Genomic DNA, 71,724 nt, shown 5'->3' on the forward strand with positions numbered 1-71,724 from the left:
ACGTAACAAAATGTGGAAAAAGTCAAGGGGTCTGAATACTTTCTGAATACACTGTAGTGTATTTGTCATTTTAGGGAACTATCGCTTTAACAAATGTGTGATGAACATAAATTAATATATTTGATTATGTGATTAGAAAGAAGGAAGTGTATTCTCTTTATTTCATTATTAAATGTCTGTACGTTTCTATTGAAATTATTTTAACATTGTGTGCCATATGGCCTTATGGCTGAACCCAGATGGACAATTCGATCTGCGATTGCACCCCCCAAAAAACTGATTTAAAAATGTCTTAGTGTAACGATCGTCGTAGGTGGAAGAAGGAGAGAACCAAGGCGCAGCGTGGTACGTGTTCATGATCTTTTAATTACCCTGAGCACTAGAACAAAAATAACAAAACGGAACAAACGAAACAGTCCTGTCTGGTACATAGACAGAAAACAACTACCCACAACTCAAGGGCGAAACCAGGCTGCCTAAGTATGGTTCTCAATCAGAGACAAGTATGGTTCTCAATCAGAGAAAACGATCAGAGATCAGAGACAACGATTGACAACTGCCTCTGATTGGGAACCATACCATGCCAAACACATAGAAATACAAACACAGAACAAAACATAGAATTACCCACCCACATCACACCCTGACCAAACTAAAAATAGAAACATTCAAAGCAATCTACGGTCAGGGCGTGACACTAAGGATTGTTTTTTTAAGGTGAGGACCCTGGGTTATGAAAGAAGAATTCACTACAAAACAGTTCTGCGATCACAACCTGGGATGTGAAAACTTTGATGCTCAATATCTCAGAACTATGCTTTGTGCAAATAGAACTGTATAGTCCCAAGGTCTCGTATTGTAACTTGGGAGAGTCTGCCATGTGTCTAATGGACACGTTTGGGGTTCTAAGTCTCAGACAGGGCTACGTCTTCATGAGAGCGTGTTTCCAAATTACCTCCACTACACTATGTACTGTATTGTAGGTTTGGCTTGGGTTCACATGGTCCCTTTTTATAGGATTTATCCTGAATGGATGATCCAACCAACAGAAACATCCACAAAATCCCAGAGGAACAAAGGTACCACCTGAACTACAGTGGGGTTTGATGTATCACTGTCTGTGCTGATTCACTATATTACCTTCAGAGGTGAAACTAGATAGTCATCAAGAGAGAAAAGAGAAGCACATTTCAGTGTGGGCAAGAAAAAAGTATCAAGCACAAGTTTTGGAAAACCCGACACATAACCGCAGATATGTTAATCTCTCTCAATCTCATAAAACACAAACACACAAATGCATGCACCGCACACACACGCACATACACAAACTGATGCACCCATGTACGCAAGCACAAACACACATGCCAACAAACAATTTGCCTCAAACAATCCACACACATCCACAAATTTTACCCAATCAACCCCGATACACATAACAAATATTCACACACAGCCCAGATGAAAGCTGTCATTAACCACGATGAGTTTGTACCAGGAGGGTAGCTACTGTACAACCCATTTCCAACCACCCAGACCTGACAACCTCCAGCAGCACTGCAGGCTAGGCCTCGCTGCTTCTCTGTGGTTTATCCTTTAATAGCAAAAAGGGGTAGCATGGCAAATTTTTTTAATAAAAGTAAAACTGAAAAGAGCAAAAATAAACAGAATTTCTGGCAGTAGCTTGCAATCAGTTGTAAAAGTAAACTTGTTAACCTGCCCATAACACTTGATTTTACACAAGCCATTTACAGTGCCTGAAGTAGCTACTTTTCCTTCTGTCTCTAGAGAGGAAAATACAGCGCTGTGGTTTTCCTTATCAGCCCCATCCAAAAATGTTTATTAGAGATCGAATTCCAGATAACGTAAGTGAATGGATGGAGAGGGGCTGGAAGAGAGAAATATTCCCTCCTTTCCAAAGGCTGTCTGATAAACTTGTTACATTGCCACATCGAACCTTTTGTCCACAGAGAAACTCCACTGAAGGCCTGTGGTTCAGAACCACTCATATTCCACAGATTCAGCAATCTAAATCGCAACAAGTTCAGTTACAAGCTACAGTACAGTAAACCTCAGAGCACTTTGTTTTATTTTCTGGCTCGTACAGCTACAAGATGTTTGATACTGAAAGCCTACGGTACTTTATCATCATGCTGACAATCACCATCATGTCCAGGCAATGTGCATATATACAGTACAGTACATAGATCAAACCTCCATTAAACTGGTGAGGGGCTAACATTCACCATGGATTACAACAGTAAATGACACAAATGTCTTTGCTGGGTTCATTGCGCATGAGCTGAGCTCCATCCAGTCATTGGCAGCCAGTGTTACAGTTGGACCAGCCTGGGATAAGGCTGTACCTGAGTTGAGGAGCAACTGAGGGAGGGAGGCATTCAGCAGGCTCACCTGTACACCAACAGACAGGTGTGTCTGCAGCCAGGGCCTACCTGTACCTATAGCTCCTCAACACCCATCAGCCGGCACAGATTCCTCTATCCGCCCCAATAGGGGTGACTGTCTCCAAGGTCCCAGGCAGGCAGAGAAAACAACATTTCAGCACCATGCGTACTTCCTGGCCCCTGTGAACGTAGACCCCCATGGAAAACACATTCCAGTGATCAAGGCAGCCGTGAGAGCCCCCCCGCCCCCAAATCCCCTCTCCACACACACACCCTCACACCCCAATCACACCCTCCCCACGCGCACTCAGGCACATCGCCGAAATTCAAACCCAACGACCCTCACAGGCAACACTCCAGTTCCTGGAGAGACAAGAGGCAGAACATCTCATCCTGAAAGATGTAATATGTCCTCAGAGTGAGATGAGTGTGAGGGCTGCAAACACCGTGTAGGCAGGGATGGAGGTACATATGGTTCAGACAGGAGTTGAAGTTAGGAGCAATTTAAGTACTATTGCCTGAACTCTAATAGATTCATTTGATTCTATCAAATTAATTGATTCCACTTTATTCTAATAGATTATATTCTAATATATTCTATTGATTCAATCAGAGAGGATCCTTCCACTGTAGGCCCTATTTTCACAAAACAAAGAGAAGCCTTACGGTTGAAGACTATAATACTCACAATATCTATTATGAAATCTATTTCGAAAACATTTAACCGATTCAGTCTTGCAACTGTTGCATACCAAACTCACACGCCAATTGTTTGAACAAACATGGTGCATTGCCATCTTGATATAAAGCATAAGGACTGAAGAGGCTTTCTGATTTGAAGAAAACATATACTTATTCCACACGCAAGAAGCCCTGACTGAAATACGACTCTGCCTATAGTATACATTCCAATTTGCTTTGATAAAAACCATTAGCACTTCTCCTCTTGAGTCCCCTGATGGACTGGAAAAGGAAATGTGTTGTGGATGTTGTCACCGCCGTCCTGGTTGCCCACTTGGCACCTCAGAGTCATTATACAAGGGCTGGGCCATTGTGAGCCCGGTTTGCCTTGTTAACGAAGCAGGAGCTGAGAAGCATGGAGCAAACTGAAAGTTTACCCACTTTTTCCTCTTTCTGAGTCCTCTCTCTTCATTGCTCTCGCTCCCGTCTCTTTCTCTCTCAATCTCTCTCTTTCTACATCACCCTCTCCCTTATCTCCCCCTATCCTTATCTCTCTCTCTCCAACCCCCTTCCTAGCTGAGTTCACCCTCCACCTCACTCTGGTTCTTCTCCCAGTTGCTCTGTATATTACACTTTCTCTGTAGAAACCTGTCAAACAAAGTGATGACCCTATTAACACACTGCATGCAAATGAACAAACAGTCATGCATGCAGTCTTTTACTAGGGTGAGAAAAGGGGCCATTGAAGGCTCTTTCCACAGTCTCATTCAGGGGCCACAGTTGTATAATGGCAGTGACACACTTTTTAATATTTGTGTAATCACATATTATTGAGGTTGAACCAGGTTAACAAACTGATTATTTAGTACACTATAAAGGAAATAGGGTGCCATTTGGGATGCACATAGGCCTTAATAAGAATAAAAGGCACTGAGGGAAGGGGGGGTGTGGCGGTGTGGAGGGTGAGTTTGGTGACAGGGCGGTCAGTGCCCTCTTGTACTTCCAGGTCACTGACCCGCTCCACGTCCAGCCATGTATCTTTAACAGCATGGCGTGTGTTCAATGGTCATCTGCCTTTTTTCAAAAGCAACTCATCTAGACTATCCACCATCCAGGGAGAGGCACGATACAGCTGGACTTGTTGGTTGGTGTATCCTTTACTCAAGGCTGTCACCTAGTGGTTTATTTTTAAAAGAATATACACTCTTTTATTTGTTTAAAGGTTAGACAGATAGTTTGAGGGCTGTAGCCTGTCCTTGATGTTGAGGCAGTAGCCTACAGTGTTTTAGTTTCACACAGCTGTATAAAAACAGGCCATGGTCTCCTGCAGTGATTTGTGGCTCTACAAATCTTTTTTTGTGGCTGCATAGCTGACTGCTAGTGGAGAGGAGGGGAGGCCAGGTCAAGGTGGGGTGGAAGGGGCATTGGGGTGACCTGGGGGCAGAAGTGAGAGGTGGGTGGGGAACCTGCAGGTGTGTGTGCGCTGCTAAGTCCTCTGGCTAGGGACAAGTGCACTGCACCTGCACCACATATGCTCAATCAAACCCGAACTCATTCGCATTCCAACATCCACAATGCAAATGCATACACACGGACAACAATATAGTGTTATTGTGTGTGTGTGTGTGTGTTTGTGAGTGCGTAATGCCTTGTTTTATAGCATAAAACACCCCTCTCCCCCAACACACGTCATCAGTCAACAACAAACAGATGTGGGACAGTCTGACTTGGTAAGACACATCACCATGATGAATGTCTTCTTCTCCCTAGACCTGGACTCCCTAAATCTCTGGGGGGGGGGGGGTGATACTCCTAATTTTCTACCTCCACCTCCTACTCTTGCTTGCTGGCAAATGATGCTAATCGCGGTCTGGTTACCTTGACTGACTCAGCAGTTTGGAGGGCTCTTTCACACGCTGGAGAAAGTCATCAGGAGTAAGCAGTGTCCTGGAACAGCGGGCCTGGAGGGGAGGCTAGCTTCCAACCCCTCCCCCAGGCTAGCAGTCAGGCCTCCAGGATCTAGGGATGCAGAGGAGATGCCTTGACTGATATGATGGCATGGACATGGACTTTCCGGTCTCACAGGGTATGTGACTTGTAATGGTAGTACCCTTTGTGTTTCCTGCCACTTCCACAATATCTCTATCAGGTTATATAGACAATCCCTCAGTATCCTGCAAATGATCACATTTTAGAGGACATTTTAGAGTGGCAGACAGACAAAGAATCACCACAATCAACACAATCATCTATTTCCTATAGACAATGTGCACAACAAAGATATGACTGTATGCAAGAAGAGTGAATACACAAAATCCCCTTCTAGTCTAAGAGAAAGGAAACAACAAAATCCACTGCAGGGTCGTTCCATGTCATTTCTGCAAGCCATGACACCCACAATCTCAGATTGCTCTGAAATATTTTCTGTTGTTAGAAACACAAGATAAACAAAATAACATTTCTGGAATGCTTACATATAATTTAATCTCTGTGAATTTAAGCTAATTTATTGCACCCAAATTGGCCATTTTAATTTATAGGATTCATATAATATTCAATAATTACAAGTACTAAGGTGCAGCTCAGAGTATTGTCCCCCCCCATTTTGTAAAGGGATAGTTCACCCTAATTAAAACATTATATTAGATTTGGACCAAACTTTTTCCTAACAATGAGTAAGACATAAGGAATACAAAGAATTGGTCAAAAACCCTCCATGGACTCCCCACGTCAATCCCACCCCAACAATGAGTATATAGCATCAGTTCTCTGTTTGACAGGTAGCATGGAGCTGCGGCTCAGAGAATTGTTTCTTCATCCTATGTAATGTATTCTCAGTGAATTTGGTGATGTTCTTTTCCCGTCATTGAAGTTCTTAGGTTTATTTTTTGGTAATATCGGGATTTAGGATGGGACACAAACTTAACAACGTTAATGACTGATTTCTCTGAACAGAGGAACAAAACATCACCAAATTCACTGAAAATGGGGATCCTGAATAAATACAAATACAAAAATACATTACATAGGATGAAGAAGAAAAACCTCCATTCCGCAGTACCATACTACTTTGGCGTGGGTTCTGGAAGGTCCGTGGGTGATTTTTGACCATTCCTTTGGATTCCACATATGTATAACTCATTGTTAGAAAAAAAAAAGTCTGGTCCAAATCAGATGTTAGGTACTGTATGTATTGAATATTATATGAAACCTATATATTACAATGGCCAATTTGGGTGCAATCAATTAGCTTAATTAAAAATTAAATTTCAACAAAATAATGTTTCAGGAATGCTAATCTTTCTAACAGAAACGATTTCAGAACAACCTGAGATGGTGGGTGTCAAAATCCTCTTTCTTGTGCCTTTTGAGGTGGAACAACCCTGTATCTACTTGTGTCTGGACAGCATCAGAGAGAGTGAGAGCGAAAGCGAGAGAGAGTGAGTGTGCATGTACACCACACGTCCAAAGTAAGAAGGAACCCCTCCTAATTATAGTCTCCAGCCACACACTGGAAGTTTGAGTAAACTTTTTCTCACTACGTGGTGGCAACACTCCATAGAGAGACCAGTAAAAATAACAAGCCTGAAAAGCTCTTCTGTTTCTTCATAGGAATTGTTTGTTTACACGTGATGAAGGGGTGAGGGGGAGTTTGGGGGGATAGAGGGAAGATGGGAGGTCTGTGTGTCATGTGGTAGGGTAGAGTTTCCCCTGATGAGCCAAGGCATGTTGGGTAATCTAAACGATATGCACCACAAACGATGCAACTGGTGATCGTGTGATCATGTTTTTGCCCTTTTTCTCTGGGGAAATTGGGGGGAATTATGGGTGCAGCTGAACCCCGTTGATAAACAGGCTGAGGAGTAAAGTATATAAATGGTCGCTACGCAGGCTTTGGAGATGAAAAATGACCCAGCCACATGTAAACTGTGGTCGGAAAACACAGAAAGCTGCTGACTAACTGCAGTGGGGTAAAAGGTGGGGGCACCCTGTTATTTGGTCTGGGCTTGGGCTGCCTGACTGAGAGTGCCTCACTCATCTAAACATGTCCTCTTTAGTCTGGCTATACCAACCACCCAACCAACCCACCAACAAGGGCTGTATTTTTTGCCACCATCTGTATCACATAAATAAGTGCTCATCACCTTCCTCCTCCCATCCAAAATAGCCCTGCTGTTAAATAGAGACCTGTTGCTGTTATTGTTTTAGCCCTTTATTAGTTTAAAGGCCTGTTCTTGGGCACCCAATTTAAACAACACACCTCGTTTAAAAACACAGGAAATGAGTTCACTAACTGCAGTTTATTATTACTTACTTTCCTTACAGAGGATAAAGAAACACTTCAATCTGAGGAGTTTTCCTAAATCTTCAAGTGACCTCAATACAGATGCCATTTAATCTGCTCAGAGACTAGAAATCATATCCCATTGGGTTCATAGCTCTAGTAAATGTGTGCGTCTTTTACTGGGTTGACAGGCATCATACTCAGAACCTTTCTACAACCATTAGTGCAAATTCTACAACCATTAGTGCAAATCAACACATCATTAAAAAAAAAGAAAATAAACAAGCATAACCATATCACCTTGGAAACAGATTTACAACAGGTTTCCTACTGGACTAGAAGCTGGTAAGTGGACTGGTGCTGCCCTCAAAATGCCACTCTCAGGGCTCCAGAGTAATGTTATTTCAGCCCAACACACTGACAGGCCCTGTCCAGAAATAAAACCTATCCCCTACCCCCCTAACAAGCCCTAGACACTTGGCCTCCACCTTACCACCAGCACTGAGAGAGCTCAGCCTCTCAGGTCATGGGTTTATTCATCTGTCTCAGTTCACCAACAGACAGGGTAGTAGTATTCCATCTTTATTACAGGAAGGTGCCAACCCAGCCCCTGCTCAAAACAAGATCCCTGATTGATTTATGGTATAGTAGTAACAGGATTCCTACCCAGGAGTAACCTCAAGTGGGGTGACAGCCTCGTGGTAATGGCTGGAGCAGAATCCGTGGAATGGCAGCAAATACATTGTTTACATGTTTGATGCCTTTCCATTTGCTCCGTTCCGGTCATTATTGGAATTTCATCACTTTTCATTGACTTTTAAACCAAACTTCCATTACCACCCATTAGCGGTGTCTCTACGTACATAATGTATTTTTTTTTAAGTATGTGGTATTGACACTGGCAGGCTGCTCTCTGGTCCCATTTACAATCTCCTGTAGTTGTGCAAGCACTTAACCCCCACAAAGTAAAATACCAGATAGGCAATTGCAAAAAACACATGGTCAACCCTCAGTTTGTAGAGATACTGGGTGTGCAGGCATTTGATCAAGCCCTGTTCAAACACATCAGAGCCAGTTTATCGAGGCTCGGCTGAGCAGATCATTTCCAAAACATGGTTTGTTAAATGGGGACTGTAATAAAATCCTGCACACCCACTAGCTCTCCTGGAGGATGGTTGACCACCCTTGATGTATAACATATAAAATACATTTTATGTCTTTGGAAATAATTCACTGATTTAATATATCAAAGAGCAAATGGCTATGGTAGGCTACAAAGTGTTTTATTCAGCAGATGCAACTCCACAACTTTTCTTCAGGAAAGTACCTTTTGTAGTTATATGTATCTTAGCTGCCTTAGAAGTGTTTACTTTGCAGGCTGACTAGTTATCTGCTAGATGGGCTGGTCCACTTTTAGCCTAGTTGGCCTGCCTAACTAGTTGTTTTTTGCGAAAAATTATAATTATCTGGACTAATAATGGGGGCCTCAAGGGAAGAAAACAGGCCGGTTTGGGGGCCTCACGGAAAAAATTTGCTGATGTGTTACAAATGCCAGGGACGATTTCTGGTCCCAGTCCGCCCCTGCTGACTAGCATCTATTGAGTTGCAATGTCCTATACACTGGATGCCCAAATCAACTGGAAGTATCTACAAAACTAGTTTTGAAGCCAAATAATCCAAAAGAAAGGCTACATCTAATCTTTTTTTCCTAAAATTACTGTTCGCGATTCAGAAAATTATTTTGATTCACATTCGGTTCGAATTTACAAACACAGAACGCTAAAGCGTCATTCCGATCTTGGTGATATGCAGATTTTTTGGGGGATTGATAAAATAAAACAATATAAATATAAAAACTGTGCCTAAATACATTTTATTATCAAATTATTAAATACATTTCCATGACTTTTCCAGGCTTAGGAAACACCATTATAAAATCCATTACTTTTAATGACCATAAAAACCCTTAATAACTTTGTATTATGTTATTATGGTTGTAGTCAATCAGATTTGATAAATTAGCAGGTAACATTTAGCTAGTTGGAACCAGCCTGATTGCTGTGGCTAGGTAAAATTAACCTCATCTAAGGTTATTCCTCACTGATTCAGCAGTGACAAGAGTCTAGATTTCTGACAGAAACTACAGACAGTTAGGTTGCTTCTCATCTTTCCAAATTGTCAAAGGTGGTCTGGTATGATTCAGACTGCGTCACAAATGGCATCCTATTTCCTATAGAAACGCCCATAGGGCCCTGGTCAAATGTAGAGCACTATACAGTACAGTATAGTATAAGTGTGTGCCATTTAAGACATACCCACCGTCCTCAAAAGCACTGCCCCCCACAAACACCAGGCCCCCTCCACAAAAGTGTTTCCTTCAGTCACACAAACATCACTTCACACAACACCCCCAAGGCTTGGACCATGCAGGGTGGCCAAGATGATGGCATCACTTCTCAAGAGCCAACGTTAGATAAACAACACCATCACTAAAATAACACAGTTGAGCATTTCCCAGATTCTGCCAATGATGGCAAAACAAACGAACCATGGCTGGCACTTCAGAAACTTATTCTGTGTCTTTACAATAAGGAACCGTTAGTTTCTTATAATGTCTGGATATAAAAGCTTGAGAAACGACTTGTGTGAAACAAGTTTGTCCCTTGTCTCATCTGGAATCTTGCAGGGATAATATCAAACTGTTATCTAAATGCCCTCTGGTACATGGATACAGCTGCCTGAAAGTAAAGCCCTTTAACAGTTCTTGGGACACTTAGAGCCCTCTTGAATCAAGTCTGATAATGTGCTTGCTGGGATAAGACAAAAAATAACACAGAAAGATGTAGAACATTGAGAGCCCTTAAATCACCTGCCTCCAATAAATAAAGAAATACATATTTTAAAATGGTGTTTATTCGTTCACAATTCACACTTACTACACAAAGGGCAATAAACATCAAACAATAAAAAACATATTTGAATAGAAAATGAGACATTTAAAACAGGGAGCCCTATGTCCCCAAGGAGTCCATTGTAAACCATAGGCAGGTGTCAGCCCAATCCTAAATGGACCCCTAGAACCTTCACCTAATGCTCTTGTGCAGATCTGTGAGGATTCTATTTGTATATGCAATATGGTGAAACTTTCACCTAGCCTATCAAACAGCAAGGTGGAGTTATTACCATATCGATTGCACCGGTGTAATCCTCTCCACAATTGCATACTGGCTTAGGGGTCCATTTGGAATTGGGCCATCCTGTGATCCTTACATTACTCCCCACCGTTGGTGGCCATCTTGTTGGTCTCCTCCTTTCCTGTCAATGTCCTCTTGCTGATGCCGCTGAAGTACTTTTCCCTGAAGGCGTTGTGGCCTTGGTACGGGCTAAAGTGAGGGTCTGACAGGTGGGCCAGCGCATCTGTCTCCTATAGAGAGAGAAAAGACAATTTAGCCCCATATACCAACAGAAAGTTCTTAGTACAATTATACCTCTTAAATTTGCGAAAAAAGTGTGAGGGTTTACCTTCACAAAGCAGAAACAATTCACCTACAACATCGGTTCAGTAAACAAATTTAGCGTCATAAAAATGCCTTTGAACACAGGTGAAGGAAGAAAGAAATCAGATGATATCAGACCTCTGCCAGGTATCCCATTAAACTAACCAAACAACCACAGGATAAAATTCTCACCTTGTTTTTCACCTTGCCGTCACAAGCTCAGTGTAACAATAATAAAAATGTTAGCAGAGTGTTAAGTTCTTCATATTGTCCTGGTTAGGGCTTTGGCCAGGTCGTTAGGCAGTGTTTGGCAGGCCAGCAGGCAAGAATGTGCCGGGGTGGACAGAAAGTTGGATGGAGCGAGAGGGATGGTGAGAGGGATGAGGAGTAATGAGGTGTCGGGGATGCAGAGTGCTAGAAGGGATGACTCCACAGCTGGCCTGCCATTCGTCAACACAACCTCTCTCTGTCGGCCCTGGTTACCACTGCCAGGCAACCTGTCATGGACCTAGAGATAGTTTCCTTCAGTCTCCACCACATCCAAGAGCTTAAAGAGCAATCCCAGATATGAAGCTCCTAATACTTCCTTAGAGCAGGGTATTCAATAACCACGGAGGTCAACGTTTTCCAGGTTATATTTTCTACCCGGTAATCATTGATAGGCCTAGAATTCACACACATGTCCCAAATATGAACATTTCCCAACACAACCATACACCAAACCACTCAACACAGAATATAAAAGCTCAGCAACTAACTTCAAAGTGCTCAGTGGTAGGAGTTAAAAACACAAACATCACTTCTGAATGGAAGCAGTTAAATTCACACAAACTGACACTGCAAACTCTCTCAAACACACACACACACAACCACAACCAACGCTGCTGTCCCATGACAGAGACATTGAACCACTGGACACTTCCCTTTTCCCACTGAGTATTTAAATACTATATTCCCATCATAGCTCATTCTAATAATTCTACTACTGTACTTTGTATTTAGTGACTGTTTATACCCACAGCATATCTTATTTACATAATGGATTATTGACATAGCTCACTAATATATTTACTGCTGTAAACATTATTATTAGTACATAGTGTAAATTGTTCCAGTGTATACATACAGTGCCTTCGGAAAGTATTCAGACCCCTTGAGTTTTCCCAACTTTGTTACGTTACAGCCTTATTCTAAAATGTTTTTTATGTATTTATTTATCCTCATCAATCTACACACAATGTCCCATAATAACAAAGCAGAAACATTTTTTTTAAATTTGTGCAAATTTACATAAATACTTTATTTAAGTATTCAGACCCATTGCGATGAGACTTGAAATTGAGCTCAGGTGCATCCTGTTTCCATTGATCATCCTTGAGATGTTGCTACAACTTGGAGTCCACCTGCGCTATATTCAATTGATGGGACATGATTTGGAAAGGCACAGACGTCTATATAAGGTCCCACAGTTGACAGTGCATGTCGGAGCATAAACCAAGCCATGTGAAAAAGTATTTAGTCAGCCACCAATTGTGCAAGTTCTCCCACTTAAAAAGATGAGAGGCCTGTAATTTTCATCATATGTACACTTCAACTATGACAGACAAAATGAGGGAAAAAAATCCAGAAAATCACATTGTAGGATTTTTAATGAATTTAATTGCAAATGGTGGTGGAAAATAAGTATTTGGTCAATAGCAAAAGTTTATCTCAATACTTTGTTATATACCCTTTGTTGGTAATGACAGAGGTCAAATGTTTTCTGTAATTCTTCACAAGGTTTTCACACACTGTTGCTGGTATTTTGGCCCATTCCTCCATGTAGATCTCCTCTAGAGCAGTGATGTTTTGGGGCTGTTGCTGGGCAACACGGACTTTCAACTCCCTCCAAAGATTTTCTGTTTTGGTTGAGATCTGGAGACTGGCTAGGCCATTCCAGGACCTTGAAAGGCTTCTTACGAAGCCACTCCTTCGTTGCCCGGGCAGTGTGTTTGGGATCATTGTCATGCTGAAAGACCCAGCCACGTTTCATCTTCAATGCCCTTGCTGATGGAAGGAGGTTTTCACTCAAAATCTCACGATACATGGCCCCATTCATTCTTTCCTTTACACGGATCAGTCGTCCTGGTCCCTTTGCAGAAAAACAGCCCCAAAGCATGATGTTTCCACCCCCATGCTTCACAGTAGGTATGGTGTTCTTTGGATGCAACTCAGCATTCTTTGTCCTCCAAACACAACAAGTTGAGTTTTTACCAAAAAGTTATATTTTGGTGTCATCTGACCATATGACATTCTCACAATCTTCTTCTTCTAAATGCTCTCTAGCAAACGTCAGACGGGCCTGGACATGTACTGGCTTAAGCAGGGGGACACGTCTGGCACTGCAGGATTTGAGTCCCTGGCGGCATAGTGGGTTACTGATGGTAGGCTTTGTTAATTTGGTCCCAGCTCTCTGCAGGTCATTCACTAGGTCCCCCCGGGTGGTTCTGGGATTTTTACTCACCGTTATTGTGATCATTCTGACCCCACGGGGTGAGATCTTGTGTGGAGCCCCAGATCGAGGGAGATTATCAGTGGTCTTGTATGTCTTCCATTTCCTAATAATTGCTCCCACAGTTGATTTCTTCAAACCAAGCTGCTTACCTATTGCAGATTCAGTCTTCCCAGCCTGGTGCAGGTCTACAATTTTGTTTCTGGTGTCCTTTGACAGCTCTTTGGTCTTGGCCATAGCGGAGTTTGGAGTGTGACTGTTTGAGGTTGTGGACAGGTGTCTTTTATACTAATAACAAGTTAAAACAGGTGCCATTAATACAGGTAACGAGTGGAGGACAGAGGAGCCTCTTAAAGAACAAGTTACAGGTCTGTGAGAGCCAGAAATCTTGCTTGTTTGTTGGTGACCAAATACTTATTTTCCACCATAATTTGCAAATAAATTCATTAAAAATCCTACAATGTGATTTTCTGGATTTTTTTTCTCATTTTGTCTGTCTCTCTCATCTTTTTAAGTGGGAGAACTTGCACAATTGGTGGCTGACTAAATACTTTTTTGCCCCACTGTATATAGCTCTATGGACAGTTCCTTGGACTTTATGGTATAGTTTCTGCTCTGGCATACACCGTCAACAGCGCAGCATTTTATGAACAGGTTTTTCTTTCTAAATCATGTATAAATAATAGAATTGACCACAGGTGGACTCAAGTTGTAGTGACATCAACGATGTTCAAAGTAAATTGGATGCACCTGGGCTCAATTTGGAGTGTCTTAGGAAAGGGATGGATACACCTACTCAAAATATTTTTACTATTTTCTACATTGTAGAATAATAGTAAAGACATCAAAACTAGGAAATAACACATGGAATCATAAAGTAACCAAAAAGAAAAGTGTGTTAAACAAATAAATATATATTTTATATTGAAATTCTTCGAGGTAGCTACCATTTACCTTGATAGCTTTGCACAATCTTGGCATTCTCTCAACCAGCTTCACCTGGAATGCTTTTCAAACAATCTTGAAGGAGTTCCCACGTGTTGAGCACTTGTTGGCTGCTTTTCCTACATTTTGCAGTCCAACTCATCCCAAACCAGGTCGGGTGATTGTTGAGGACAGGTCATCTGATGCAGCTCTCCATCACGGCTGGGTAGCCTAGTGGTTAGAGCGTTGGACTAGTAACCGGAAGGTTGTGCAACCCCCGAGCTGACAAGGTAGCTGACAAGGTACAAATCTGTCGTTCTGCCCCTGAACAGGCAGTTAACCCCCAGGCCGTCATTGAAAATAAGAATGTGTTCTTAACTGACTTGCCTGGTTAAATAAAGGTAAAATAAAAAAATTAAAAAAATAAATTTAAAACTGCTTCTTGGTCAAATAGCCCTTACACAGCCTGGAGGTGTGTTGGGTCATTGTCCTGTTGAAAAACAAATGATAGTCCGACGAAGCACAAACCAGATGGGATGGCATATCGCTGCAGAATGCGGTGGTAGCCATGCTGACTAAGTGTGCCTTGAATTCTAAATAAATCACTGACAGTGTCACTGGCAGAGCACACCCATACCATCACACCTTCACGGTGGGAACCACACATGCGGAGATCATACTCAGCAGCTCACAAAGACACAGCGGCTGGAACCAAAAATCTGAAATTTGGACTCATCAGACCAAAAGTACAGATTTTCACCGGTCTAATGTCCATTGCTTGTATTTCTTGGACCAAGCAAGTATTTTCTTCTTGTTAGTGTCCTTTAATAGTGGTTTATTTTCAGCAATTCAATTCACACAGTCTCCTCTGAACAGTTGATGTTGAGATGTGTCTGTTACTTGAACGCTGTGAAGCATTTATTTGAGCTGCAATTTCTGAGGCTGGTAACAACTAAGGAACAGATCCTCCACAGCAGAGTAACTCTAGTTCTTCCTTTCCTGTGGCGGTCCTCATGAGAGCCAGTTTCATCATAGTGCTTGATGGTTTTTGCGACTGCACTTTAAGAAACTTTCAAAGTTCTTCAAATGTTATGGATTGACTGACCTTCATGCCTTAATAATGATGGACTCTCGTAATGATGGACACTCGTTTCTATTTGCTTATTTGAGCTGTTAATTCACTTAATTCAAATACATTCCAGGTGACTGACTTCATGCTTGTTGAGAGAATGCCAAGAGTGTGCAAAGCTGTCATCAAGTCAAAGGGTGGCTACTTTGAAGAATAGAATAGCTCATATATATATATATATATATATATATATATATAAAAATCGATTTAATCCATTTTGAATTCAGGCTGTAACAACAAAATATGGAATAAGTCAAGGGGTACGAATACTTTAACGGAACTGTATCTATATATAGTAGCATGCTATGAGATATGTTCCAGGTTTGGGGCACTGGGAGTCAGAGACAGATTCCAGAGTGTGTGTTTGTGTGTGTGTGTGTGTGTGTGCGGTGATTCACGCAGGGCTTTCCTTTATGGGAACAATTTGGTGTTTTGAAGTGAAGAGGTTGTCAAATCCAAAGATGGATTATTTTCCATAAAATGTGTGATTAAGTCATTTAAGTGCTGTATATAAAAAAAGCCAATCATAGCCAGATGCTGAGGTTAACTGCAGACCTCGAGAGAAGCACCATCGACATCCCCCTTAACTGTAACTGTGTTGTATTGCACGTGAACATTTAAAGAACACACAGAGACAACTCATAGTAAACATTTAAAAAAGAAACGTCCTCTCACTGTCAACTGCATTTATTTTCAGCAAACTTAACATGTTGAATCTAGTTATGTTCATACAAATATTTACACAACTGAGACATAAACTGAACAAGTTCCACAGACATGTGACAAACAGAAATTGAATAATGTGTCCCTGAACAAAGGGGGGATCAAAATCAAAAGTAACAGTCAGTATCTGGTGTGGCCAGCCGGCTGCATTAAGTACTTCAGCGCATCTCCTCCTCATGGACTGCACCAGATTTGCCAATTCTTACTGTGAGACGTTACCCCACTCTTCCACCAAGGCACCCGCAAGTTCCCGGACATTTCTGGGGGGAATGGCCCTAGCCCTCACCATCCGATCCAACAGGTCCTGACGTACTCAATGGGATTGAGATCAGGGCTCTTTGCTGGCCATTGCAGAACACTGACATTCCTGTCTTGCAGGAAATCACGCACAGAACGAGCAATATTGCATTGTCATGCTGGAGAGTCATGTCAGGATGAGCCTGCAGGAAGGGTACCACATGAGGGAGGAGGATGTCTTCCCTGTAACGCACAGTGTTGAGATTGCCTGCAATGACAACAAGCTCAGTCCGATGATGCTGTGACACACCGCCCCAGACCACGTCGGACCCTCCACCTCCAAATTGATTCCTCTCCAGAGTACAAGCATCGGTGTAATGCTCATTCCTTCAACGATAAACGCAAATCCGACCATCACCCCTGGTAAGACAATACTACGACTCGTCAGTGAAGAGCACTTTTTGCCAGTCCTGTCTGGTCCAGCAACGGTGGGTTTGTGCCCATAGGCGACAATGTTGCCGGTGATGTCTGGTGAGGACCTGCCTTACAACAGGCTTACAAGCCCTCAGTCCAGCCTCTCTCAGCCTACTGCGGACAGTCTGAGCACTGATGGAGGGATTGTGCGCTCCTGGTGTAACTCGGGCAGTTGTTGCATCCTGTTCCTGTCCCGCAGGTGTAATGTTCGGATTTATCGATCCTGTGTAGGTGTTGTTACACGTGGTCTGCCACTTCGAGGATGATCAGCTGTCCATCCTGTCTCCCTGTAGAGATGTCTTAGGCGTCTCACAGTACAGACATTGTAATTTATTGCCCTGGCCACATCTGCAGTCCTCATGCCTCCTTGCAGCATGCCTAAGGCACGTTCACGCAGGTGAGCATGGACCCAGGGCATCTTTCTTTTGGTTTTTCCAGAGTCAGTAGAAAGGCCTCTTTAGTGTCCTAAGTTTTCATAACTGTGACCTTAATTGCCTACCGTCTGTAAGCTGTTAGTGTCTTAACGACCGTTTCACAGGTGCATGTTAATTAACTTCTTTGGGACTGGGGGGCAGTATTGAGTAGCTTGTATAAAAAGGTACCCAGAGTAAACTGCCTGCTCCTCAGGCGCAAAAGCTAGAATATGCACATAATAGTAGATTTGGATAGAAAACACTGAAGTTTCTAAAACTGTTTGAATGATGTCTGCGAGTATAACAGAACTCATATGGCAGGCAAAAACCTGAGAAAGAATCCAACCAGGAAGTGGGTAATCTGAGGTTTGTAGTTTTTCAAGTCATTGTTTATCAAATATACAGTGTCTATGGGGTCATATTGCACTTCCTAAGGCTTCCACTAGATGTCAACAGTCTTTAGAACTTTGTTTCAGGCTTCTACTGTGGAAAAGGAGAGAATGAGAGCTGTTTGAGCCAGAGGTCTGGCAGAACGCCATGAGCTGATCACGCATGCGCGCCCGTGAGAGGTAGCTGCGTTCCATTGCATTTCTAAAGGAATTCTCCGGGTTGGAACATTATTGAAGATTTATGATAAAGACATCCTAATGATTTATTCTATACATCGTTTGACATGTTTCTACGAAATGTAATAGAACTTTTTGACATTTCGTCTGAACAAGTGATCACGCATTATGCATTTGGATTACTTGGCTACAAAAAACTCATTATATAAATCTGCTAACTCTGCAGAAGGCGACAGGAAAACTTAAACACAAAACAGAATTCAACATATTCAAGCTTTATATTTTGAAGCTTGTTGAATAGGAATGTAAACTCATACGTACAAATGCAATCATCAAAACAATTGTATGGTAGTACATTGTATTGGGAACTGGGATTCCTGGGAGTGCATTCCGATCAAGATCATGAAAGGTTAGTGAATATTTATAACGCTATTTCTGACACCTCTCCTTCTTCGGAACATGGCTGGATGTTTTTCCTGTGACTAGCGCTGACTTAACATAATCGCAAGGTGTGCTTTCGCCGTAAAGCTTTTTTGAAATCTGACACAGCGGTTGCATTAAGGAAAAGTTTATCTATATTTCCATTCATAACACTTGCATCTTTTATCAATGTTTATTAACTGTTTATTAGCTAACTGCTAGCCCCTGCTAACTGCTTGCCTGCTAACCCGGTCTGCTAACTGCTAGCTCGTTTAGCCGCGGCCTACTAACTGTTAGCAGTCTGAATTTGTCTGAATCACCGTGTCCCCAGTCAGCACAACCACTCACTGGACCCATATGTTCACTTGGCTACGCATGCCTCTCTCTAATATCAATATGCCTCGTCCATTACTGTCCTGGTTAGTGATGACTGTTTTATTTCACTGTAGAGCCTCTAGCCCTGCTCAATATGCCTTAACCAACCATGTTGTTCCACCTCCTACATATGCGATGACATCACCTGGTTTAAACGTCTCTACAGACTATATCTCGCTCATCATTACGCAATGCCTAGGTTTACCTCCAATGTACTCACGTCCTACCTTACCTTTGTCTGTACACTATGCCTTGAATCTACGCTATCATGCCCATAAACCTGCTGCTTTTACTCTCTGTTCCGAACGTGCTAGATGGAAACAGTTCGTATAGCATTTAGCCGTACCCTTATCCTACTTCTCCTCTGGTGATGTAGAGGTTAATCCAGGTCCTGCAGTGCCTAGCTCCACTCCCACTCCCCAGGTGCTCTCATTTGTTGACTTCTGTAACCGTAAAAGCCTTGGTTTCATGCATGTTAACATTAGAAGCCTTCTCTCGAAGTTTGTTTTACTCACTGCTTTAGCACACTCTGCCAACCCGGATGTCTTAGCCGTGTCTGAAACCTGGCTTAGGAAAACCACCAAAAACCAGGTACAACCCTAAATCCGTAAACAAGAACACCCTCATAGCTAGAGCATCCAACTTTCCCTCTAAATACAACTCTGCTGTCTTCAACCAGGATCTCAGCGATCACTGCCTCATTGCATGCATCCGTGATGGGCCAGCGATCAAACGACCACCACTCATCACTGTCAAACGCTCCCTAAAACACATCAGCGAGCAGGCCTTTCTAATCGACCTGACCCTACTATTCTGGAAGGACATTGACCTCATCCAGTCAGTAGATGATGCCTGGCTATTCTTTATAAGTGCCTTCCTCACCATCTTAAATAAGCATTATCCATTCAAAAAATGCATATCTAAGAACAGATGAAGCACTAGGTTCACTCCAGACTTAACTGCCCTTGACCAGCACAAAAACATCCTGTGGCGTTCTGCATTAGCATCGAATATCCCCCGCCATATGGAACTTTTCAGGGAAGTCAGGAACCAATATACTCAGTCAGTTAGCAAAGCTAAGGCTAGCTTTTTCAAACAGAAATTTGCATCCTGTAGCACCAATTTCAAAATGTTTTGGGACACTGTAAAGTCCTTGGAGAATAAGAGCACCTCCTCCCAGCTGCCCACAGGCTAGGAAGCACTGTCACCACCGATAAATGTACGATAATCGAGAATTTCAATAAGCATTTTTCTATGACTGGCCATGCTTTCCACCTGGCTACCCCTACCCCGGCCAACAGCTCTGCACCCCCGCAGAAACTTGACAAAGCACCCCCTCCCCCTCTCCTTCACTCAAATCAAGATAGCTGATGTTCTGAAAGAGCTGCAAAATCTGGATCCCTGTAAATCGGCTGGGCTAGACAATCTGGACTCTCTCTTCCTAAAATTATCCGCCAAAATTGTTGCAACTAGCCTATTAAACCTCTCTTTCGTATCGTCTGCGATCCCTAAAGATTGGAAAGCTGCCCCAGTCATCCCCCTCTTTAAAGGGGGAGATACTCTAAACCCAAACTGTTACAGACCTATATCCATCCTGCCCTGCCTTTCTAAAATCTTCGAAAGCCAAGTTAACAAACAGATCACCGACCATTTCGAATCCCACCGTACCTTCTCCACTATGCAATCTGGTTTCCGAGCTGGTAAAGGGTGCACCTCAGCCACGCTCAAGGTCCCAAATGATATAACAGCCATAGATAAAAGAGTACTGTGCAGCCGTCCTCATCGACCTGGCCGAGGCTTTCGACTCTGTCAATGAACCTCATTCTTATCGGCAGACTCAATAGCCTTGATTTCTTAAATGACTGCCTTGCCTGGTTCACTAACTACTTCTCAGATAGAGTTCAGTGTGTCAAATCGGAGGGCCTGTTGTCCGGACCTCTGGCAGTCTCTATGGGGGTGCCACAGGGTTCAATTCTTGGGCTCTTGCTGGTGGTGATTCTCTGATCCACCTCAACGCAGACGATACCACTCTGTATACATCTGGCCCTTTCTCGGACACTGTGTTAAACCTCCAAACGAGCTTCAATGCCATACAACACTCCTTCCGTGGCCTCCAACTGCTCTAAAATGCTAGTTAAACTAAATGCATGCTCTTCAACCAATTGTTTCCCGCACCTGCCTCCCTGCCCAGCATCACTACTCTGGACGGTTCTGACTTAGAATATGTGGACAACTACAAATACCTAGGTGTCTGGTTAGACTGTAAACTCTCCTTCCAAACTCACATTAAACATCTCCAATCCAAAATTAAATCTAGAATCGGCTTCCTATTTTGCAACAAAGCCTCCTTCACTCATGCTGCCAAACAGACCCTCGTAAAACTGACTATCCTACCGATCCTTGACTTCAGCAAAGTCATTTTTAAAATAGTCTCCAACACTCTATTCAGCAAACTGGATGTAGTCTATCACAGTGCCATCCGTTTTGTCACCAAAGCCCCATATACTACCCACCACTGCGACCTGTATGCTCTCGTTGGCTGGCCCTCGCTACATATTCGTCGCCAAACCCACTGGCTCCAGGTCATCTGTAAGTCTTTGCTAGGTAAAGCACCGCCTTATCTCAGCTCACTGATCCCCATATTAACACCAACCCATAGCACGCGCTCCAGCAGGTATATCTCACTGGTCATCCCCAAAGCCAACACTATTGCAATAATTACTGAAACTGGAGACTTATATCTCCCTCACTAATTTAAACATCAGCTGTCAGAGCAGCTTATCGATCACTGTACATAGCCCATCTGTGAATAGCACACCCAAGTACCTCATCCCCATACTGTTATTTTTTTGTTGTTGCTCTTTTGCAGCCCAGTATCTCTACTTGCACATCATCATCTGCACATCTATCACTCCAGTGTTAATGTTAAATTGTAATTATTTTGCCACTATGGCCTATTTATTGCCTTACCTCCCTAACCTTACTACATTTGCACACACTGTACATAGATTTTTCTATTGTGTTATTGACTGTACGTTTGTTCATCCCATGTGTAACCCTGTGTTGCTGTTTTTGTCACACTGCTTTGCTTAATCTTGGCCAGGTCGCAGTTGTAAATGAGAACTTGTTCTCAACTGGCCTACCTGGTTAAATAAAAGGTGAAATAAATTGAATAAAAGTGTTATGGTTCATTGAACAAGCATGGGAAACGGTGTTTAAACCCTTTACAATGAAGATCTGTGAAGTTATTTGGATTTTTACAAAATTATCTTTTTAAGATGGGGTCCTGAAAAAGGGAAGTTTCTTTTTTTCTGAGTTTATGTGCATGCTCGTACATAAAAACACGGCACAAACATATTCAGTGGCACACGTAATTCATAGTAAGCGCCACACGAAAACCTACAATTATATGGTGTTGCAATCATATTCACAAAGGGATCCATCTACCTTTTCGAAGTGGGTGACGTTCCACTCAAATGCATACACACGCTCGTAACAGCAGTCAGATGCACACACACAGGGTAGTACAAAAGGAAAAGCACACACACACACGGATGGGCGGAGAGACAGACACATACAGATGGAAGCACAGACAGACACCCACCTCTGGTTCCTTGATCTTCTCCATGGTGATGAGACGTCTGGAGGTGTGGCTGGAAAGGGTCTGTTCACAGTTACTGACCAGTCTGAGACAGGCATTCAGGGGCACCATCTCTTCACAGTACCTACAAACACAGACACACTCTACTGGTGAATCATTATGGTTGAGTACATTTTTAAACAGCTGGTCCTGTACTGTAAAGCATGAACCAGCAAGTCTAAAGGGTTGATGGGTCCAAATTATCCTCCAAACCACAATATCTGCATCTCACCATACACTCCTCCCTCCCTCTCGCTACCCTCTTTCCTGCTCCCAACTCTAGACCATTTCTCTCTCAGCTCCAGGCCTTTACTGACCATGTCATGATCTGACTGAAGTGGACAAAAGCCACTGTGAAAAAGATTAGATTAGATTTAAGATATCGGGAAAAACGTAGTCTTGTTAGGAGTGCTGTGTGTGTATGCACGTGTGTGTTCGTGCGCATGTCGGCCAAGCACCACAGCTAAAGCTGTCCAGGGCAAGGTACTGTATTTATTAGGATCCCCATTAGCTAGGGTCAAAGTTGAAGCTACTCTTCATGGGGTCCATGAAACTTGACATTAATCGACCATTACAGATGAAGGACAGAACTACAGAACTACTCCCCTGCTGATTTTGTACGTTTGCACACTGACAAAGAAATGATCAGTCTATAATTTTAATGGTAGGTTTATTTGAACAGTGAGAGACAGAATAACAACAAAAGAATCCATAAAAACGCATGTCAAAAATGTTATAAATTGTTTTGCATTTGCATTTTAATGCAAGTACCAGCTTCTGATCCTAACCACAGATCCTAAACACTAGATATAATCTCACAAAATGTGGAACCACCTGTGTCCTTGGTTCTCCCGTTTGACGTCAATACTATTCATAATAATAATGTGATTAATAGATGCTATTGATTGCAAGTGCCTGTGTGTCAGCACTGTGACCAAAGCAAGGCATTCCTTCTACCTGCCAATCACATCTTATTACTGGGTAGCTAGACCTTCCATATGGGCCGTTTGGATGGTAGACTAACACACTGCACTATACCTTAGTTAACACTTTAAGGGCGGTAGAATGTAACACACTGCACTATACCTTAGTTAACAGTTTATGGGCAGTAGAATGTAACACTGCACTATACCTTAGTTAACAGTTTATGTGCAGTAGAATGTAACACAGCAATTGTTTGGTTTAGTTCATTTCTATGCACTAGACAGGGCGAAGGACGTAAGTTCCTATGAATAGTATTGACGTCAAACTGGAGAACCAAGGACACGGGTGGTTCCTAATTTTGTGAGATTCTTGCTAGTGTTTACAGAACAACTGGTTCTGAGAGATTAGGATCAGGAGCTGCAGTTGTAACAGTAAGCAACTAACTAAATGGATGACTGCAGTGTAGCCGTTATTATGAGTACAGGTAGATTACGAGAGTGTTTGTTTGCATATGTAGCACTTTCTCCTACCAGCACCACACTGACACTGGGCCAGATTTTCACCCTACTGTTTGTCTCCTGGGTTGCCATGGCCACTGTGGAATACAGGCCTCTAATGTATTGTGGATGGTGTGTGTGTGCATGTGCGCACAAGCTTCGGTGAGCACCCTGAACAAAGCGGGCGTTAATTCTTCCTGCCAATCACCTCTTATTACTGGGTAGCTGCATTGGCCGTTTCATTTAAAAGATGGGTGGGGCTGGGCCTTTCACTTTCAATACAGCTTTTTCCATCCTCAGACAAAGAGTTGAAACCTCTGTGCAGATGCTTCTAAGCAGCACAGGAGGCTGCTGAGGGGAGAACGGCTCATAATAATGGCTGGAATGCAGTGAATGGAATGGCATCAAACACATCAAATCAAAATGCATGTCACATGCGCCGAATACAATAGGTATAGGTAGATCTTACAGTGAAGTGTTTACTTACAAGCCCTTAGCCAACAATGCAGTATATAAAAAATATATAAAAATACCCCCCCAAAAATAAGAAATAAAAGTAACAAATAATTAAAGAGCAGCAGTAAAATAACATTAGCGAGGCTATACACAGGGGGCACTGGCACAGAATCAATGGAAACCGTGCGTTTGATGTATTTGATACGATTCAAATAATTCCACTCCAGCCATTACTACGAGCCTGTCCTCCCCAATTAAGGTGCCACCAACCTCATGTGATAGGCAGGCAGACTAGGGGTCAAGTTAGAGGCAATTTAAGCCCAGTAGGCTGAGGTGCAGTAGACGAGCCCACATCGTCTGCCTTTATTTCCAGGTCAGGGCTCTATACTGATTTTTTATTTTTTTGGACAAGGGGCATGTGTGCGCCTAAGTTCAAAAATGTAGGAGCACACAAAGAAATTTAGAAGCACAATGAAATATATTTGACGTAACAAGCCGTTTCCTTTGTAGCAATGGTGCAAGGGTGACGGTCATGAATCTACTCCGTGTATTCTCCATGGCACTTAGGGGCTGCCGCACAGTGAATCCTTGCAACAATTATCTTCTTTTAAAAAAACATTTAATTGTCACTCTGGTGCTCCAAATAAAAATGTCAGGTCACACAGCAAAATATTTAGGCGCATATGCAAGTAAAATGGTTGCACTGTACAGCCCTAATGGTATACTGAAGGTCAGAGACACGGGCATTAAGCACAAGGATCTGTCTCTCAGTAAGGCAGCAGCAGGAGTGTTGTAGACAAAAGGAAGTTGATAACCCGGTAAAACCAACTATGGGGATTCAAACCCCATCAGCTTCCTGTTAGCTTTGCACTCTGCTTCATTAGCGCTGTCTGGCTTATGACTTTAATCCATAGAGAATGATAGAAACCTCTAGTGACCAAAAGGCTATTTTAGCATGGGCAGCGGCATTGAGGGCTTCCACCATGCTTCGGCCATTTTAAAGTAGTCAACTCGGTGGCGATTCCTATGGGTTGTAGCCTCCATGGCGCTGCCCATGCTGTCTCAGATGCCATAATAGCACAGATATAACGATGAGTCCTCTATCTATCTCTATGCTTTAGCCTCAGAGATAAATGGGTCTGGTCCCTGCCAAGGCGCTGCGGCAGAGGAAATGGTAACAGACCCCACCGCGACTGGAAAAGTTTTGAGCTAGTTCAAACTTAAACACAGCATCAGAGGGGGGAGAAAGAGAGTGACTAATGAGCTTGAAAAGCCACAGAGTTAATTGAAACACTGAAAGCCAGCTGAGGCACGGGGCAAGGCAGTGCTCGTCATGACAACGGAGGAAATGTTTTAATTGGCCGGCTTGGGGGACCTCATCACTCAGGCCTGTGACCAGTGTTAGGGGACCCCGTATTGGCCTGCGTCTGGTCCGACCCCGGCCCAACACAACAGTAACACAACACAGCAAATATTTTTTTCCTACAGCAGCTGCACTGCAACACCCCTGTGACACCAGTGTTTACAAACAAGCATGTTGCTACACAGTCATGTCCCCTTGGACCATTTAGTCACCCTGTTCTATGTCAAAGGTCCACTGCAGTAACAGTCATTGGTGAATGGCGACATCTAGTGGTGTAGTTTATCTCGCTCTCTCAGGACAGACTTCAGACCACCTAAATCTAACCAGCTTAGACATCTCCTATTAATGTTTCAACAGTGTTGAACAGATCAGGACCTGGAGACAGGCTGTGTTTGGTCAGTGTTAGCCAATCAGCATGTCTGGCCTCATGGGTTTATTTTGGCACTCTGCCCTGAATGATACAGGGTCAGGAACTGCTAGGGGCTACACACCCGGAGTGAGGAGCAGAGCAGAGCACAGGCACACACAGAGGCACACAGTCAGTCAGACAGAGGCACACAGACACAAACACACACTCTCTCTCTCTCTCTCAACCACCACTGCTAAGGGCTGTAGCCCTCTCTCCCTTTCCTTGTCTTATCCAGTCAGTGTGGGGAACTCCAGTGTGTGTGTCACAGACAGTCAGGGGGAACTGCTGGAGGTGAGCGTGAGGTGTTATAGAAACATCACAGGTCTGTGGTGTATGGTCTGGTCTCATCTTCCTGATGCTCAAACCCTGCCCTGTAATCAGTGGCCAGGAGTCCCATGGCCCAGGGGCCTGTATCCTGTCCACACAGGAAACCAGCTGTATGGAACAATACACCCAATATACCTCAGGACACCTGCACACTGACCAGAACACCACTAACCCCAGGCCTGAAGACTTTATGGGACAGAGAATGAGATGTACTGATGGGAATAAACACCTGGTCCTGACAGAGAATATGATGCTTATGAGGGGAAGAGGTGCAGGGAGAAAAGCATGTATATACACTAGAATGCTTCGTTAAGCAGATCTAGTACAGTAGCAACACTTCATCAGGGTGAAGGCTAAATCACCAGTGTGACTGTTGCCCTCTAGTGTATTTTTTAATTATTTTAATGTCACCTTTTATTTAACCAGGTAGGCCTGTTGAAAACAAGATCTCATTTACAACTGCGACCTGGCCAAGATAAAGCAAAGCAGTGCGACAAAAACAGCAACACAGAATTACATACAGTCAATAACACAATAGAAAAATCTATGTACAGTGTGTGCAGATGTAGAAGAGTAGGGAGGTAAGGCAATAAATAGGCCATTGTGGCTAAATAATTACAATTTAGCATTAACACTGGAGAGATAGATGTGCGGACTAGAGGTCGACCGATTATGATTTTTTTACGCAGATACCGATTATTGGAGGACCAAAAAAGCCGATACCAATTAATCGGCCAATTTAATAAAATAAAAAAATCTTTGTAATAATGACAATTACAACAATACTGAATTAACACATATTTTAACTTAATATAATACAGCAATAAAATAAATTTTGCCTCAAGTAGATAATGAAACGTTCAATTTGGTTTAAATAATGCAAAAACAAAGTGTTGGAGAAGAACCAGGGCTCGAACCAGCAACACAACGACACCACATCACAACAGCCACCACATCAAAGCAGCGTTACCCATGCAGAGCAAGGGAAACAACCACCCCAAGGCTCAGAGCGAGGGAAGTTTGAAACGCTATTAGCCCGCGCTAACTGGCCAGCCATTTCACTTTGGTCACACCAGCCTCATCTCGGGAGTTGATAGGTTTGGAGTCATAAACAGCGCAATGCTTGATGCACAACGAAGAGCTGCTGGCAAAACGCATGAAAGGGCTGTTTGAATGAATGTTTAGCACCTGCTTCTGCCTACCACCGCTCAGTCAGATACTTGTATGCACAGTCAGATTATATGCAACACAGGACACGCTAGATAATATCTAGTAATACCATCAACCATGTGTAGTTAACTATTGATTATGATTGTTAACTGTAAGGTTGCAAGATTGCATCCAATGAGCTGACAAGGTGAAAATCTGTCTTTCTGCCCCTGAACGAGGCAGTTAACCCACCGTTCCTGGGCCGTAATTGAAAATAAGAATGTTTTCTTAACTGACTTGCCTAGTTAAATAAAGATTAAATAAAGGTGTAAAAATTGTTATGACAACTTGAAATCGGCCCTAATAAAAATCGGCCATTCCGATTAATCGGTCGACCTCTAGTGCAGACTATGTACAAGTAGAGATACTGGGGTGCAAAAGAGCAAGAGGATAAGTAACAATATGGGGATGAGGCAGTTGGGTGTGCCATTTATAGATGGGCTATGTACAGGTACTGTGATTGGTAAGCAGCACTGACAGCTAATGCTTAAAGTTAGAGAAGGAGATATGAGACTCCAGCTTCAGCAAAAAAAAATTTACAATTCGTTTCAGTCATTTGCAGCAGAGAACTGGAAGGAAAGGTGGCCAAAGTAAGTGTTGGCTTTGGGGGTGACCAGTAAATATACCTGCTGGAGCGTGTGTTACGGGTGGGTTTTGCTATGGTGACCAGTGAGCTGAAATAAGCCGGGCTTTACCAAGCATAGACTTAAAGATGACCTGGAGCCAGTGGGTTTGGTAATGAAAATGTAGTGAGGGCCAGCCAAAGATATCATACAGGTCGCAGTGGAAGGTAGTATATGGGGCTTTGGTGACAAAAGGGATGGCATTGTGATAAACTACATCCAGTTTGCTGAGTAGCGTGTTGATGGCTACTTCGTAAATTACTTCACCGAAGTCAAGGATCGGTAGGATAGTCAGTTTTACGAGGGTAGGTTTGGCAGCATGAGTGAAGGAGGCTTTGCTGCGAAATAGGAAGCAGATTCTAATTTTGATTTTGGATTGGAGATGCTTAATTTGAGTCTGGAAGGAGAGTTTACAGTCTAACCAGACACCCTGATATTTGTAGTTGTCCACATATTCTAAGTCAGAACCTTCCAGAGTAGTGATGCTAGGCGGGCGGGCAGGTACGGGCAGCAATCGGTTGAAGAGCATGCATTTAGGATTACTTGCATTTAAAAGCAGTTGGAGGCCTCGGAAGGAGTGTTATGGCATTGAAGCTCGTTTGGAGGTTTGTTAGCAGTGTCCAAGGGAGGGACGGATGTATACAGAATGGTGTCGTCTGCGTAGAGGTGGATCAGAGAATCACCAGCAGCAAGACCAACATCATTGATATATAGTGAGAAAAGAGGCAGCCCGAGAATTGAACCCTGTGGCACACCCACAGAGACTGCCAGAAGTCCGGACAACTGGCCCTCCATTTTGACACACTGAACTCTGTCTGCGAAGTAGTTGGTGAACCAGGCGAGGCAGTCATTTGAGAAGCCAAGGCTATTGAGTCTACCGATAAGAATGCAGTGATTGACAGAGTTGAAAGCCTTGGCCAGGTCGATGAAGACAGCTGCACAGTACTGTCTTTTATCTACGGTGGTTATGATATTGTGTAGGACCTTGAGCATGGCTGAGGTGCACCCATGTCCAGCTCGGAAACCAGATTGCATAGTGGAGAAGGTACGGTGGGATTCGAAATGGTCGGTGATCTGTTTGTTAACTTGGCTATCGAAGATTTTAGAAAGGCAGGGCAGGATGGATATAGGTCTTTAACTTGACCGAGGACCCATTACGCACGCAGGCAATGAGGCAATGATCGCTGAAATCCTGGTTGAAGACAGCAGAGGTGTACTTAGAGGACAAGTTGGACAGGATGATATCTAAGAGGCTGCCCATGGTTACGGATTTAGGGTTGTACCTGGTAGGTTCCTTGATAATTTGTATGAGATTGAGGGCATCTAGCTTAGATTGTAGGACGGCTGGGGTGTTAAGGGCAGAGCTGGGGGCTGAAGGGGGTCTATAACAAGCGGCAACAGTGAGAGACTTGTTTCTGGAGAGGTGGATTTTTAAAAGTAGAAGCTTGAATTGTTTGGGCACAGACCTGGATAGTATAACATCCTGAAGAGTTCTATCTCTGCAGAAAATTGCAACTCCACCCCCTTTGTAGTTCAATCTTGTCGGAAAATGTTATAGTTAAGGATGGAAATTTCAGGATTTTTGGTGTCCTTCCTAAGCCAGGATTCAGACATGGCTAGGACATCCGGGTTGGTGGAGTGTGCTAAAGCAGTGAATGAAAGCATGAAACAAACTTAGGGAAGAGGCTTCTAATGTTAACATGCATGAAACCACGGCTTTTACGGTTACAGAAGTCAAGAAATGAGAGCGCCTGGGGAATTGGAGAGACTAGGTGCTGCAGGGCCAGGGTTAACATCTTCTGTTCCTCTGGTGATATAGAGGAGTAGGATAAGGTCTAACAGGGTAAAGGGAAAAAATAACAGCATTTATCAGCAGGAAAAACAGCTGACTGGTGAGGTTGACCATGTGTGCAATAAGGTCTTATCAAATGCTGTTTGTATCTATTCGACATCACAACAGTTGATGACAGTGCTATTTGGTTTACACATAGAGAAGAGGGAGACTGTGTAGACGATACATCTGTGAGCTCAAACCCATGTAAACACCATGACGATACATTAGACTGAACAACACCAGATGTGAATATTTGACAAATTCAAACTAAAGAGTTTAACAGGAAGTGCTGTATCCAGGGACCACAGATGGATATTAACCATGTACCTGTATGTAGATAACTCTGGTGCAATACTGGGGTTGTTGTGAATGGTCCCTGACAAATAAACACGTCAATACTCACTCTGGCCTGTAGATTGGTAGCCAGTAGACTAGCCGCCCCCCGATGACCAGGTGGTGAGCTGAGAAGTTTAACAGGTCAGTGAAGATGTCACTCAGGTGGTAGGCCATGGAAACGGGGACATGGATGTCTCCAACACTGGATGAAAGATAAAGAGTCAGTTACTGCAGTGAAGATGCCTTTACACAGATTTAACATCATCCGAGAGGACTTTCTATATCTCTAGTGTATCTATTGCTTGCTTGCAAGTTTTATAGGCCGTCTTTTTCAAAACTGAGCAAATATACAAAGCACTATAAACAACACAGACTCAAGAGGAAGATGAAGACATACTAGTCTTCAGATGGCTTCACACTGTTTACACTGTCCTTCTGAGAGCCTGTTCTCCTGGTTGACTCCCGAATCCCATACGGGGCTGACAATTAAACAAACACAAAAATGAAAGACAAGAAATTTGAACAGACTTAAATCCGAACAAATCACAAAGAATGTGGACTTCAACAGACTAAGACGTTTTACTCGTGTATGACTATACAAGAGACATTACTGGATGGAGGACCCTACATGGGAAGAGAACACACAGAGCTCGAGGATAAGAACGTACGGTCAGTGATGATGGCGTCAAAGAGCTCTCCGTCCCTCCAGATAGGCTTGGAGGCGTCAGACACAAGGACGTCCACATACAGCTTCTCTGAGCCGTACTGACGCAGGTTGGCTCTGATGTTCTCATCTGGACCCCTCCACTTCTGGTTCTTACGACTCGCTTTGCCTGAAAAATAAACCAAAATACTATTATACAGCAATGCACTGGGTTGTAATTTGGGCCGGGACGATACCAGTATCGCGATACTCCTTAGTATCGTGGCAAGGAAACAAAACACGAAGTGGATTTAACTTCTTTAGGAAAACAGCCCTAATGTTGGAAAAATTATATTGTCATCCAGATTCATATTTATTTATTTTCCAAGCTATAGCACACAATATTTTACATGCACACAGGTGTAAAAGGACCAGTAGAGTTTGATCTACTTCTTGATTTCTTTGCCATGTAAAAAATAGAGATTGTGGTTATCGTCCCGGTCCTAGTTGTAATCACATCACATATCAAGTGTTAGGCCTATAAGACAGTACAATTGGATTTGAGCATGAATATGAGCACAGGAAAAATTTAAGTATTTAAACAGATGATAGAAAGAGCCAACCAACATAATGTTCATCATATAAATGGATTAACTTGCTTGCCAAAGCACAAGATGTTTAGCTCTGGGTTCCAAAGTAAGAGGAAGTAAACAAGGACATTTCTAGTATATTACCTATCCCATGGATGGTGTTGTAATCAATATCTGTTCCACAGACATATGCACCAAAATGAGAGCATGCAACCAGGAGGCTACCTGAGAGAGAGAAAAAATATGCAATAAGCACAGACTAGCCTTGGGTTCAGCTAAATGCAGTGTATTTCTGCAAGTGTCAGTTCAAAGACCAAAAGTAACTTTTCTCTTACCAGTCCCAACGAAAGGGTCGTAGACCAGGTCGTAAGCTTTGACCCTAGCATGGTTGGCCATGATAAAAGACAACCCAGCATCCATACTGGTGTTACCTATGAAGTGCCTGTTCTTCACACTGTGAGAGCGAATCAACTCACGCTGGCCATCTGCAATCTAAGGAACAAACAGTTGATAAGACAAGATCAAATATAGGCTTACCTTTATCACTAAATGAAACAGTGCTTCTCAACCTGGTACCTGGCTTATACACGGGGGACTTGGGAAGACTCATAAGGACATAGGCCTCATAATAAGTTTCACAAGAGGGAATACTTCAGGCAGACCAAAATGTGATTGGCAACCAAAGAAGGTTAACAACCCCTGCGGTAAATAACATTAATGAGTTACAGTAATTACTAATTTGTATAATGACACAGAAATTAAGGAGCACACAGCATACTGACTCACCCATCTCCCAAAGTAGATGTAGAGAGGCTCGTCTGGGATGTTGTTAGGGTCAGTTCCATAGTCCTCCAACAGACAGAAGATGTGTTTAGGGTTCCTTAGATTGACCCTTCCCTCGAAGGAGAGATATTCCATTGCCTTGGGGGAGGAAGACCACAGGGTAACTTGTCCAGGTGTCATGGTGCATACTGCATATCAGTGCCTCCCTTTAACACAATAGTGCAGTACAAAAGGTAGAGTAAATGGACTTTTCTGGCCTCAATCTTAAATACAAATTACTGGGACCAAGTCAAGTGTATCATACTCACATCTATCTTCTTAATTCTATCTTCGAACTCTAGAGTCTTGTTGAAAGTGTAGACATTGATTTTGTATGTGGAGTCTTTTTGTAGGAAGGGTGACTGTTGGGAGAGGAAAATGTACACACATTAGATACTCCACATTAGTGGAGTAGTTTGCCCTTTATTTAGATAGTAATGTAATTTCTCACAAACCATGTTCTCTGTTGGATATTTCGAGAGTGAGGTCCTGAGTTCAATGTGTGTTCTGCCATGACCCCACAGCTCAAATGCAGACCTAGGTGATAAACAAATAACCACAAAAAGGTCATTACAATTACTGTGACATTCAAGTTGAGAATCACCTCAGAAGAGAAGGGTGATGAGCAATGCTGCAGTACCCATCTAACTCTTTTCATTGCAACTCCATTGTTGATCTGTCTCACTTACTTTGCACAAACAGTTCTGGCCATGATGCTGTTGACATCTTCCTCTGACAAGCCATTCAGGCGCCAGAATGGAGACTGGGGAGAAGAATAGCAGATTTTAGGATTTGAGTAGCCTATGCAACTTCTCCCTTCATTATGGGCCGGCAAAGGATTATTGGTGTCTCTGAGGGGTCTTTGGCCTGGTTTACTAACTACCTCTCTCATAGAGTGCAGTGTATAAAGTCAGAAAATCTGCTGTCTCAGCCACTGCCTGTCACCAAGGGAGCACCCCAAGGCTCAATCCTCTTCCCAATTTACATCAACAACATAGCTCAGGCAATAGGAAGCCCTCGTATTCATTTATATGCAGATTAATTTTGTGTTAAATGCTCTACAACAAAGCTTTCTCAGTGTCCAACAGGCTTTCCCTACTCTTAACCTTGTGCTAAACACCTCCAAAACAAAGGTCATGAGGTTTGGTAAGAAGAATTCACACCCGCCGCAAGACCCACTGGTGGATGCTTATTTATAAAACCCTCACTCCCCCCTATCTACTGCAGCCCTCATCCTCCACATACAACACCTGTTCTGCCAGTCACATTCTGTTAAAGGTTCCCAAATCACACACATCCCTGGGTCGCTCCTCTTTTCAGTTTGCTGCAGCTAGCAACTGGAATGAGCTGCAACAAACACTCAAACTGGACAGTTTTTTCTCTATCTCTTCATTCAAAGACTCAATCATGGACACTCTTACTGACAGGTGTGGCTGCTTTGTGTGATGAATTGATGTCTCTACCTTCTTGCCCTCTGTGCTGTTGTCTGTGCCCAATAATGTTTGTACCATGTTGTGTTGTCATGCGTTGTTGCCTTGCTATATTGTTGTTGTCTTAGGTCTCTCTTTATGTTGTGTCTCTTGTTGTGATGTGTGTTTTGGCCTATATTTATATTGTATTTATTTTTAATCCCAGGACTCCGTACCTGCAGGAGACCTTTTGCCTTTTGGTAGGCCGTCATTGTAAATAAGAATTTGTTCTTAACTGACTTTCCTAGTTAAATAATGGTCAAATAAAATGTTAAAAATTGGTATGTCTATCAGGCAAATAATACATATGGACACTTAACTTATTTTACCTTTTCTTTGAAGTTTTCACCTGGATCAAACGGTTTGCCACTGAGGGACAGCAGCGCCCTAATCTCCTGTAATGTTACGATGTACAAGAAATAAAATCAGAACATTTCTGAAGAATTCAAACATGACAGCTTGCAGCTTGTAACGTTACTAGCTTAGCAAGCTAATGTATGGGGAGAAATGCCGTAATGAGACACCCAGATCTTTAGAGATGGAGAGAAATAACACAACATGTACAGTTTGACAGAGAGGTACGACATTGACATGCATACCGGTAGCCTGAAGTCAACATTGTCGTGGGCCAAATGTATCAAATATTGTAGGCATGTTCTGCTACAGTGGATCGCCATGTTCGCGTTCCCACACAAAATACATCCGGCTAGAAACCGCCTCCCCGCGAATAGTAGTTCCTGTCAGTTCCAAAAATAAATACCACTTTACCAGCAATGAATATGCATTGCATGTATTTTGGCAACGCAAAATTAAAAAGAGTATGTTTCAGTTTTGTCATTAACGTCCAAATAATTGTGTGCTTATTATTCTGTATAGCTGCTACATAACTGCTTCATAAATTAGGGTGAATCATTTTACTGTAGAGAGAGCTAATGATCCACCAACTAAACATATCCCAAAGTTAAGCAGCTTTACTTCAGAACATTGCTCACTGACAGGGCACGTGACACCAACATTTAGCTTCTTACGTCACCACCACATTGTCATTGGCTACTTTGGATGCCGATCAGTGTTTTTCACTGCGGGTAGAAAAATAATCCGATTCAGCACTGTTCTAATGTAAAGTTCCATAGCATGGATACAATGTTGCTGACAGACACATGTTCCTCAGGCTATGTCAGTGTTCGTGACAAGAAGTGTAAGGTACCTAAAATTCGACACAGACAGAAGAAGAAAATCTCGGAATAAGCAATACATCGATTTTTAGCAGTGACACTGTCACCTTACCGTATGTATGTCACTTTCAGTTTACAGATGTGTGCTCACCTTACATTCCTAGATTTCTTGTAATGTAACATGTATTTGTGCAATATAAATTAAATGTTTTTCATGTTTAAATCAATCTGGAACAGGAACCTAACAATCTGAGGGGGCACAAAGTAAGTGAGGATGGCAGAGGGGTGGTCCCATTCCTGAAATGGCCAAATTTAGCATTTTTCAAACATCTGAAGTAGCTTTTTTTCCTGCAATCTAGAATCATAATCACTATGCTTAATTCTATTTTAAAAATATGTATATTTTTCTGCATATCTAAGCATACCTCTTGAGCTCTCTATTCTCCTGACTGGTACTTATTTTTTTCAAAGAAACTAAATATGTTTCTCTGCATCTCTACTAAAGTCTAGGTAAAATATTCAAAGGAATGTGGGTCTTATTCAGTACATTTAGTAATTGCTAGCTTTTCAAAAGACTACCAACCTTGCCAGCAGGCTTGCCAACTAAGATAGTTAGACAAGCTAGCTACTATAGCCTGATAAATAGACTGAAATAGCTTCTTGGTAACTTGTTATGAGGTTGGGAGATTGGGAACCTATCTGGACTAGCTAAAGCCACCTTCATAAAATTGATACAGTAGGTGGCTAGTAGTATTATAGAGAAACAACAAAAGATTTAACAAAAAATGTAAATAATATATATACACTGAATACAAATATAAACACAACGTGCAACCATTAAAAAGATTTTACTGAGTTACTAGTCATAGATACCTTAAAAAGTAGGGGCGTGGATCAGAAAACCAATCAGTATCTGGTGTGACCACCATTTGCCTCAAGCAGCGCAACACATCTTCTTCTTAAAGAGTTGATCAGGCAGATTGTGGCCTGTGGAATGTTGTCCCACTCCTCTTCAATGGCTGTGCGAAGTTGATGAATATTGGTGGGAACTGAAACACACTGTCATACACATCAATCCAGAGCATCCCAAACATGCTCAGTGGGTGAGTATGCAGGCCATGGAAGAACTGGGACATTTTCAGCTTCCAGAAATTGTGTACAGATCTTTGCGTCATGGGGCCGTGCATTATCATGCTGAAACATAAGGTGATGGTGACGGATGAATGACACAATGGGCCTCAGGATTTCGTCACGGTATCACTGTGCATTCAAATTGCCACAGATAAAATGCAATTGTGTTAGTTATCCATAGCGTATGCTATGAAATGGAGAAAGGAGAAATTCTCACTAAGAGGTACAGTATAAGTCAAAAGTTTGGACACACCTACTCATTCAAGGGTTTTTCTTTAATTTAACTATTTTTGACATTGTATAATAATAGTGAAGACATCAGAACTATGAAATAACACATATGGAATCATGTGGTAACCAAAAAAGTGTTAAACAAATCAAAATATATTTTATATTTGAGATTCTTCTAAGTAGCCACCCTTTGCCTTGATGACAGCTTTGCAAACTCTTAACATTCTCTCAACCAGCTTCACCTGGAATGCTTTTCCAACAGTCTTGAAGGAGTTCCCACACATGTTGAGCACTTGCGGGCTGCTTTTCCTTCACTCTGCGTTCCAACTCATCCCAAACCATATCAATTGGGTTGAGGTCAGGTGATTTTATAGGCTAGGTCATCTGATGCAGCACTCCATCACTCTGCTTCTTGGTCACTCTGCCTGGAGTATGTGTTGGGTCATTGTCCTGTTGAAAAACAAATGACAGTCCCACTAAGCACAAACCAGATGGAATGGTGTATCGCTGCAGAATGCTGTGGTAGCCATGCTGGTGCTTTGAATTCTAAATAAATCACCGAAATAAATCTCCTCCATGCTTCACGGTGGGAACTACACATGCTGAGATCATCTGTTCACCTACTATGCGTCTCAAAAAGACACGGCAGTTGGAACCAAAAATCTCTAATTTGGACTAATCAGACCAAAGGACAGATTTCCACCAGTCTAATGTCCCTTGCTTGTGTTTCTTGGCCCAAGCAAGTCTCTTCTTCTTCTTGGTAACCTTGAGTTGTGGTTTCTTTGCAGCAATTTGACCATGAAGGCCTGATTCACACAGTCTCCTCTAAACAGTTGATGTTGAGATGTGTCTGTTGAACCCTGTGAAGCATTTAGAGTGGGGCAAAAAAAAGTATTTAGTCAGCCACCAATTGTGCAAGTTCTCCCCCTTAATTTTCATCATAGTTACACTTCAACTATGACAGACAAAATGAGAAGATTTTAATGAATGAATTTATGAATTTAATTTAATAATGAATTTATTTGAAAATTATGGTGGAAAATAAGTATTTGGTCAATAACAAAAGTTTATCTCAATACTTTGTTATATACCCTTTGTTGGCAATGACAGAGGTCAAACGTTTTCTGTAAGTCTTCACAAGGTTTTCACACACTGTTGTTGGTATTTTGGCCCATTCATCCATGCAGATCTCCTCTAGAGCAGTGATGTTTTGGGGCTGTTGCTGGGCAACACAGACTTTCAAATCCCTCCAAAGATTTTCTATGGGGTTGAGATCTGGAGACTGGCTAGGCCACTCCAGGACCTTGAGATGCTTCTTACGAAGCCATTCCTTCGTTGCCCGGACGGTGCGTTTGGGATCATTGTCATGCTGAAAGACCCAGCCACGTTTCATCTTCAACGCCCTTGCAGATGAAAGGAGGTTTTCACTCAAAATCTCACGATACATGGCCCCATTCATTCTTTCCTTTACACGGATCAGTCGTCCTGGTCCCTTTGCAGAAAAACAGCCCCAAAGCATGATCTTTCCACCCCCATGCTTTACAGTAGGTATGGTGTTCTTTGGATGCAACTCAGCATTCTTTGTCCTCCAAACACAACGAGTTGAGTTTTTACCAAAAAGTTATATTTTGGTGTCATCTGACCATATGACATTCTCCCAATCTTCTTCTGGATCATTCAAATGCTCTCTAGCAAACTTCAGACGGGCCTGGACATGTACTGGCTTAAGCAGGGGGACACGTCTGGCACTGCAGGATTTGAGTCCCTGGCTGCATAGTGAGTTACTGATGGTAGGCTTTGTTACTTTAGTCCCAGCTCTCTGCAGGTCATTCACTAGGTCCCCCCGTGTGGTTCTGGGATTTTTACTCACTGTTCTTGTAATAATTTTGACCCCACGGGGTGGGATCTTGCGTGGAGCCCTAGATCGAGGGAGATTATCAGTGGTCTTGTATGTCTTCCATTTCCTAATAATTGCTCCCACAGTTGATTTCTTCAAACCAAGCTGCTTACCTATTGCAGATTCAGTCTTCCCAGCCAGGTCTACAATTTTGTTTCTGGTGTCCTTTGACAGCTCTTTGGTCTTGGCCATAGTGGAGTTTGGAGTATGACTGTTTGAGGTTGTGGACAGGTGTCTTTTATACTGATAACAAGTTAAAACAGGTGCCATTAATACAGGTAACGAGTGGAGGACAGAGGAGCCTCTTAAATAACAAGTTACAGGTCTGTGAGAGCCAGAAATCTTGCTTGTTTGTAGGTGACCAAATACTTATTTTCCACCATAATTTGCAAATAAATAAATTAAAAATCCTACAATGTGATTTTCTGGATTTTTTTTCTCATTTTGTCTGTCATAGTTGAAGTATACCTATGATGATAATTACAGGCCTCTCTCATATTTTTAAGTGGGAGAACTTGCACAATTGGTGGCTGACTAAATACTTTTTTTGCCCCACTGTATTTGGGCTGCAATTTCTGAGGCTGGTAACTCTAATGAACTTATCGTGTGCAGCAGAGGTAACTCTGGGTCTTCCTTTCCTGTGGCGGTCCTCATGAGAGCCAGTTTCATCATAGCACTTGATGGTTTTTGCAGCCGCACTGACTGACCTTCTTGTCTTAAAGTAATGATGGACTGTTGTTTCTCTTTGCTTATTTGAGCTGTTCTTGCCATAATATGGACTTGGTCTTTTACCAAATAGGGCTATCTTCTGTATACTACCCCTACCTTGTCACAACACAACTGATTGGCTCAACACATTAAGAAGGAAAGAAATTCCACAAATGACCTTTTAACAAAGCACACCTGTTAATTGAAATGCATTCCAGGTGATTACCTCATGAAGCTGGTTGAGAGAATGTCAAGAGTGTTTAAAGCTGTCATCAAGGCAAAGGGTGGCTACTTTGAAGAATCTCAAATATAACATATATTTTGATTTGTTTTTTGGTTACTACATAATTCCATGTGTTATTTCATAGTGTTGATGTCTTCACTATTTTTCTACAATGTAGAACATTTAAAAATAAAGAAAAAACGTGAAATTAGTAGGTGTGTCCAAACTTTTGACTGGTACTGTATATATATATATATATATATTTAAATTACATGACAAATTTGAGGGGGCACATGCCTCTGTGCACCCTATGGGCATGATACCTCTGATCTGGAATAACTCTCACCTTCATTAGAGCATTAGTAGGATGATGACCTGTTATAACTTTATAACTAATATAGTTTACCATAACTTTATTCAGGGTGTAATTAATGGTTTAAATAGGCTATTTCTGAGGATTCATTTGTGTCTTCATAAATTATTAATAGGCCTAGGCTACCATACAGACATGTAATTGTGCTTTCAACAGTTGGTCATTGAAACTTTTATTACACCCACAGAAAATGAACTATGCCTAAAAGTGGACAAACCACTTAATACGTACAAGACATCTGAAACACCACCATGGAGAACAACGATGCACCTGTCGAGTTTAACGATGACAGGACAGTGTGTGTGACATCAGTGAAAGGGTTAAAGGAGAACTGGCAGAGATGGTCCAACAAGCACCAGGAGTACCAGAAACACAACCCCTTCAGTAACAACCGGGGGGCTATGGTGAATGTGACTGCCCAGCAGCAGAGACTCCAAAGGGACCAGGATGGCTACGGGAGGCCCCTGGTGGGCTCCTTGACAGAGCAGAGGGGCAGGGACGCCCACGTCCACATCACCCGGGAGGTGGAGGAGCTCTGCCAGATGATCAGAGACATTGGGGAAAGCCGTGGCGGTGGGGACGGAGGCAGCGAGGAGAGACCTGTGGTGACGGTGGAGTTTGGGAAGCTGTTTGAGCACTATGTGAACATCTCCAACAAGGTGGTGGGGATCCTGCTGAGGGCCAGAAAACAAGGCCTGGTCAGCTTTGAAGGGGAGATGTTGTGGCAGGGGCAGGATGACCGGGTCCTCATCACACTGCTACAGTGACCAGGATGAAATGACAGGGTCGCCATTATGCTGCTTCAGTGACCAGGTTTATGCAGCCGACGGACAAGACAGTAACCAAGGCCCTGTCCAGAAACATCCCCTAGCCCTTTAGGCATTTGTGTAGTTGTGAAAGGATTGGCTAGGTCTAAGCAATATGGTGAAAATTACATTAGGTAGCAAAGTGCAGCAACACCTATCCAATTTTTTCAGGTTTACACCTGCACCTAGCAAGGGTAGTTGTTTCTGGGCAGGGCCCAAGAGAACTAACCTGTGGCAGCAGTGACATGCAATATGGTGCTGTAGGATGAACCTGAGCTTATTGCCCTGAATGGACTTTGCGTTGCATTCCCAGTTACACCAGTACACCGTAATCTACACAGCGTTTACAATGTTCCTTAGCAATCTTTGTAATTAGACAGAGGAAATGTGTACTTTCTATGGCACAGAAACAACACACTGACACTGTAGGCTTATGTTAGAAATCCTGGAAGGAGGCTATGAAACTGTATACATGGTTGACAATGTAGCAAAATGCATCACAATTATATTTACATTCAGGAGAAATAGCACATCACTTTTTGATCCACTGGCATTTGTGGAATTCACACTGTACTATATGCACATTGTTCAACCTAACAAGGGTTGTTTGAGGAATGCTTTTTCAGCTACTTGCACTCATGAAATATACTGTAACACTTTACTAATTTGAAAAATAATTAAGGGTATTCCAAACATGTTTGTTTAGAAAGGAAAGCACTGATGTTTATCAATAAAGTCTTCAAAAAACAACAAAAAAGACTAATTCATGATAAAATTGCATTAGAATGACAGGTAACACTTTATTTAAAGCCTGCATAACATAATACTTTTTAATAAGGCATTAGAAAGAGTCATATTAAGTCATACTGCCTAAGTCATACTTTACAGTAAGTGTTACTGAATGATGTTTCCCATTAATAAAGAGACCAGGAAGGAAATCTGATACACTTGTGGAGGCAGCAATGCATCATTTATTTAACCATGAACCACCATTATTATTTTACAGCGACATGTCAACCAATAAATACAAACACATGACGCTCTTAATTTCATGCAGCAGCATACACTAAACATACATTACTTTGTTGAGTGTTCCATTGGGCTGTAGTGCATAACAAAATTAAGAATCACTCTCCAACATTCATAATAAAATAACACAATTAATGCAGAGTATTGTCTTAACAGAATGTGACTCAAGAAACAATTGTTTATGGATAACTGAGCTCCTATTATGCATCTTGATGAATTAGTAATGTAGGTATTATTCAGTGAATATATTAAACCTCCACACCCCTGTGTACACTTCCATTTTACTCTTTGATCGTATATGATTGAATACCATTCATGCAAAACAATTGCTTTTCTGATCACTTGACTGAGGCCTAAAAGAGCTCATACTTCTCATTATATTTCTCCGCTTTCAGTTATTATACCTCATAATATGGGATACTGTTGACAGTGACTGCATCGCAAATGGTGCCCTATTCATGACACTACTTTTGAGCCCTATAGGAAAAAGGTGCCATTTGGGATGCCAGCCAGTGGCACAATGCACATGCATTAGACATCTTTATCAAAGGTGTCCTGCAATGAGACTTACTGTAGGTTTCCCAGTCCCAATACATCCCATTCTCAGGTCTCCTGGTTATGATCACTTAGGAATGCCTTTACGTTACTAATCGTTCTTTACATTAATACTAGAGCCTAAACACAAATGTATCACTTTTGATATCTTTCTATACCAACAGAAATTGACCCCAAAATCATTCAAGTCATTACTATTTCATATTCTGTGGTAAAAAATAAAGAGTGGTCATTGGTCATTTTCAAAAAAGTATTTAAAATAGCAAGTAAGGAAAACACATTTGGCTTAATTTCTGATTTGGCTGTTCAGCTTGATACTAGAATTAAAAACCTCAGTTGAGTTGAACCATCATCACTAGTCTCACTGTAACCTGCTGGGGAGTACAGTACACTCACACAGAGAACCACGGAGGGAGACCAGACCTGACCTGCTCACTTCACTACTAGTAAGGTAACCCCGTTTCTCACTGGACCAGCCCAGACTGCAACCCACTCCTCAGTTGGTCTCTCCCTTAGAGTTCAGCTGCTGAATCAACTGGTCAGCCTGCAGGAGACAAACACAAATAGTACAATAATAAATAAAATGACAAGTCATGGCTTCTTCATGTCTTTTTGATGTCTGAATTGCCAGTCCATTGTCACGCTCATGTATTGTATTTAAAGGTAGAAAAACAAAGGCTCTTGCATGGGGTGCATGCCTGCAAACCAACCTGATGGGAATAGACTGATAGAGGTGAGTGTCTCTGACATACTGTATAGATGGCCATCCTTTAACCTGGGAAGACCCATATACACACTGAAGGCAGACACAGGAAAAAAACAGGTTTCCTAGTCCAGTGTATTTGGGGCTCTAGTCACCTTACTTCATCCCAACAGATTTCCCCAGCCCAGTAGTCTCCACAGGGAGTTAATTGACCATGAAAGCAATTGACCATGAAAGCTGGCAGTGATAATGCAGTGAGAGATCAGTGTTGGCTGACTGGCTCTTAACAGATGACAACACAACAGCCAGAGTGGCAGAAAAGAGCTGCTGGAACAGTGAGGAACAATGGAGCTGTTCATCAGCTGCCAATCTAGACTGTCCAACTTTATGTAAAAAAAAAATTTTTTAAAAGAGCCCTCTTTCCCAAACACAATGCTAACAAGCTACTCTGACAAGTCTAAATGAGTAGAGTTGATGTTTGTGTCCAGGTGATGTCAAGGCAGCAAGGCAAGGGAAATTATTGTTCTATCCTGACTTTGGTACTGTACGAACACTGAACTCAATAGGTGGATAATATTATCACAGAACATACTTTTTATTTTACCTTTATTTAACAATGTGGGGGAAATTGTGAAACATTTATCACACAAATTCTGACAGCTACCGTACCACAATGGCCATTTGAAAGAGACTTACAGTGACAAACCAATAGGAGTTGGGTCTGTAGAAGAGGCGGGACATGAAGCCCATCTGACTGGCAGGTGCCAACACATGTAGGTGCAGGTGAGAGACAGAACAGAATGGGGGCCAGTGAAAGCCAAACCTGTAGAAAATAATAATAATAATAGTCTGCTTCTTTGTCTCTGCATGATCTGTGACAACAGCAACATGTTCAAAATGCTAAATTCTACAGACTGCTGAATGTGATTTGCCATTGTATGTCATTTCATAAAGTCAAACCAATCAACTATGCATGTATAGCAAAAATAAATAAATTGGCCTTTACAATTGGAGCCACTTGTTAATAAAAGGTCAGGGACGATACCAGTATAGCGACTCTTGTCAGTATCGTGGCAAAGAAACAAACACACTACACGGCTTTAACTTACTTTGGAAAACAGCCCTAATGTTGAAAACAGACATTATGTCATCATCTAGTCACATTTGTTCATTTTTCAGGCTATATCATACAATAGTTTGCATACAGCAGGTTTTTAAAGAACCAAAGAGTTGTCTGCTTTCTATTTAATTTTTCCCCCCATGGAAAACATCTCAATACTGGTATTGTCACAGCCCTAATAACATCTGAAGATTGAAAAACACTCCATTTGAATCATGTGACATTGACTGGAGAGAATGTTGTGGTCATACCTAACGTCGCTGAGGTCTAAGACATTGTTCTTCTGAAGGATCTCCATCCCTATCTCCACCATCTTCTCTACTGATCACAGACACAGCAGGATAATCAGTTAACACACACACACACACACACACACACACACACACACACACACACACACACACACACACACACACCTTTAAAGTTGCATACCTAATGACACATGCTCTTTACTGAGTGATTTACAGTTTCCAACATGTCTCGTGGGCACAACCAGGTAATGATGGGGAGCTCCAGGCTTGATGTCCCTGAAGCAAGAGACCTCCTCGTCCTGTCATGGAAACGAAGTCAAAGACATGGGGTGGTCACTAGTTGGTTCAGCTAGGACGTCCATTACAATCAGCATTGTTTTCAGTTTGGAAGCTAACCTGCCTAAAAACTATTTTTGGGATCATTAATGTATATTGTTTCCACATAGCTATGGAAATATGATAATGTATTAGCTCAAATGACCTGTCGTAGTGGTAATCAACGTCGCTGTTTTCTGACAGCTAACCTAGCCAGCTAACGACGTTAGTTAACGTAACGTTAGCCTAGCTAGCTAGTTTGTGTCAATAATTCACTCATACTCACAACATGAAGAATCTCCGTGCCCATCTCATTGTTGACAACCTTGCAGAATATGCATTTCTTGTCGTATCCTTCGCCTTGACCTACGTTTATTTTAGAAATATATACATTTGCAGGTTCAGAACCTTCGTTGGTTGCCATATTTATTGGTCGTCACTAGTTACCACAGCCACAAAGGCATAGACCCCGCCTATTTCTACAATGTATTTAAAATGTTATTTAAAACCTAACCTTATCTCTAACCTTAACCATCCTGCTAACCTTGTGCCTAGCCAATTTCAACTTTGTGGCTGTGGAAATCATACCTATCAACGAAGGAACACAAGTGGATCAAACGGTTATCGTTGGTGAGTCGAAAGGTAAAGCAAACAAATTACCCAACTTGGTAGTGCGCACGAATGTCCACCTGAAGGTGGCAGTGAAACACGTCTCTCACTGAATCGTCTAAATAAAATATTTACATTTTAGTCATTTAACAGATATGCTTTTCTATTTTCTGCCACTTCTTCAACATGTATAAGTCAATGCTATGGTTATATTGCATTGTTGAATTTGCCTAAATTGTTTAAAGATGGGATTTTGTAAGCCATTTTCGTGACCTAGGAAAATAACGATAAAGATTAACTTCTTGTTTACAGTAATAAAGATGGGCTCAACTTAGGTATTTTGTATTTTATTAGGATCCCCATTAGCTGTTGTGAAAGTACATTAGGCTGCATCCTATGTAGGCCTTGCTTTTGAGATTGCAGGTGTAATTTTCATTAAGCAAACATACTTTCCTTGACAGTACAGCAACATGTAAATTAATGCTGTGACATTTTATAATTTCTTTCAAAACCAATCATACAATGAGTGATTACTGATGTGGCCTTAGGCTACCTATTGATAGCTTAATTTCAACATACAGAAATGACTGGGCATCTGGCATGATAATTCAAAATACTGAGTAAATCTAAAACATGTCATATGTCCTTTTGTTTTCATGAATCTTGCTTTTATATTGTTGTTGATGAGATTAATATTAGTGTATTAATATTTCAGGCAATGATGCTTATTGATCTGAAAACAATCAGTCACATAATCACACAAGTTTAAAGCACATTTTTTGTCACCTGGAAATGCAGAATTTTAATAAGGAGCCATTAACAGTGCCAGCACTGTACAGCACACATACAGAAAAACAAAACAAAATACTTCCCTGGATAACCTTTCTTTAAATATATATATATTTTTTTTTATAGCAAATATAAAAACATCAAAGGAATGTGAAAAAGACGCCAAACTAAAACAATTGGTCCATCTTATATCCTGTTTCTTTCTTTTAAACAAATTTCATTATTCTCTTTTAGAAATGTAAGAAAACATTTAACATGGATTTAAACCCATACCTTTAGTACAAACCATTAGAGGCCACTTTTAGCAGCTCTAAGAGACAGTACTCTGCCGTGGCTGTTTCTAGACCTGAGTGTTGTGTGTGTGAGGAATCCCTACGGGGCATCTGATGTTGTTCCCTTGTAACACAGACACAGAAATAAATACAAAATAGTTGGGTAGTACAGTAGTGTGTTCATCTTAGCCTCTATAATGTTTAAAGCTTATGAGGAAATTGTGATGAAAATAGGATATTACTCTAAAATGGGAATGGCAATCTTCATGGTCAATCTTCATATAAATATAATAACAAATAAAAACAAAAATGTCTTATTACCCCAGATGTATGTGCTTGAACCGATTATTTTAAAATCGCACACAGAAGAAGTTACTATCATAATTTAGTAGCTAATGGCAGCATGCCCCATTCTGCCTTTAACATGAAATACTCAATGAGAGGGGGCAGCACTGAGCTAGCCTGCAACGTCACATCCTGGAGTAGCTCAAACTAGCATGTAATGCCTACGTAAATCTCCCACATGAGACGCCATCTTAATGGACTTCCTTGGCTTCAAATGCACTATTGAGTTTTCACATAGGAATGACTGGTGTCACGTGATCGATGGCATTGTCCATTCATATATACAGTCATTGGACAAACCAAGCTTACTATATTAAGCTTACTGTACTTTAACAGCTTGAACACAGGCTAAACCTCACTGAACACAAGTAAAGCCATGTTGTAAACCATAGATAATCATGGCTCTAGCTTTTTTCTCTCTCTCTTTTCCGCTTCTGAGTCTCTCAGCGTCTCGCTCTGTTTACTGGACAGTCCAGACTTCCAGGTCCTGAACTGTGAAGTCTTGCTGGGTGGACAGGGGCTGGTTGTTGAAGGTGTGACATGGGAAGCTGGCACCGTAGTACAGATCAGCATCCAGCCACAGGCCAAAAAGCCCCCTAGAGGTCAACAAGAGAAAGATACAGTGGGGCAAAAAATAATTTATTCAGCCACCAATTGTGCAAGTTCTCCCACTTAAAAAGATGAGAGAGGCCTGTAATTTTCATCATAGGTACACTTCAACTATGACAGACAAAATGAGAAAATCACATTGTAGGATTTGTAATGAAATTATTTGCAAATTATGGTGGAAAATAAGTATAGCAAGATTTCTGGCTCTCACAGACCTGTAACTTGTTATTTAAGAGGCTCCTCTGTCCTCCACTCGTTACCTGTATTAATGGCACCTGTTTTAACTTGTTATCAGTATAAAATACACCTGTCCACAACCTCAAACAGTCATACTCCAAACTCCACTATGGCCAAGACCAAAGAGCTGTCAAAGGACACCAGAAACAAAATTGTAGACCTGCACCAGGCTGGGAAGACTGAATCTGCAATAGGTAAGCAGCTTGGTTTGAAGAAATCAATTGTGGGAGCAATTATTAGGAAATGGAAGACATACAAGACCACTGATAATCTCCCTCAATCTAGGGCTTCACGCAAGATCTCACCCGTGGGGTCAAAATTATCACAAAAATCCGAGAACCACATGGAGGGACCTAGTGAATGACCTGCAGAGAGCTGGGACCAAAGTAACAAAGCCTGCCATCAGTAACACACTACGCCGCCAGGGACTCAAATCCTGCAGTGCCAGATGTGTGCCCCCGCTTAAGCCAGTACATGTCCAGGCCCATCTAAAGTTTGCTAGAGAGCATTTGGATGATCCAGAAGAAGATTGGGAGAATGTCATATGGTCAGATGACACCAAAATATAACTTTTTGGTAAAAACTCAACTCATCGTGTTTTGTTAGACAAAGAATGCTGAGTTGCATCCATAGAACACCATACCTACTGTGAAACATGGAGGTGGAAACATCATGCTTTTGGGCTGTTTTTCTGCAAAGGGACCAGGACGGCTGAACGGTGTAAAGGAAAGAATGAATGGGGCCATGTATCGTGAGATTTTGAGTGAAAACCTCCTTCCATCAGCAAGGGCATTGAAGATGAAACGTGGCTGGGTCTTTCAGCATGACAATGATCCCAAACACACCGCCCGGGCAACGAAGGAGTGGCTTCGTAAGAAGCATTTCAATGTCCTGGAGTGGCCTAGCCAGTCTCCAGATCTCAACCCCGTAGAAAATCTTTGGAGGAAGTTGAAATCCGTGTTGCCCAGCAACAGCCCCAAAACATCACTGCTCTAGAGGAGATCTGCATGGAGGAATGGGCCAAAATACCAGCAACAGTGTGTGAAAACCTTGTGAAGACTTACAGAAAACGTTTGACCTCTGTCATTGCCAACAAAGGGTATATAACAAAGTATTGAGATAAACTTTTGTTATTGACCAAATACTTATTTTCCACCATAATTTGCAAATAAATTCATTAAAAATCCTACAATGTGATTTTCTGGCCACTCTCATCTTTTTCAGTGGGAGAACTTGCACAATTGGTGGCTGACTAAATACTTTTTTTGCCCCGCTGTATATATCAGACCAGAGCCAAAGGATGTGGTTTAGCCAATAAGATCTGTAGACATCAATGAGTTTGTGGAAGCTAACTAGATTTACTTTTAGATGATAAAGGCTTCAGTATTTCTGATAAAGAAAATTCTGAACACTTACCCTCCTCCACCAATCTGTAGAGAGTCCATATGGCCCCTGATGAAGTAAGAGTTCTCACCACTCCACCTGTAGGCCTGTGTGAAGAGAGAGGTGTCAGATTAACTCCACCCATCACAACAGTCAAGAGACAGCCTATTAACTACAACGACAGTGGCTGTATCTGAAATGACACCCTATTCCCTATAGTACAGTAGTAGTGAATAGGATGCCATTATGGACAAGCCGTGCACACAACAGTATGCAATGTTACCTTAAATGCAGGGTCGAAGCTGTAGACAAAAGTCTCTCCTGTTCCGTAGCAACAGTCACTCACTCTGAAGGGATGGGAGGAGAAGGCACCAAACACCTGAGAGAGAGGTTAAACAAACCTATTAGCATTTTACTGGGATCGTATGACCCATTCATAATGTAATAACAATGTAATAGCAGTACATGGATGTAACAGTACGTTAGATGTCAGTCATATAGAACAGTGCGTTGTTGAGATGTCTACCTTTTTTTCCATGTCTTTGATGACCAGAAGCACAGGACTGTCGATGTGGGCCATTTGCCTGTACAGAGTCTTCAGGCTGGTGCCATGAATGGCTGTGCTGTAGACCAGGTTCCATGGATACCCCTGTGTCCTTGCTGGTATGTGATTGGCTAGCTGTGGGTTTCAGAAACAGAGGATGAGATGGATGATGAGAAAATGTCCCATTTAAATTCACATGTCAAAGCTGTGTAATGCTGAGATGAGTATGTGCACTTTATTTTCCCGGAACTCAGTATAAATTGAAGAACCAAAAAAAAGTCCCATATTTAGCTTTGTACATATCAAATAAACCAAAGCACTAAGTTCCTCCCATGAGCTGGCTGTGTAGCCTATATACTGCTGTGAGATTTTTTTTTTAAATTTACCTTTATTTAACCAGGCAAGTCAGTTAAGAACAAATTCTTATTTTCAATGACGGCCTAGGAACAGTGGGTTAACTGCCTGTTCAGGGGCAGAACGACAGATTTGTACCTTGTCAGCTTGGGGATTTGAACTTGCAACCTTTTGGTTACTAGTCCAACACTCTAACCACTAGGCTACCCTGCCGCCCCGATTGCTTTACTTTTCCTTTACTTCATTAGGTTTATTTGATAAGTACAAAGCACCTTCAACATTTCTGTAAACGTGCCAGAAGTGACTGTATTAGCCACAGTGTTTTGTTGTAGTGTAGTTTAACAGTAACTCACACTCTCGATGTGTTGGTCGTTGAGGAGCTGGCTGTGGTTTCGGAGAACAGGAAGTATGTCCTCAGTCTCCTCGCCCTCAGAGCGGTTACCCTCCTCTGAGCTGCACACGCTCCATCGAGGCTTTACTGAATCGTTCCCTGTGATGATCTGCAAGGAAATAACCACAAACTCTGTTAAGGGGAAAGTTCACCAAAATTACTAAATTACTTATATGTCCCGGGTATTATAATTTTTCGCTTTCATGTTCAAATGATCTTAAAGTAACTTTATTAAGGTACAAAATCCATTTCAGACACTTTGGGATGATTTGGACATGAAATCACAACTCTGTTAAAACACATTCTCTTTTTCACTCTGTGAGTTTCTCAGCCACATCTCTGTTAAAACACTCTCTTTTTCACTCTGCTGTGAGTTTCTCAGCCACATCTCTGTTAAAACACTCTCTTTTTCACTCTGCTGTGAGTTTCTTAACCACACTGATTTTGTTAAACAAGGCTGAGTAATTAACTGACTCAAAAACAAACACAATAAAACATGAAATTACACCCACAATCAGTACTAGTGAGTGAGGGTGGTTGATAAAAGACAAAATACAATAATTTCTTCAACCCTTCACCAATAAATTAACATTATTGCACACCACCCTAAAACTACTCTTCACATATTTGGGTCATACTAAAGGTATTTCAAAAAATACAAATAAAAATGGCATGCATACTAGTACATTATCTCACACTAAACATTTACAATTCACAAAAATAAGAGTATAGTTAGCAACCCACCATTACATATGGCTCCAGACATTTGTTTGCAAAGTAAAGCACCTTGATGTTCTCCTGCATTGGTCTCATGTCTACTAATATTCCTCCAAAACACAACTCATGTATACTAATAAGGTAACACAGTTGCCTCAGTATATGATACTGTATGTACCACAGGCACAGGCAAGAGTGTGAACTGATAACCTGTACCCAACCATCAAATGCTCTCTCTTACTTCATTCAACTTCCATCCCCCTAAATCTCATTGGCTGATAGTAGACCTGCTTGTGGAAACAGTATTGGCCACCTCTGTTTTGTGTTTCAGATTCCTTTCTCGAAAAACAGGATGGCACTTGTAGTAAACTGAATTATGGTGCATATGTCCATATATGGGGTGTCCGGCAGTTTTGAGCTAACTGTCAAAATATCTCATTGTTGCACTCATGGCAATGAGCCAACAATTCTGTAGCCTGGGTACTAGTCTGTGTCTCCTAACCTTCCACTCCTTGTACTCCGTGCTATTTGCCAAACATGTTTAGCATATGAGAAGAAGTGGCAAGGAGTGGAATGTTAGGAGAAGAAGACTGGTACCCAGGCTAACAAATATGTGCCTTAAAGCTACAATATTTCATAGATATTTCATCACAACAAACCTAACCTAGATGTATAAATGTCAAGTAAAAATAGTTTCAAAACGTGCTTAAATCTATTATTTAATACTTGTTTAATTTGTCTAATCAATTCTTTATAATGAGAAACTGCTCTCATTGTTTTAGAGATAGAGGTCGTTGAATGCAATGCCACATCTTTAGATCCTTCAATCAGAACTCACCCCCCAGTTTATGGCAGCACAGCAGCACAGCACAGCTAGCTCGTATTGCTCCACTACCAGACAGCAGGGATGCTTGTGGTGTCTCGTGTTGTTGTCCTTGTTTTGGATCAGTTCAACCCTGAGGAGGCAATCACATACATCAATATAATGTTTATGTACTTTAAATTATGTAATACGTTTCACCAAAAACCCACACACTCCTCTGCAATATGATTGAAACACAATCTAATCTAGCAACCACAAGCCAGAAATCTTTAAACAAGCCTAAAGTGAACCAATTTCTGCATGGAAAAACAAGTCTTTCAGCTACTTTTCAGAAATAGCTCTTACAGGAAAAAGCTAATTTAGAGTCCAAATGCATGACTACAGCCCATTGGAATGCCACTATCAGATCATACATAGCCTCTGGTCTGCATGAATAATGACTAAAGCACACACAAGACCTGAAGAGGCTGGAGCTGAAGCTGACATAGGCCTAGCTATTTCCCCGATCAAGAAACTGCCCTTGTTAAATTACATTTTTAACCTAGCAAAGAAAGGGCAAGATTTGTCTTTACAAACCCCTAATTTCTCCAAATCAAGTGTCCAGGTTTGGTATCCATAGTAAGTATTGTCACTTACTCTTCAAAGCTGTAATTGACTCCCATGCTGAATAGTAGCTGGGGTAGAAAGGAGGTGCAGGAGATGGAAAAGGAGGTGAAGAAGAGAGGATGATATGGTGAAAATGAGAGCGGATTGTCTGGAGGCTCAGTGCTTTAACAGCATGTCTACCCCATCTCAGCCATCAGGCATCTTATACTCCAGCGTTACAGCTTAGATAAGCCCCTTTCACCATAAAACCCCCCCTTAAGGTCCTTCAAGGCCGCCTGACATGGAGGATTTCACAATGGCGTTAGATAGCCTCTGTGACACATTATCTTTACTTGCTACAGTATGCCTCCCTGGGCTGAATCTGGGTTAGAAAATGACAGTGTCAATTCAGTGTCGCAGAGACGCTAATTTCCAAACAAATAAAGGTCTGGCTGACAGACTGTCTTTTTCGATCTGTCTCTTTTCCTGATACTTTTGTTTTATTGCAATCTGCACTTTATTGTGTGAAACACAGCCAGTCCCAATTGACTCCCTACCACTTCACTTTGGCCCTTACCCTTCAAGGTGTGCAGATCTGTGAGATGGAAGCTCCTCCACTACATTGCGTATACCTATCCAGACCCTGTAGAGAGTCTTTGAATCTCCAAGAGTTAGTGTCAAGAGGAAGGGGTAAGGAGCAAATTGGAAACTCTGTCTAAATAAAGCCAGGGGTCAGAGAGGAGGCCAAGAGGTTACACAACAGTAGCCAACCATAGGATGGAAGAAATCCATATCAGACTGTGTGGGGGCTGATTACAGACACACATGGAGGATCGATGGTGTTGCACATTTACATGACTATGTGAAATATATTTTATTGAGTTAAATATAAATGGACAACTTTTCCATGAGTGAAAAACATGAATCACATCCAATTAAAGATCTACTGTAATCTACTGGTACCTACTATATATATATATAAAAAATTAGACTGAGCTATCAATCTGGTATAGTGTTTGCCCTTTCCAGGACAATTGCTTAATAGTTACAGTTTGTACTGTACCTGTTAGACAACTTTCACTTGGCAGTGAAGCATCTAGTAGTTGCTTCAACTCTCCTCCAATTCCTGCAAATCCGCTCTCTGCCTCAGCATGTTCCAGATGAGTCATGGGAAAATCCCACATGGACCTGGACATGCTAAATGCATCCTTAGTGCATTTAACTATTAAATGCAATTAATTGAATGGCCGCTTTGGGAGTGTGTACAAAATGCTAATCAGGCAATAAGTATTTAAGGAAAATGTGTGTATTTAGATGGGGGATGGGGAAGAAACCCATGGTATGTCTTTAGTTTGGTTTGCTGTGGTAGACTGCTGTAGACCCTGTGGCAGGCCCTCTATCAAAAACAATAGAGTAGAAGGATGAGGAATTATCATCCAGAATACAAACAGTTTGACACTTCATCAGACCATTATCACAGAGACTTTGACTGGACCTAGGGATATTACATGTAAGAACCACTGAAACGTTGTATAGCGCAACCCCAATTTATGAAACCTATTGATAAAAAAAACGTACTTGTTTCACACAGATGTTATCATTCCATATTGTGTGTTTTCATGTCAATAGTGGTGCGTATCTGAGTGGTAATAGACAGTAGAAAACATTTGTTTATCACCCCTAACTTGCGTCAGTTAGTCTTACCTGCTGTAAACCGTGTACGTGACGAATAACAGTTGATTTGGGATGGGAGAGCTACAGTAGGGTTCACACACAGGTCACAGACTCTACAGAGGTGTCAGAGCACTAATAGGATTACTGAAAACAAAATTGTGAGGAGAATATTGACCGTTCAAAAGGTTTTGAAAGAGTAAACAGCATTCACTGGTAAAGGGCAAAGCTGCAGGTGTCAGCCCTCTTTAAAGATGCCTGATGTCCACCTGTTCACTCACAGATGTTGAGAAAGAGGAACCGCCTTACTGTAAAGCAAAACTTTCCTACTATATTTATCATCCTCTGATAAGGAGTTGTCTCTTCCTCCTATATACCCATTTTATGAGGATTGAATGAAATGCAGAAGCACTATCCACCTAAAAGCACACAGCAATTCAACTGTCAAATACAAACAATGACCACATTCATTTGTATGAGATGAAAACTGATACTTTCCTTAGGGAAAGGGGATATCTTCTCAGCTTCACAACTGAATGCATTCAACCAAAATGTGTCTTCCTCATTTAACCCAACCCCTCTGAATCAGAGAGGTGCAGGGCCTGCCCTAATTGATGTCATCGGTGCCCGGTGAGCAGTTGTTGTTGGGGTTAACTGCCTTGCTCAAGGGCGGAATGACAGATTTTTCCACATTGCCGGCTCTGGGATTCGAACAAGCAACCTATCGGTTACTGTTTCTCAACACTAACCGCTAGGCTCCTTCACCAGCCAGAGGTTCCAGTCCAGTCAAACAAACTACATGCAGTAACAAATGCATTTTATTAGCAGCTAAACATGCATAACTCTCTCTCTGATTTTCATGCGTAACCTTTTGCTTTGGGATCAGTACCCATTTAGAGCGTATGCAAAAAGTTTAACATTTGGGCCAAGTGATAAAGTTTGTAGTTTTTCTTCAGTAGGCCTTCAGTCGGCCTAAATATAGTTTTTCTGCAGCAGTGGGAACACTTTTCATTACCAAGTCAACTCTGGGTCCATTATAGTGAGGAGTCACCCTCACCTGTCCTGCTTTAAGGCACAAGAGAAAAACTTGTTGGGGTTGAACCAGTTAATTTTGGGTGACATAGAACTGCATGGCTAGTGTCCTAGGCCCCACAGAGCAGCAGTAAAACAACAACAATAGCAGCCACATCCTCCTGACCCAGTTACCTTAAAGTCACTCAAATGACACTACAACACATATCTCAATGAGAGATCCAACCACTTTCAGCAGTTATTGAATGAGAGAGTTGACACAAAAGGACCATGATGTAGAGTAGATTGAGATGGCTGTGCAAATAAACTTGGCAATACTGTATTCCTTTTGCCTGGCTGGTTGAACCAGACTTGATAAGTAAAGAGGTAGAATAATGGTGTGGGCAGTGTTCATTCTGGTTCAACCAGGCAAGTACAGATGTATTATCTTAATTTGATCACTCTGTGGTCACAGAGAATTTCCCTGCACTTGAGGAAATTCAAATGTGCCTCTTGATTTACATACATTTACTGAAAACCTGCAGTTTTCTTTCTTTCTCTATCGCTCGCTAAACACTAAAGAACCAGACAGAATAAATGTCCTACTACTGTAGGTCCTACTGGTGTGACATTCAAATGTACATGCACTTCAACAACCGTTGTTTTATATAGCTTAATAACACAAGATAGATTTTGTTCTCCACTATGCCATACAAGTGTTTATGAAATGCAGCTGTAGGCTACACCTAAACTATAGCCTACTGTAGTCTATCCAAGACTAATTTCCCAATAAAAAATATCACATTTTTAAATAATCAAGTCCTCCTGCTGCAGGATTATTTTACACCTGTGACGAAACTGGTCAAATTAAGATCTGACACCTGTATTTCTTCCCTTCATACACTAAACCACAGCAAACTGTTCCCATGGAAAAGCAAGTCTGCTGCAGTCAGCATCAAATATACTTGCATCTGTCACATGCTTCATATATATAAATAGTGACATGAGGAAAAAATACACAGTGAATAATGAATAACAAAAACTAGTAAAAATAACATGGCTATGTACAGGGAGTACCAGTACCGAGTCAATGTGCATGGGTACGAGATAATTTAAGTAACTATGTAATTACATACAGTGAGTGTACTAAACATTAGGAACACCTTCCTATAATATTGAGTTGCACACCCTTTTGCCCTTAGAACAGCCGTAATTTGTCAGGTCATGGACTCTACAAGGTGTCGAAAGCGTTCCACAGGGATGCTGGCCTATGTTCACTCCAATGCTTCCCACAGTTGTGTTAAGCTTTTGGGTGGTGGATCATTCTTGATAAACTGTTGAGTGTGAAAAACCCAATTCTTAACACACTCAAACCCAGTGCACCTGGCACCTACTACCATATCCTGTCCTAAGGCACTTAAATCTTTTTTCTTGCCCATTCACTCTCTGAACGGTGCACATACACAATCCATGTCTCAATGGTCCCAAGGCTTAAACATCTTTCTTTAACCTGTCTCCTCCCCTTCATCTACACTGATTGAAGTGGATTTAACAAGTGACATAAACAAGGGATTATATCTTTCACCTGGATTAATCTGGTCAGTCTATGTCATGGAAAGAGCAGGTGTTCCTTGATGGTAGGGATAATGTGAATAGTTAACAGATAGACAATAGACAGTAGTAAATCTCAAAGCTCGCTGAACCAGTTTGGTCTGGAAAAAGGATGTCTAAGTAGCTTGTATTCATTTTATTGTTTTATTATTGTTTTTGTCCTATACTCTTTCATGTACAGTGAGTGTCTGTGGGTTTTTCAAAAAGTGCATTAAATCCCATGTATTATGTATTAAATTGTATTATTGTACTGTTGGCAAGTAAAGTTTGTACATTTTGGGAAGAGGCCTGGGTAGAATGGGGACAACATATTCTCCTCATGCTATTAGTGTTTATCATATGGTCATTATCTGAAATAGAATTTAATAGATGAGAGGGCAATGAGAACAAGAAAGGAATCCAACTTCACTACAGACTGTTCAAATAGATTGCAATTCATCAATACCACATCTCTCTCTCCCGTTATCTCTCACTCTTCCCCTCCTCCCTCTGTTAAAGTTCTGTCTATATCTAGCAATAATATTATGTCACTGCAAGAACAAACTTTAGTGTCTTTCAGTGGTGCATTGTCTGGTGTAATGCAGAATAAATGAGGGTTTTATGCTTGATGGTAGTGATATTACTTAAAACCTTCAGAGTCAAGTGAGTTAATGAATGTTGAGATGTCAGAGGCTTCTTAAACTAACCTACATACTGCTAGTTTGCTTGCAGCAGAGAGTCACTCTGTGGTAAAATGCTACTCTACACTTCTCTGGATCACAGAGGTAAGGGGCTTCCTGAGAAATTAAGTAGGCCGATGCATGCGTCATTTTCCCATTTAGAACTAATACAGTATTTTGAAATGTGAGAGCAACCACAATTTACTTTCCCCCAACATGTTTACCAATGTTTGAGGTAATGTTTGGGGGTCAATTCAATTCTATATCTATATGAATTGTGGAAATGTGTCGGAGGAAACACTGTTCAACTGGCGACCGAGGTCAGCCTGCAGGTGCCCGGCCCACCACAAGGAGTCGCTAGAGCGCAATGAGCCAAGTAAACCCCCCCCCCCCAGCCAAACACTCCCTTAACTTGGACGACGCTGTACCAATTGTGTGCCGCCCCATGGGACTGCCGATCACAGCCGGTTGTGATACATCTTGGGATCGAACCCAGGTCTGTAGTGACGCCTCTAGCACTGCGATGCAATGCATTAGACCGCTGCGTTTTTCGGGAGGCCGAATATAAAAAAATGTATACTCTTTGTTTGTTGACTCTTCTTCTAAAAATCCTCTCTCTTAGTGGACTGTAGTGACTTGTGTCAGTATCCACCAGAATAGATCAGCCTTACTGCCCTTTGGACCTGGTTAGCCTCTTCATTTACAATTTAGTCATTTGGGAGACACAGCAGTCAGTGGATACATTTTCATATTTTTTTTGTAATACCAACTGATCCACACAGGACCACGTAATGTCTTAGCATCAGCATGAGACCACCATCACCTATCAAAACTATCACATTTTATATCAGTACATCTGCAGACCTTTTTATGTCTTTTATGGGTCGTTCTGCCATAAAGACACCATTTTCTTTTGTTTCAGCGGCCCATAGTATGGAGTGCAGCATTGATACATGAAGGGGGCAAGACAGCATTGTGCCGTGGGAATTAAGGGAAAAAGAGGAGGGCCAGCCTTATCTGCAGGGGACATGCTGAGAGGGAACATCTTAGCAAGAAGGTTTTACGTAACTGTATTAATATAAAAACAATCAGAAAATTCAGTTAAAATTCAGGGCATACACATTTATATCAGTGCCCTCATACACAAAGCGTCTTTTGACTGGGTTAAGAAACTTAACTTCCATTTTTCCACAGAAATGTCAAAGTAAAGGGTCAAAGTGTGTGTGAAGAACCCTGTAACATTGTTATAAAGTAAAACAATGATTTTGAGTTAGGGGGTCAACCAGCTTGTGATATTCCCACTAATGCAGTCAGTGTCCCACTGCCATTCAGTTCAACACGTTGCCCTTTAAAATTTGCACCGCTCTGTGGTTGGCATTAATCTGAACCACATCCAACCCACAGTCAGTGACTTTCTGTCACTTGTATGTCAGTCAAATTAAAGCTGGGACTTTAATTTAAACAATAACAATGTGGGCACCCCTCCTCTGTTTTGGTAAAAAGCTGAGGGATGGGCCTAGAGAAATTCAAGCACTTTCAAATTCATAGACAGAACTATGGATGCAGGGACTAACTATTCATTATACAAAATTATAGTTTTACCATGTTTTGAGACTATATCGTGTTTGTTTACATTTACACTGTTTACAAACCCTGGAGTAAAACAGGCTTATTTTTAGTTCTGATGGGGTCTGACTGTTGAACTAAGCTCATGACGCATTTTTAAGCTACATTATTCAGGAATCAAAGTCGGTAGCAAATAAGGGTTCTAGCATTAAAACTAAAACATGCAATACAACCAAATTTAAAAAAAAACCATTTAAAATATGTATTTATATTGCCAAATTGCATGAAATTACTATGGATGCTGTTTCTGCCATAATACAAAATAACTGTCAGGTAGGGTAGACAGCTCTGTCCACCAATTTAACTCTAGGGAGAGAGAGTAGTGAGACTCAAACCCCCCAACTCAATCCATTGCAAAGAAATGGGAACCAGAAGGCAGGTTCACTCAGAATGCATCAACAGGCTTCCATGGAAACTAACCAGCGACACCATCATCATCACAAACAGAATCTTCATATGCTTTTCTATTTGCTTCACTTTTACCCATCACTCTAAGAAAGGTGTGGGGACAGCTATAGCTTGTGGTACTGGAATCAGGCTGTATCTAACCCTACCTCAGTGGCTGCTCAGTGGGTGACGTTTCTGTCACAGTGGAATGAGAAGCAATCTGAGTAAGGGGACTTTCATGTGGAATTCATCACCCACATTAATCTTCCAGCAAGACAATAACCCCAAGTACAAATCAAAATCCACAAAGAAATGGTTCATTGTCCATAAAATCAACATTTTGCAATGGCCATCTCAGTCTCCGGACTTGAACCTCATTCATTCCAGACCCCACTGTATATGAAATGTTGAAACATATAGTTTACTTTTGTTATTACCTAACATGACTGTAAAGAATAAGTAGTAATAAAGAGCTTTACTTTGTTGAAGGGTTAAGGGGTTTATAAATCCAATCACAACCTAGATTACAAAATAACTTTTAGGGGACACATTTCAGTAGGAAAGGAGCTGAGAGCGCAGTTGACGAAACCAAACATTGAGTTGAAAAGGAGAAGATAACTGAAATAAAATGTTCAGCTGAGGGCCGTGCACAGACCTTTGATGGGGATACGTCTTTGCTAAAACCTCTCCTGGGCTGGGTAGGAGGCTATATCAATTGATAATCGCGAATGTAGGCTAGATTAATAAACTAGTTAGCTAGTCTATGCTGGCAACTACGGTAAGAGAGCATAGTGCTGTGAGAATTAAGAAACGTTGTACAACGCAACCCAAATTTAAATCAATGATAACCTATTGATTAAAACAACTGTCTAACACTGGTTCACGCAGAGGTTATCATTCCAACTCTTATTGTGTGTTTTCATGTCGATAGTGGTGCGTGTCTGAGTGATAATAGGCAGTAGAAAACATTTGTCTATCACCCCTAACTTGTCAGTCTTACCTTCTGGAAACTGTGTACGTGAACCTCACCATAATTTGGGATGCTGCAGAACTGCACGGCTATGCTACGTGACAGAGGCGGTGTTCCCCTGATCAGGCGAGGCGACACAACAACCAATAAACACAATGAAACAATGGAAAGACCACGGACGACGACACCGGTCTACTGAGAAACCAGCAAGAGTAAACCAGAACTGGCAAGAATAAAGCCGTTACCTCGGCAGTTTCCATTCTAAATATAATACCCGCAATTAAGATCGTAAGAAAAAATACAAATGGTCGAAATTCGTAAAATGTTATTAGGAAGCAGACTTAAAAATATAATTAGTAATAGCCTTAATAGCACAAATAATATTATAGCATTAATTAACAATACTGTTAACAGCAATACGAGTAATGATTACTATAAAGTTATTATGGTAACAACAGTTAAAGAAATAACACATTATTTATAATGCTTCTATTAATAATAGTATTAATAACAATAATAATGATATTATAATAATCAACTTTTTTCCTTCTTTTTATCCCATTGTTATTTGGTCCATTATTACTTAAGTGATGATGCCCGAGAAGCGGGTGTTTGGAGGATATATTAGCACGGGTGTTCGTCGAGGGCCAGAAAACAATATATAGTCCCGACCAAAACTGGGGATGCTACCCAAGCTGGCTGGTCGTTCGATCTATCTGTTTGGTTGCCATGAGACCGACTCAGTCATTCAGTATTTTTGTTCATTATCTATTGACACGACCCAGTCTTTCATTCTCAACGTTCCATTGCCATACTGGCTGGCAACGTCCTTATCCCTTGATCTCTAGCTAGCCAACTACGGCTAACTTACAGTCACGTCAAAAAGCCAGAAGAACAGCAAAGTAGCTGCATTTGCGTTTGTTTAAAATGTTTTCTAGTGACATTTATTTGGATACATCCAGAACATGATTTCGCCTGGCATAGAAAATGTGCTCTCTCGTCAGGACACTTGTTCTGAGGAGCTAGCCAACAACACAGCTAACACAATCCCATCAAACTGAAGCTGGAAAGACAGCAAACCAGCTGCACTTTGTTTAGTTTTACCGGTTTTCTATTGATATTTCTTTGTTTATATTGTAATGACCTGACTAGATCATAAAGGAACAATTGTCCAGACAGAGGCTTGAGTTTGCGAATTGACGGTTTATTAAACCAACTTTACACAGGCTACTGTTTGGGCCGTAGCACACGCCAAAAAGATAACAGATAACCCATAAGCCAATCGTGACCTTCTCTTGGGCAGCCCAGACGTAAGAGAGAGAGAATAAAGGCTGAACCTGGTCTTAACTTCCAATGCTCACCCCCCTGCCCAACCCCCCTCCACGCCACTCCGCCAACCACCAGGATGCCCGGCATCAGAACATTCCAGGCATTCCCGTGATTGGCAGATAGCAGGTTGACTGACATGTCGGACCCCGCGAACACCGGGTACTGGTCAGTACAACACAACCACATCCTAGCCTAAGACATAACACACAGCTGTCTGTGCGGGTCGCTACACAGCCCCCCACCACAAAGTCCCTCGTCCCCGAGGGAACAAACAAAGTCTCTGAAGCGACCCGGAGGTCTCCTTTGCCTGCGTGGCCGTGATGGTCGCAGAGTGCCCCCTGGGAACCAGGGGATGAAGGCAGGGATATGGGGGACAAGGAAGCGGGAACGGGTAATACAGTCCGTGGCTCTGGGGAACCACGCGGTGACACAGGGGGAAACAGGGGAGTGGGCTGTCTGGAGCCTTGTCTGCGGCACCTGAGGGTGGGTGCCTGGAGAATGTCATTGCCAGAGAGGGGAATTGTGGGGGTTCCTGGAGTTTGGGGAAAAGAGGCCCCTCTGTATGGGGCTAACCTGTCCCGGTGCAGTGCCACCTTTCTCCCCCTGGGAGGAAGCTGCACCCGGTACACAACCTCCCCTACCCTCTCCAGGACACTGCAGGGTCCCACCCAGTGACTGTCCAACTTGGGGCATCTGCCTTTTTTTCTTAGGGGGCTGTAGACCCAGACCAGCTCCCCAGCCACAAAGTGCCTTCCCCGGGTGTGCACGTCATAGTTCCTTTTCTGCCTCACACCTGCATTCACCAGCTGCTCTCTGGCGAAGGTGTGGGCTGTCTCCAGGCGGTCCTGGAGTCTCCGGGCATACTCCGGCCCCGGAGGAACATGAGGGCTATCCAGGGGCCGACCAAACGCCATCTCCGCAGGGGTGCGGATCTCTCTCCCCAGCATGAGGAGGGCAGGCGTGCAGGAGGTGGAGTCTTGGACAGCGGAGCGGCATGCCATGAGGACCATAGGCAGGTGCTTGTCCCAGTCACGCTGGTGTTTGGAAGAGACGATGGCCAGCTGCTGTCCAAGCGTTTTGTTGAAGCGCTCCACAAGGCCATCACTTTGAGGATGGAGAGGAGTAGTGCGGGTCTTGTGCATACCCAGCCTCTCACACATGGTGGCGAACACACGGGACTCAAAGTTTCTGCCTTGGTCGCTGTGGATGGACTCTGCAGCTCCAAACCTGCTGAACATCCCCGCTGTCAGGGCGTCGACGATGGTCTCTGCCTCCTGGTCAGGCAGAGCATAGGCCTCAGGCCATTTTGTGAAATAGTCCATGGCCGTGAGCACCCAGCGGTTTCCACTGTCTGTGGTGGGGAACGGCCCAACTACATCCACTCCCACCCTCTCCATGGGAGCCCCCACTGGGAACTGTTGGAGCTGAGCATGAGAGCGGCCTGGGGGCCCTTTCTCGCTGTGCAGTTGTCACAGCGGCGACAAAAGTCCTCCACATCCCTCTTGTGCTGCCCCCAGTAGAAGCCCTGACGGAGACGGCGCAGTGTTTTTGTGACCCCAAAGTGTCCAGTCCCCACCCCCATGAGTACTCTGGAGCACAGCCTCCCGCAATGCTTTTGGGACCACCACCTGCCACCTCTCCTCTCCCGTAGCTGACTCCTTCCATGCCCGCTGTAGCACGCCATCAGCCAGCCGCAGTCTCTCAAACTTCGACCACAACCCTTTGGTCGCGAGTGAGAGCGCTGTCACCTCTTCCCATGGTGGCCTCACCTGCGCCTCTACCCACTGTAGCACTGGCTGTAGGTCTGTGTCCCGTCCCTGCTGCTGCCGCCATTCAGCCACGTCGACAGTCTGCAGCTCGCAGCAGACAGGCCCGCTCGCCCGACACACTGTGGCACAGACACCCTCCTCTGCCCGCAGCTCTCTCCCGTCCCTCTCTCCGTTCACAGTGGCGGCAGCCGTCTGCAGTACAGGGCCGACGGGACATGGCGTCGGCGTTGGAGTGGCGTGCCCCTGCCCTGTGCACCACCGTGAAGTCATACGGCTGAAGCTCCTCCAACCAGCGTGCCACCTGCCCCTCTGGCTCTCTGAACGACATGAGCCACTGGAGAGCAGAGTGGTCAGTCCTTACAGTAAAGGGCAGACCACCCAGGTAGTACTTGAAGTGTTTGACGGAAGCCACAACAGCCAAGAGCTCCCGCCGGGTGACACAGTAGCGGCGCTCATGTTTGTCAAATGTTTTGCTGAAGTACGCCACCACTCTCTCCCCCTCTGGCCCCACCTGGGCCAGCACCCCACCCATGCCCACATTGCTCGCGTCTGTGTCCAGGATAAATGGCAAGGTGAGGTCAGGGGGGGCGAGCACGGGGGCCTCGATCAGTGCACGTTTGAGGGTGTTGAACGCCTCCTCACACTCCACTGTCCAAGTGAAAGCCTTGTCCTTCGGCAGCAGGCGGTTCAGTGGAGCAGCAACGCTTGAGAAGCCCCGTACAAACCTCCTGTAGTACGAGGCCAGGCCCAGGAAGCTCTTCAGCTGACGCTGGTCGGTGGGGGTGGGCCAGTCTCTGACAGCCCCTACCTTGTCCTCCATGGTGCTGATCCCCTCCTTCCCCACTCGGTGGCCCAAGAAGGACACCTCTCTCCTCATGAAGTGGCACTTCTCGGGGTGGAGCTTCAGACCTGCGGCAGCCACCCTCTCCAGCACACGCCGTAGCGCCTCCAGGGCTGACTGGAAGGAGCTGCCATGGGCCAGGATGTCATCGAGGTATACCAGACACTGCTGTCGGGGATGCCATCCAGCACCCTGTCCATCAAACGCTCAAAAGTAGCTGGAGCGTTGCACAGGCCAAAGCACAGGACCTTGAACTGCCAGTGTCCTCTGTTAGTGGAGAACGCAGTTTTGGCTCTGGCCTCTGGGGAGAGGGGCACCTGCCAGTAGCCACTTCGGAGGTCTAGTGAGGAGAACCAGGAGGACCCCTAACCAGGTCCAGCGACTCATCGATACGTGGTATGGGGTATGAATCCTTCCTGGTTACCTCATTCAGCCGCCTGTAGTCCGCACAGAACCTCAGCTTGCCCCCTTCTTCGGAACCATGACGACTGGCGCCGCCCAGGGGCTGTCTGAGGGCTCAATGAAGTCTGCCCGCTGCATCTCCAACACAGCCTTGTCTGCCGCCTCCTGGCGTGCCAGCGGGATACGGCGGGGACGCATCTTGATGGGTCGAGCATCACCTGTGTCGATCTCATGCTGCACCAGATGAGTCTGACCCACCTCTCCCTCACTCAACGCAAAACTGTCTCTGAATTCAAACAGCAACTGCCAAAACCGTTCCTGCTGCTCGGGGTCAAGACCAACACAGTTCCTCCCCCATATCTCCCTCACTGCAGACAGTGTCCTCTCCTCTCCCATCTGGGGTAGCTGGGCTGGGGGTTGCGGCCCGGGCTCACAGAGGGCTGTGTCATGGAGGTAGCTGGGGGAATGTAACACACCGCCGTAGGTGACAGGGGGACTGGGGAAAAGTCACACACAGCTGTGGGGGAGGGGCGCAGCCATGAGTCTCTGCTGCTTTAACTGTTGGAGTAAAGGGTTTGTTGGGTTGAGTGAATGTGACATTAGGGGGGGCCATGGTGACTTCCGTCCCTCCCTGGAAGCTCAGTGTGCCCCTATTTAGGTCTAACTGGCAGCCTGTGCTCCTAAGAAAGTCCAACCCCAGGATACAAGGGTCCTGCACAGCCGCCACCCACACAGGATGACGCACAGTCCTGCCCCCTACTGTCAGAGTCATTATTCCCTTCCCTTTCATGGGTGCCAGCTCACCTGTGACTGTGCGGAGCTGCACAGTTGTAGGCTCACACTGAGTCCAACCTGGCACAATATCTGGCCTCACCAGGGTTACTGTGGACCCAGTGTCCACCAGGGCGGAGCAGGGCACCCCTCCACAGTGACAGGGACATGACAAAAGTCCCCAACACAGGTCCGGCCCACCACAACAACAGGCTCCATCCGCTTGCCCTCGTCTGCTTCTGGGGGAAGTGGAGCCTTGCTTCCCCGTCTGTGCAGGTGGGCTCCTCCTGAAGATGATGGTGGTTGGGATAGAAAGCCAGGGGTCCGCACTACCCGGTCTATGCGGACCCCGAGCCGTTTCTCTGAGCTCTGGGGGGACATGGGGCAATCTCGGCGCAGATGGCCTGGCTGGCCACAACCCCAGCAGACCCTGGGACCAGGGCTTGTGTTTCGTGCCGCCTGTAGCGACACAGCCCGAATGAGTTTTGTCATTTCGGCCACCCAAGCAGGCTTTTCCGGCTCCGGGCTGCTCTGCCCCCAGCTCGCACAGAGGGTGTGTCTCCCTGCACCCCCACCAAAGCCCCAGCTGAAGCCCCAGCCCACACCAGCTCCCTCTCCAAAGCCATCTCCAAGGCTGTCTGCAATGACTCAGGATGAGCCAGCTGGGTCTGTATGCGCAGCTCCGTAGGAGAGCGCCCGTATGAACTGGTCCCGTGCTAGCTCGCTCTGCACGGAGGGGGCATGTGAGCATATGCCCGCCGAGAGAGGCTCTCAATGTCATTAGCTAGCACCCGTAGAGGCTCTCCAGGCTGCCTGCGTCTATTACTCAGTTCGGAGCGCAGTAGCCCGGGCTGTACACACTGTCCATAGCGCCTCCTCAGTGCTCCCACTAAAGCACCATAATCATGCCTGTCCTCGGGGCTAATCAATATCAAACAGGCCAGAGCTTCATCCGTGAGGCATAAAGCCAACTGCAGTGCCCTTTCTTCATCCGACCACCCCTAAAATGAGCTAACAGTTCAAACTGAGCATGAAAAGCTTCCCAATCCGCCTTACCGGAATACTTCGGGGTCTTAACAGATACGGACGCAGCCGGGAACTGGGCGCCGCCATGTTTGTTTACATCCTGAGCCCCAGATTCCTCGTCACGCCGCGTCGACGTCGCCACTTCGGTCCGCCCACCAGAATCCGCGCGAAATACAGTCGACGAAGCACTCATGCCTGCTTCAGCCGCCATCGCTCTAACGTCCTCCCTCAAGCGGCCTCTGCGCTCCGACGCCCTGGCGATCTCCTCAGACAGAACCCCCGACGTCCATTCACACGCACCTCCTTGGCCATAATCGTCCCCTGCCTCCACCTTCACTTTCGGATTCCCTCGACGCATTTTCAACCCCCGTTCTCACCTACGGTAGCTAGCCACATAAGTCAGCTAGCTAGCTGGCTAACTTGTATCAACGTTTTTACTTCTGACACCAATGTAATGACCTGACTAGATCATAAAGGAACAATTGTCCAGACAAAGGCTTGAGTTTGCGAATTGACGGTTTATTAAACCAACTTTACACAGGCTACTGTTTGGGCCGTAGCACACGCCAAAAAGATAACAGATAACCCATAAGCCAATCGTGACCTTCTCTTGGGCAGCCCAGACGTAAGAAGAGAGAATAAAGGCTGAACCTGGTCTTAACTTCCAATGCTCACCCCCTGCCCAACCCCCTCCACGCCACTCCGCCAACCACCAGGATGCCCGGCATCAGAACATTCCAGGCATTCCCGTGATTGGCAGATAGCAGGTTGACTGACATGTCGGACCCCGCGAACACCGGGTACTGGTCAGTACAACACAACCACATCCTAGCCTAAGACATAACACACAGCTGTCTGTGCGGGTCGCTACAATATCAATAAAAAATGATGCTGTTTCAAAATTTCGACAGTCTGAAAAAAGCTGAATGCCTGTCTGTCTTATCCCGACACCTTGATTACTAAAGGACAGCTGGAGATTGAATATGAATATTGAAACAATGTTGTAAATGTCGGAGAGATAGACAGCAAGGTTTATACAAATCTCCACTGTTGAAAACGAAATATTAGTCTAAAGGAAATGTGAGATACAGTGCTTTTCAAAAGTATTCAAACCCCTTGGCATTTTGTTGCATTATAACCTGTAATTTAAATCGATTTTTATTTGGATTTCATGGACATACACAAAATAGTCCAAATTGGTGGAGTGAAATGAAAAAAATATTTATTATTATTTTTTTTTTTTACATCCTATGAAGCAGATAAATAAGATCTGGTGCAACCAATTACCTTCAGAAGTCACATAATTAGTTAAATAAAGTCCACCTGTGTGCAATCTGTCACATGATCTGTCATATGATCTCAGTATATATACACCTGTTCCGAAAGGCCCAAGAGTCTGCAACACCACTAAGCAAGGGGCACCACCAAGCAAGAGGCACCATGAAGACCGAGGAGCTCTCCAAACAGGTCGGGGACAAAGTTGTGGAGAAGTACAGATCAGGTTTGGGTTATAAAAAAATATCTGAAACTTTGAACATCCCACAGAGCAACATTAAATCCAGTACAAAAAAATGGAAAGAATATGGCACAACAACAAACCTGCCAAGAGAGGGCCGCCCACCAAAACTCATGGACCATGCAATGACGGTATTAATCAGAGAGGTGACAAAGAGACCAAAGATAACCCTGAATGAGCTGCAAAGCTCAACAGCGGAGATTGGAGTATCTGTTCATAGGAAACTTTAAGTCGTACACTCCACAGAGCTGGGCTTTACGGAAGAGTGGCCAGAAAAAAATACATTGCTTAAAGAAACATTTTTAATTAAAAAAAATATTTCTCCTTTATTTAACCAGGTAGGCTAGTTGAGAACAACTTCTCATTTACAACTGCAACCTGGCCAAGATAAAGCAAAGCAGTGCGACACAAACAATAACACAGAGTTACACATGGAATAAACAAACATACAGTCAATAAGCAAACACTCTTGGTGTTCGCCAAAAGGCATGTGGGAGACTCCCCAAACATATGGAAGAAGGTACTCTGGCCAGATTAGACTCGAATTTAGCTTTTTGGCCATCAAGGAAAACGCTATGTCTGGTGCAAACCCAACACCTCTCATTATCCCGAGAACACCATCCCCACAGTGAAGTATGGTGGTGGCAGTGTAACAGGCGTAAAATATACTTTAAGTATTTCACCAAAAATCCGTCATATCTATTTTAATGTATTATTTTAATGTTATTTTAAGCTGTATTAGATTACTTTCAAGAGTGAATATTTTATAGTATTTATTTTCTAAATTGTATTAATGCTGTGATGTTATCAACGGGAGCCATGCTCTTACTCCTCAGTTTGCTCAGAGTGTGATGAGGAGAGGTAGGTGTTATGTATGCTCCTGTCTTTTGAATGCACATGTTCGCAAATGTTCACAAATTCACAAGAAAAGACAAGCAAAAGTTATATCGTCACTGATTTAGTGCTGCATTACTGTTTATAGGAATATATATTCAGGTGAATGGGGATAATGTTTGAGTGCAACTTTGCAGGGCTAGCCCAACTACTGTTAGCTTTGTTGCGGGAGAGGGTCTCTTTCAGGTGCAGACATCGTGTAACAGCTGTTTGAAGAAGAGGACCAAGGTGCAGTGTGGTACGTGTTCATGATTTTTAATAAAACTGAACACTAGAACAAAAATTAACAAAGCGGCACAAACGAAACAGTCCTGTCTGGTGCAGTCACATAAAACAGAAAATAACTACCCACAAAACACAGGTGGGAAAAGGCTACCTAAGTATGGTTCTCAATCAGGGACAATGATAGACAGCTGCCTCTGATTGAGAACCACATCCGGCCAAACAAACAGAAATAGAAAACATAGAATGCCCACCACAACTCACGCCCTGACAAACCAAAATAGAGACATAAAAAGGATCTCAAAGGTCAGGGCGTGACACATCGTGAGTTTTTAAATTATTTTCTCGTGGGTTTTCTGCACTGTCTTTTGTCTTTTTTTCAGACAAATACTTGTTTGGAGTGACGATTTTGTATTTTATGTTTAATGTGCCTAGTTAGCTGTTGTTCATTTCGTTACTTTCCCGGGCATGTCAAAAATGGCGTTGTTGCTTCATTAGTATGCCTCAGGTATAATGGTACAATAGTACACTCTGTAAGAAACATTTAGCACTATTTGCAAATTATTAGTGTATTGGTGTACAACATTTATAAAATGTAATGAGTCTTTTGTATGTATTTTTGGTTGATGCTTTTACTACTGGGGTTTGCTCAGAGTGTGATGAGGAGAAGCAAATATACTTGTATGGAGTCCAGACAGCAGCATTAACTTTTGCCTTGTATTTGTATCCATTCCATGCAGTTATTAAAAGAGAGACAACTGGCAGAATTGTGTTCAGAGCCTTATCTTCCACCAACACCTTACCAAAATAAAGGGAAATCTTGAGGGAAAACAGTTTGTCTTCCAGAGATTTGAGACTGGGACGGAGATTCACCTTCCAGCAGGACAATGACCCTTTTTATACCGCAAAAGCAACACTTGAGTAGTTCAAGGGGAAACATTTAAATGTCTTGGAATGGCTTAGTCAAAGCCCAGATCTCAATCCAATTGAAAATCTGTGGTATGACTTAAAGATTGCTGTACATCAGCGGGACCCATCCAACTTGAAGGAGCTGGAGCAGTTTTGCCTTGAAGAACGGGCAAAAATCCCAGTGGCTAGATGCCAAGCTTATAGAGACATACCCCAAGAGACTTGCAGCTTTAATTGCTGCAAAAGGTGGCTCTATAAAGTAATGAATTTGGGGAGATGGGGGGGGGGGGGGTTAATAGTTATGCACGCTCAAGTTCTGTTTTTTGTTGTTGTTATTACTTGCTTGTTTCACAAGAAATAATATTTTGCATCTTCAAAGTGGTAGGCATGTTAAGTGAATCAAATGATACACACCCCTTAAAAATACATTTTAATTCCAGGTTGTAAGACAGCAAAATAGGAAAAATGCCAAGAGGGGTGAATACTTTCCCAAGCCACTGTAATATCTAGATGCTTTTTATAGTGGAGATCAAGTTTATAAATTGCCTGGCTGGGCTGATGAGACAGTGGATTAAGCAGTCAGATGGAACAGAGAAAATAGGCATTTTAATGTCCTAGATTTAACCGGCGATTACTTGTGGAATAGACACTGGTTGGAATGTGGTTTAAACCAATCAGCATTCTGGGTTAGACACACCTGTTGTATAATGAACTGTACACAAGGTTATGTCATTCATATTTCACTACACATAATTTCCTGTACATTGTGTCACAGTAAAAGGGAGTCATTTTCACTCAGGAGCACCACTAGTATCCAAATCCATGGCGTTTACACCCCCAAAGCCGTCACTGCTACTATTGTGGCCCTCTAAGGCTGCGTTCATCTTGGACTACAACCACAACAAAGGAGGCGTGGACAACCTGGACAAGGTGATTGGAACTTACAGCTAGCTGCTGGGGGATGACTGCCTGCTGGCCCCTGGTCATCTTCCATAACATCATTGATGTGTCCTCACACAATGCCTTCGTGATATGCAAAAAGATCAACCCTACCTGGATGCCTGATAATCGGAACAAGAGGAGGGTGTTGCTGGAGCAGCTGGGAAAGGCACTTGTAACCCCACACATTCAAAGAAGGGAGCACCTCCCCCGTACAGCAGCCTCTGCAGCGCTTGTGAAAGCTGTTCAGGGGGTTGATTCCTGTCCTGATAGCCTCAGGTGGATCACGTCAGCCCAGGACCTCCACATTTGGCTTGTCACCTGTGGGATCGTCTGAGACCAGCCACCCAGACAGCTGATGAAACTGAGGAGTATTTCTGTGTGTAATAAAGCCCTTTTGTGGGGAAGAACTCAGTCTGATTGACTTGGCCTGGCTGCGCCCCTGCCCAGTCATGTGAAATCCATAGATTAGGGCCTAATGAATTTATTTCAATTGACTGATTTCCTTATATGAACTGTAACTCAGTAAAATTGTTGAAATGTCTACATGTTTCTACAAATAAGCTGATTAGTAGAATCGTGTGTGGTAGAACAGGGCTTGAGCATGAAGCCTGCTCACCCTGTGGGTCTCTGAGAGCATGGGTGGCTACCGCTTATAACATATGGCAAACTGCTGGGAAACACCTATAAAAATAGAGTACATTAGAGTACAAAAGCACAGAAAAATGAAACACAAAATACAAATGATAGAATTACTAGTCATACATTGAATATGCATTGAAACTTTAGCTAATATAAATGTAATAAGTAATGCTTTAAAACAATAGGCCTATATTTTCAAGAAGATCAACACAACTTCCACATAGTTATCTCTGTGATTTTAGCAACTGCCTTTGGTGAGGCACATACTGTCTTAAAGGTAACATGTTTTCAGTTCCTGAAAGACAAAATGTCACACCCTGATCTGTTTCACATGTCTTTGTGCTTGACTCCACCCCTCTCCAGGTGTCGCCCATCTGCACCATTATCCCCTGTGTATTTATACCTGTGTTCTCTGTTTGTCTGTTGCCAGTTTGTCTTGTCTTGTCAGGTTCTGTTTCCTAGTTTTTCCTGGTTCTGACTATTCTGCCTGCCCTAACCCTGAGACTGCCTGCCGTCCTGTACCTACCTGACTCTGACCTGATTACGAACCTTTGCCTGCCCTGACCCCGAGCCTGCCTGCTGCCCTGTACCTGCC

At 43.0% G+C, this 71,724-nt stretch overlaps 4 protein-coding genes across 8 annotated transcripts; 1 reads left to right on the top strand and 3 right to left on the bottom strand.

Moving 5' to 3' along the window:
- Positions 1-10,263: 10,263 nt before the first annotated feature.
- LOC135520402 (tRNA (guanine(10)-N2)-methyltransferase homolog) lies at positions 10,264-34,595 on the bottom strand. The gene is made up of 13 exons (XM_064945949.1): positions 34,359-34,595; positions 34,089-34,154; positions 32,980-33,053; positions 32,746-32,827; positions 32,560-32,652; positions 32,255-32,389; positions 31,804-31,960; positions 31,613-31,693; positions 30,904-31,068; positions 30,633-30,714; positions 30,303-30,437; positions 22,222-22,342; positions 10,264-10,792 (listed from the first exon to the last, which is right to left on the bottom strand). The coding sequence occupies exons 1-13, from the start codon at positions 34,434-34,436 to the stop codon at positions 10,640-10,642; spliced, it is 1,422 nt and encodes a 473-aa protein (XP_064802021.1). The 5' UTR covers positions 34,437-34,595; the 3' UTR covers positions 10,264-10,639.
- A 234-nt stretch (positions 34,596-34,829) lies between these two features.
- On the top strand, positions 34,830-41,246 carry LOC135520403 (actin-binding Rho-activating protein-like). Of its 2 annotated transcripts, none has more exons than XM_064945951.1 (2): positions 34,830-35,051; positions 39,685-41,246. In XM_064945951.1, exon 2 carries the CDS (start codon positions 39,749-39,751, stop codon positions 40,262-40,264), a length of 516 nt encoding a protein of 171 aa, XP_064802023.1. In that variant the 5' UTR covers positions 34,830-35,051; positions 39,685-39,748; the 3' UTR covers positions 40,265-41,246. The 2 variants fall into 2 exon arrangements, with proteins under 2 accessions (XP_064802023.1, XP_064802022.1); XM_064945950.1 differs by having other exon boundaries at positions 34,830-35,047.
- Positions 41,242-44,809, bottom strand: LOC135520404 (adenosine 5'-monophosphoramidase HINT3-like). Of its 2 annotated transcripts, none has more exons than XM_064945953.1 (5): positions 44,563-44,809; positions 44,143-44,260; positions 43,962-44,028; positions 43,287-43,413; positions 41,242-42,431 (listed from the first exon to the last, which is right to left on the bottom strand). In XM_064945953.1, exons 1-5 carry the CDS (start codon positions 44,698-44,700, stop codon positions 42,384-42,386), a joined length of 498 nt encoding a protein of 165 aa, XP_064802025.1. In that variant the 5' UTR covers positions 44,701-44,809; the 3' UTR covers positions 41,242-42,383. The 2 variants fall into 2 exon arrangements, with proteins under 2 accessions (XP_064802025.1, XP_064802024.1); XM_064945952.1 differs by having other exon boundaries at positions 43,962-44,031; positions 44,563-44,806.
- A 426-nt stretch (positions 44,810-45,235) lies between these two features.
- Positions 45,236-59,969, bottom strand: LOC135520405 (nuclear receptor coactivator 7-like). 3 transcript variants are annotated; one of them, XM_064945954.1, is made up of 7 exons: positions 59,900-59,960; positions 51,365-51,482; positions 49,772-49,918; positions 49,047-49,199; positions 48,804-48,899; positions 48,554-48,627; positions 45,236-46,887 (listed from the first exon to the last, which is right to left on the bottom strand). In XM_064945954.1, exons 1-7 carry the CDS (start codon positions 59,929-59,931, stop codon positions 46,752-46,754), a joined length of 756 nt encoding a protein of 251 aa, XP_064802026.1. In that variant the 5' UTR covers positions 59,932-59,960; the 3' UTR covers positions 45,236-46,751. The 3 variants fall into 3 exon arrangements, with proteins under 3 accessions (XP_064802026.1, XP_064802027.1, XP_064802028.1); XM_064945956.1 differs by lacking the exon at positions 45,236-46,887 and adding an exon at positions 46,894-48,140 and having other exon boundaries at positions 59,900-59,969; XM_064945955.1 differs by lacking the exons at positions 51,365-51,482; positions 59,900-59,960 and adding an exon at positions 50,554-50,766.
- Positions 59,970-71,724: the final 11,755 nt, after the last annotated feature.

This window comes from Oncorhynchus masou, chromosome 29, assembly GCF_036934945.1.
Source record: "Oncorhynchus masou masou isolate Uvic2021 chromosome 29, UVic_Omas_1.1, whole genome shotgun sequence".
In the NCBI taxonomy this organism is placed as follows: Eukaryota; Metazoa; Chordata; class Actinopteri; order Salmoniformes; family Salmonidae; genus Oncorhynchus; species Oncorhynchus masou.

Excerpts from the sequence above, each read along its gene's own strand:
- LOC135520405 (XM_064945954.1), bottom strand. The coding sequence starts at position 59,931 with ATGGTGAGGTTCACGTACACAGTTTCCAGAAG. Across the intron at positions 51,483-59,899 it reads ACGTACACAGTTTCCAGAAG|GGTTGAACTGATCCAAAACA; the intron begins GTAAGACTGACA and ends TTGCCTCCTCAG. Across the intron at positions 48,900-49,046 it reads TCAAAGACATGGAAAAAAAG|GTGTTTGGTGCCTTCTCCTC; the intron begins GTAGACATCTCA and ends CCTCTCTCTCAG.
- LOC135520403 (XM_064945951.1), top strand. The coding sequence starts at position 39,749 with ATGGAGAACAACGATGCACCTGTCGAGTTTAACGATGACAGGACAGTG.
- LOC135520402 (XM_064945949.1), bottom strand. The coding sequence starts at position 34,436 with ATGGCGATCCACTGTAGCAGAACATGCCTACAATATTTGATACATTTG. Across the intron at positions 32,828-32,979 it reads GCCAGAACTGTTTGTGCAAA|GTCTGCATTTGAGCTGTGGG; the intron begins GTAAGTGAGACA and ends TTTATCACCTAG. Across the intron at positions 31,694-31,803 it reads CGACCCTTTCGTTGGGACTG|GTAGCCTCCTGGTTGCATGC; the intron begins GTAAGAGAAAAG and ends TCTCTCTCTCAG.
- LOC135520404 (XM_064945952.1), bottom strand. The coding sequence starts at position 44,700 with ATGGCAACCAACGAAGGTTCTGAACCTGCAAATGTATATATTTCTAAA. Across the intron at positions 44,032-44,142 it reads TAAAGAGCATGTGTCATTAG|TAGAGAAGATGGTGGAGATA; the intron begins GTATGCAACTTT and ends GTCTGTGATCAG. Across the intron at positions 42,432-43,286 it reads ACTCCTATTGGTTTGTCACT|GCTGACCAGTTGATTCAGCA; the intron begins GTAAGTCTCTTT and ends TGTCTCCTGCAG.